The 60,948-nt window shown below is 40.3% G+C and overlaps 2 protein-coding genes, 1 long non-coding RNA gene and 3 other non-coding genes across 6 annotated transcripts; all 6 read left to right on the top strand.

Annotated features, from left to right (window-relative positions):
- Positions 1 to 5,210: 5,210 nt before the first annotated feature.
- On the top strand, positions 5,211 to 5,283 carry Trnal-gag. Its single transcript has one exon. It is a non-coding gene; the product is annotated as a tRNA-Leu (tRNA).
- Positions 5,284 to 5,571: 288 nt separating this feature from the next.
- Positions 5,572 to 5,644, top strand: Trnaf-gaa. The gene has a single exon. It is a non-coding gene; the product is annotated as a tRNA-Phe (tRNA).
- Positions 5,645 to 6,103: 459 nt separating this feature from the next.
- On the top strand, positions 6,104 to 6,176 carry Trnaf-gaa. The gene has a single exon. It is a non-coding gene; the product is annotated as a tRNA-Phe (tRNA).
- Positions 6,177 to 7,877: 1,701 nt separating this feature from the next.
- Positions 7,878 to 15,134, top strand: LOC119736428. The gene is made up of 4 exons (XM_038210447.1): positions 7,878 to 7,986; positions 10,681 to 10,737; positions 12,678 to 13,040; positions 14,908 to 15,134. The coding sequence occupies exons 2-4, from the start codon at positions 10,686 to 10,688 to the stop codon at positions 15,132 to 15,134; spliced, it is 642 nt and encodes a 213-aa protein (XP_038066375.1). The 5' UTR covers positions 7,878 to 7,986; positions 10,681 to 10,685.
- Positions 15,135 to 15,430: 296 nt separating this feature from the next.
- Positions 15,431 to 23,823, top strand: LOC119738578. The gene is made up of 4 exons (XR_005272477.1): positions 15,431 to 15,580; positions 21,632 to 21,804; positions 22,163 to 22,195; positions 22,682 to 23,823. It is a non-coding gene; the product is annotated as an uncharacterized LOC119738578 (long non-coding RNA).
- A 12,791-nt stretch (positions 23,824 to 36,614) lies between these two features.
- Positions 36,615 to 39,661, top strand: LOC119736427. Its single transcript, XM_038210446.1, has 4 exons — positions 36,615 to 37,062; positions 37,640 to 37,879; positions 38,219 to 38,380; positions 39,642 to 39,661. Exons 1-4 carry the CDS (start codon positions 36,615 to 36,617, stop codon positions 39,659 to 39,661), a joined length of 870 nt encoding a protein of 289 aa, XP_038066374.1.
- Positions 39,662 to 60,948: the final 21,287 nt, after the last annotated feature.

Raw genomic sequence — 60,948 nt, 5'->3', positions numbered from 1 at the left:
CACGTGACAGGTCACTCTCCCGAAATGATCCTAAAAATAGCACAGTATCGTACTCACGCGTGCGCAGTACTACCAATGAGTCCACATTTCATGGAGTCGGATATTCACGCTACACCTGTCGTGCCACGTATACGTATACGTACGTTCGTATAGAGGAGCATGCGCTGCAGCGCATGCAACGGTATTCCATGCAACATGCAAAGCTAAAGGCATGCTTGCCCCACATTTTCTCAGCACTACTACTAGCTTCGTTTGATGGTCGTTTGATGCATTGATTATGCTACAATTTTCTCTTTCAATGGTAAGTCCGATTTGTGCTATGACACTCCAATAGTAGATTATAGTTAGTAGTAATTCTTTCGAACACCTCTGGCAAAGGATAAGTATTCTTTCGAACACCACTGCTGGCAATGACAATTGTTGTTTGTGAAAAGTGTGACCCAATCGCGTGGGCCTCGGACATGGCGATCGTGTAGTATTTAGTAGGGCCCGGTTCCTATAGGGAACAAAATCCACTTTAAAAAAGCCCGACCAAAATAGTTGGAGACATTCTCAATAAACAGGTATGTCATAGATAGAGGGCCGGGTTTTGATTTTTTTAGAGAATTTTTTTTTTGGGGGGGGGGGGAAATTACGATGACAGCACAGTGAAAACACGCAACCCGAAAATAAAGATGGCGATTACTGCGCGATGTGCTGTGAGCACGCACGGCGCGCAGAATCGTAAGGCACAAACCGCGCAGGAACAATTTATTTGTAGCTATTGTTAGCCGATGTATTTTTTTTTACAAGTTTTCTTTGTTACTCCTTTACACAGGACTCCCGATGACACCCACATCACATGACCAGCTCCAACCATGCTCCAAGCATGCTCCAGTGCATGCTTCAACCAGTCCCCAAAGCAAGAATCTCGACTCAAGACAAAGACGTGACACACCTATTCTTTCCAGTTCATCTGCAAGATTCCTGCTTTTTCTCTTTACCCATTCAAAACACATTTTTCTTCTAGCCATAATTTTATTATTTAGAAGTCATGAAAATGAAATAGTGCAAAAATAATCACTCTTTTCTGCTGTTTTATGTCCATCCTTTTTTAAAGTTATATCCTTGGCTTAGTTGTACCCAAGAATAATTATGGAATGATTACCCGTCTTGCTTGAAAGTCTTTCATGGAATGTTTTTGCCTATGCTAAACAAGCCTGGACCGACGTCCCTTGCGAAAATCGCTCCGAAATTTTACTACAATTATATCCCCTGAGTTTTGTCGAAGTACTACCCTGTAATGAATGCAAATACATTATTACTAAAAAATTCGTGTGTGCATTGTACCTGATTTCATTTTCACAGTTTTGTAATAAATACATTTAACATGTGGTGCTTGACATAATTATGAAGTGCTCCAATATGTCCTTTCTTATAGTTTTACTCTCTTCTGCAAATAAACGTGTTACAATACTTTGCTCTACAACCCCATCACCGTTATAAAAACACCAACTGTTATAATGACATTAACTACTACTTAATACATAAGAAACACCCCCTTCACCATAACGAATATAAATTGTTGCCCACTTCCCCGGAAATATAAGTGACCATTCACAGGTGTAACATAAGTAGGCATGGGCGTCACAAGGGGGGGGGGGGGGGGGGGGCAAGGGGGGCACTTGCCCCCCCCCCCGGAAAAGCAAAAAAAAAAGAAAAAAAAAGGGGAAAAAATGAGTTTAATTTTAAATTTAATGAATTGGGGGGGGGCGGCTAAATGTCCCTGCCCCCCTCTAAAACTGATAAATGGAGAATGTGTTGAGAAAAACAGGCATTTTTTTGGCAAAAATATGTTTTGCCCCCTTTAGAAAACAAATCCTGGCGACGCCCATGTAAATAGGCCACACAATATCCAACCCCCACCCCCACTGGCTTCCCCCTCCTCTTTTTGTAGTGAGAACGATGAATACGACGTTGTAAAGGCCAAGATCAAACCGCGTTTCATCTAAATTACCTAATTGTACAGTTGGTGTATACGTCCTTTATGGTTTGGCACCTTCAAAAATCAATGTTCAATTTGACTGGACAATATTCCAGCACAACAGTAGTTATGAGCTTTATATACATGTAATGAGACATTGCATGAGACAATCGGTCGGCAATAAATACTTAATTTCATTCAACTGTTGACAGCAAGACCTTCCTAATCGGTGCGCAATTTAAAACAACATTTAAACGGTATGAATCCCAGCACAAACATAAACCTCCACAATATCAGCGATTTCAATATCACCATCTCCCCTCTATAACAAAAAACATTTCTCCCCGTCCCTGGAAATATTTCTCCCCATCCCCGGAAATATTTGTGACATGGTTGACGGTTGTACGGAAATTGGGCGTTCCGACTAGCACCCTTCACCCTTTAATTTAGCTAGCCCCTTCCCCTATATTGACAATATGTCCTGGACCCTCGCACAATCTCCGCAGGAAATGTTATGTGCGCGCACGTTGCTAAACGCAAATACAACTTAAGTGAGACTGGTGGCGAGTCCAAATAGGCTCGCGTGCAGCAGAGCGTCTGATTCTTTATTTGACTTAACAGTTGTTTGGAGTTATTGGAGTTTAAATTATCGAGATTTCACTGTACACAGTAATTATTACGAAACAGTCAACTCCACCCATCTAGCGGGTGCCGCGCGAAGCGCGGCATCCCGCTAGTACTCTTACACTTACGATTTAATGGGAATAAGTATTAGGCGTCCCGAGTCAGATATGCATGCCCTGCGGAATGCGGGTCATATTGGACTTGATACTAGTCCGGGTCAAATTGACAATTTTTAAATGATAGTTGATCCAGGAAAGTATCATTTCGACCTGGAAGAGTGTCACTTTGACACTTTGACAATCTGACTTTGTGTTTTTTTCCCGAGTGTTTAACTATTGTTGTATCTCTTTGTTAGAGATCACAAAGTCCTTCAATGAAGTACTGTACGAGAAAACAGATTTTATTGCAGTCAAAATTTCATATGACACCGGAAAATTGCCTCAATAGTTTCTTCATGATGTTTGCGAATTAATGTACCCCTCCCCCAGCCTACACGCCCGCCGTACTCCAATTCAAATCTAAAAGAAGAGAAACTACAAAACAGCGAGGGGCTTGGGCTCGGGCCTGGGCCGCTTAAAAGGGCCCCGAAAAAAAATTGGATTCTAGATGATCTGTGGTGCGATCTGAGGCAATTTCTGACCACTTTAACCAAATATTTTGAGAAGATGGTGGTGTACGCAGTGCCTGCCTTTATTGCGACGTCACTTAAAAAAAAAAAAAATTGGGTGCTTTTTTTTGGGGGGGGGGGGCATGGCTTGTGTTAGCCCCCTCCCCCCTCCCCCGATTTTCTCTTGTAATGAACCCCCGGGTCATCATTGAGAATAATCATTCAGTTCTTATTTCCTTGGGAATAGAACACGCTAGGCTTCGAAATACCACACATAACGAGGTGTTTTTTTTACAAGTTCCATTCATATGATAAATCAAAACCCTATAACGTACCTCTTTCCAAAAAATTAAGCTACTTTTTAGCTGATATTCAACATGGTACTGTACGTCACTTGGCGAACTAGATGATTCCAAGCACACATCAACAAGACTTGCCTATAGTAACATTTTTTGGTATTTATTTTGAAAAAAAGTCTTGCGTTTTATGGAACGGGATCTAAACTACACTATTATTACCATTCGTTTGTTTCCCCGGCATAAAAAAAATTTCAAAGTGACTGGCTATCGTGCCTACTGTTTGGCTGATGTATCTTTTCAATAAATAAGTCTGTTTAACGTATTTCTGTCTTTGCATGGTATTGACTCTTGAGAGCGCTGTTGTCCGCGCGAAAATCTTGACATCAGCCATCTGATTAGTGGCCCTTTGCGTTACAGTGAATAGATCTTTCTTTTGTTTGTAAACATTGGCGCCATTTTGTATGGGCTGCCGTAAGCGCATAAATTGAAGCCGTGGTTGGCAACATATTTTTTTCCAAAAAAAGTCCTCAAAACGCCATCAACACATAGTAAAAAGGCATATGTAGGAATTATTTTGTAGTTTTGTTGAAAATGTTGTATTTTCAAGTATCATATTTTGGTGATCTGTAATAACTCTTCTTCATTTTTGCAGTGTTGGGCCTTCCATAGTTTTGCAGGCCGTGGTTGGCAAATATGCAGTTTGCCATTCAAGCGCAGAAAGGTCTATAGCTTTAGCCATAGACAACAACGAAGGTAGTCGCTGGAATATCAGTGTAAAGTTAGAGGGCGCTATTTCATTTTTATGGTAGATGTTTTGTTCAGGCTAGAGGGCGCTATTCATTTTCACCAGTCAGTACGCCAACTATCAGTTTACAACATTATTACATGCATCTCAAGGCTCATTTTGCTGAACCTTTTGTAAATCTTTGACATTCAGATCGAGTTCCATAAATAATTCTGACAAACTGTACTAGGGTGGACCCTACAGCGAAGTTTCAGTAATGCAATAAAGATGTAGGCCTATATACTGTCCGTGCGCTTCAACAATTAAAATGTTTTTCTCATGACGAGTTCTCAACGTGAATTTTATGTAAACGAAAAAAAAAGTTCTTTTTACTACTTTATATTGACAAGTGCATGTTCTGGGATGCTTTTGCAAACAAAAGTTAGATACTCCATGGCCTACAATGGCTTGTTCGCAGCAATATTAAAGATATACCTCAGGAAATATGCTGTAAAACTAGGGGTGACCTGGCTGGGTGAGAATGTCCAAGATTTCTTACGGGGTACGATTAATCAAGATACTGGGATTTTTTGGGTTGATGATCTTCAGCTAACATATAAATTCCACTTCTACTTTTACGTTGATACTTGGCAAAGTCCTACATCGGGATATCACACCAAAGTTGCACATAAGGATAGGCCTATTTGAATTTTTTTTAAATTATTATAAAAAAAACCAGGGGCCACTTTTGAATAGGGCACTCTTTGCTCACTTCGTACCAAATCAAATCAAGTCAATTCAAATCAATTTTGAATGATTTCATCAGCAGGAAAAGCTCATATTTGTCAAAGTGAATATCTGAAGGTCCCTGGTTCAATTCCGTGTTCCGGTAATAAGAACTATGATCATCAGGTGATTTTTCACTTTTGTTCTTGTCAACAAGACACTGACAATGCTAAAGATCTTGGTCCCAAGTTTAGAACAAAATCACCAGCCGGAATAGCTCAGTTGGGAGAGCGTCAGACTGAGGATCTGAAGATCCCTAGTTCAATCCCGGGTTCCGGCAATTCAATCAATACTGTGTCATTTGTTTTGCTAAACCTTGGCGATGCCAAATATCTTGGTTTCATAGTTATCAACGACTGGCGAGTGTGTCTATTTCACCTGCCGGAATAGCTCAGTTGATTGAGAGAGCGTCAGACTGAAGATCTGAAGGTCTCTGGCTTAATCCAGGGTTGCGGCAAGTCAACGTTGTACCTCGCGTCTTTTTTTTGGGGGGGGGGCAATACTCTGACAAAGTCCAAATAAACAGCTTGGTATCGTCCTTTTGAACGATGGGAAGTATATTTCATCGGCCGGAATAGCTCAGTTGGGAGAGCGTCAGACTGAAGATCTGAAGGTCCCTGGTTCAATCCTGGGTTCCGGCAATTCCAACTTGGTTCCAGGCGTCAATTTTTTGGACTAGACTTTGACAATGTCCAAATAAACATCTTGGTATCGTCCTCATGAATGACTGGCGATTTAGGCCCTATTTCGTCTTTGTTTCGTAATTTTTTTTAAAGACAAAACACTGGCAAGTTTAATCCTCTCGATTCAACTTTTTTTTTGGGGGGGGGTGTTTGAGTTGTTCCTTTCAAGTTCAATCATATAGCTGAAGAAATTCTATCCATTGTGCTCCTTGAAAATTCGAAAATTGTCGAAATTCAATTGAGCATTGGAGCTGCTTGGGGTTTCCGAAGCAAGTTCGACCCCGGGTTCAAGCAAGTAATTTGTGTTTGACGGTGTACATTATATTTTACTTGATTAATAGGCAAGGTACGGGAGCATCCCAAACCTCTTGATAGGGCCCTTTTCTGGGATATCGATAGCGAATGTTCATTTTATCAGCTGGAATAGCTCAGTTGGGAGAGCGTCATACTGAAGATCTTAAGGTCCCTGGTTCAGTCCCGGGTTCCGGCAGATGTAACATAAGTTATTTTTACAAACCAATAATCTTAATCTCGATTATTGAAGTGATTTTCCAACACATTGTTTTGTTGTTACTATTTTTTTTTTATTTTTCGAAAAATCGGAAAGCACTTTCGAGTGGGACGTCAGGCTTGTAAACGAAGAAACTGGGGCAGGAGGAGCAGATTTTTTTATAAAATTAATATTAATAAATATAGTTGATAATTAATATTCATTACTTTCATTTAGAAACTCAAAATTCAACGACAATTTTGTGCATCAAATTTACTCGGATCGTATGGGCAACCTTTTTGCTGCGTCATGTACAATTTTGAATTTGACGATTTTCCAAAACTCGGTCTTCATTCGGCTCCGCCTGCTAACAGTGCTATTTGGGTGCCTGATTTTGAAGATTCCAGATCAACATGAGTCAATGTTATCTTACAAAACCATCAAACTGTATTATCATTACTGTATGATGATTACAAAATAAGTGATTTATTTAAACATTTGATTAGAACATTAAAAGCTTAAAGTGATAAAGCCGAGCTTTGAAAAGGGGGGGGGGGCAGCGTTTCAAAAGTGGTCACCAATGGCGGTTCCGCACAAATGCGCCCTAAATCTGAATGGGACCGATGGACCGTCGTCCGAACACAGGCAGCCGCAAACAGAGGGCTTGTTTTAAGGCCAGAAATCGCAGTCAGAGATTTTTTTCTCGCAATTTTTTGATGAAATATGAGTCATCCATCCTTCCTCGTGCCGTACAAGTATTTTGGGAAAATTTTCCAAAACCTCGCCTCTTAATAGGGTGTATACCAGTAAATCGGTCCGAAATTGCCTGCGCCGGACAAATCACAATTTGCATGCCCTCAAAATCTCCAGTTTTTGAGCATGCTGTGGGCCATGAACTTGAGGGTTTTGTGAAAAATATGGGTGGAAGCCGTGCACACGACTGTGAGCTTGTAGTTCCGTTCAATTTGGATAAAATTGGGGCCCTTAAAGCGCTCTATTTTGGAGTGTAGGCATCGTTTTTCAAAATGGCGACGGGCTTCAGGACTATTTTCAGGGATGATCATCTTCGGATGGAAATTTCTCCTAAAAGTCATTAGTTGACCCCCCAAAAATTGAAAAGAAAATAAAGGATGATGAAATAAGCTTTAATTTGATGTGTGTCTCGAACACCTTGGAGAGTTGTGAGTATTTTTCCCGAATTTCCGAAGTGGGAGTATTTACCATTGGGGTCTATGGAAGTTTATTTACTGGTCTGCACCCCTGACCTACAATTTGGACGTGAGCGTCGGGAATAATTGTCAGGTCTTGGAACCAGACTACCCAAAACAAACTCAGCACACACAATAAACTTGGCTAAAATGTACCCTACTATCATGGGCGTCGCCAGGATTTTTTCTAGAGGGGGGCAAACATTTTTTTGCCAAAAAATGCTTGTATTTCTCAATACATTCTCGATTTATCCGTTTTAGAGGGGGGCAGGGACATTTTGCCCCCAAAACTCATTAAATTTACACCACTTTGTCTTCGATCGCGCCTCTTTTGTTTTCTTTTCTTTTCTTTTTTTTTCTTCCTTTTTTTTGTTTTGTTTTGTTTTTGCTTTTCCGGGGGGGGGGGGGGCAAGTGCCCCCCTTGCCCCCCCCCCCCTCCCCCCTCGCGACGCCCATGCCTACTATGCATTTTGCGCATGCGTGTTGAAGCGAAATTTCCCTCTCGGAGAAGCTAGCACGCCGGAGAAGTGCACCGTGACACCAAGAAACCCTAGGCTCCAGATTCGAGTTATAGTGCTGTCCAGACTACGGGTAAATCACTAGTAAGTTCACTGATTGAATTGTGTGTTTCTTATATATTCTGAAGTCATTACAGGCCATCACGGAATCGAAATATTGTGTCATTGCTTTTATATATAGTGTGCCCTTACCACCCTGAAATGTACTAATTCTAATTCTTTGCCCAAACTCACACATACAAGGGGTGAGCACAAAGCCTTGGAAAATTAATCTCTTTTTTGATCCATGGGCAACCACGCAAGTACACAAAGGCCATAATGTTGCAGCTGCCACGCACACGTGCTCCAAGAACTCACATTCACAAATTGTGTACACAATGATCAAGCGATAAGGTTCACTCGTACCCCCGCCCTGCAAACAGGGCGCTGGGAAGGGCAGATGAGCTTCACAGAATCTTGTGAAGGAAGTGGGGATAACATTCTGGGTAATTTATCATGACCTATGTATAAAGCATCTGGATGCAGCTGTAGACCGCGGTTAGCCAATGTGCGCAAATACTATCCGAAAAGTTTGCCATAGAAATTCATATACACCATACCAGATGTGATTTTTTTTTTCATTGCGGAACATGTGGACACATTTTGAGCGTCGAATGATATGCATTTCGACTCTTCGTGAATTCGTAACGAAGCCTGTATGAGCAACTGATGGGAGCTAAAAATTTACCACACAGAGCAGATTTTCCTACGTTGTTATGCTTTTCATCCAAAAAAGGGTGCCGCATTTATGAATAGCAATAAAAGAGTGATGAATGACTCAGTCTTAACGGCCGTTTCAAAACAGGGTCGTAGTTGTGATGACTTGCAGGTCTCAGGTCACGTAAAATCTATCCAATCAGAGCATTAATTCGTCATCAGCCCTTCCCAGCGTCCTGTTTGCAGGGTGGGGGTTGCGAGCGAAGCGATAAGGATGCACATCAGCAGACAGTCAAAAGAGGGCGCGAGCATAATTAAGGCAATTAAGTTGAAGATTGTCAGTGCAGCAGCAAATAAGCGGGGAAAAAAAGCAATTTTACACACACAACTTTGTACAGAAACTGGAGAGAGAGTCTTGAAGTTTATCCAAAAAATTGACGGATTTAATCGACTTTTTTTCTTAGAAAAATTACATTAATCGGAAGCATAGGCCTATTATATATTCTTCATAATACTCGATTAAGGACAAAAACTTCTACCACGTTTGTTAGAAATGACATAAAAACTGAAAATACCCCGCTGATAATATGGATCGTTCCAATGGGGATGTTTCCATCAGTTTGTGTGGTGCATCGAAAAGGAGAGCAAACAAATTGATATTCACATTTTCACCAAAAAAAGTAGGACATTCCAATGGCTCCGTCGTGCAAACATTTTCGATATTGTTACACTAGAGACTGTCACATTAGATTTATCTCTCCAGAAAATATCTGGTCATGGTAACATTACAGTTATCCTCGGTGGGGACTTCAATCTCCCTGGCTGGGATTGGTCAACTAAATCTCTCAAAACCAATGTTCATCATCCATCAGTTCACGGAAAGTTTGGTGATATACTAGATGACAACGGTTTGGCTCAGATGGTTGAAGAACCGACCCGTCTTGGAAATATTCTCGACCTGATCATTACAAATCGCCCTAACCAAATCAACAGAACACGGGTCATCCCTGGTATCAGCGATCACAACATAGTCTATACAGAATTAGACATAAAACCAACGCACGGAAAACAACTTCCTTGGAAAGTGCCCTTGTACAGCAAGGCCAACTGGAAAAGTTTTCATCATCATGCTTCCCAAATAGCTGATGAAATTGCTATGGGTGAACAGACCTCAACAGTTGATCAGTTGTGGGATATCTTCAAGCAAGGCATCCACGAAGGGATTTAAATATTCATCCCTCATAGATCAACCAAGTCCAAAGATTCTCATCCTTGAATCTCAGCCCAACTTAAAGGACAATTCGCCACAGTTACAAGGCTTATAAATTAAGCAAAAGATTCGGTCGACCATATCAAGAATTTACATTTAAAACAAACTCAAGGCATAAAGATACCGGGGCTGTGGATCATTATGGCCGGGGGGGGGGACGTTGCACGGGGATCTCTCCTAGTGTGATGCATTATTTGAAACCTTCCGCGTTTGTCTTCCTGATGTTTTCATTAAAAACATTATAGGCTGTGTAAATGCAGCGCCAGGGGCGTAACAAGGTCATCTTATTTATTTATTTATTATTAATATTATTTTTTGGTGGGGGGGGGGAGGGTTAAACATTCGTTGAAAAGTGCACTCGCACATCCGTGCTGAAATGTGGACGTGTTATTTTTTTCGGGGGGGGGGGCCCTGGTAGTACCATTTTCAAATGGGAGCGCTGTTTAAAAGAGACGAAACCAAATATATGGCCCTTTTCAATGCGGCACATGCAGGAAATGTATAAAAGGCACTTGTTACGGCCGCTGCTACAAAAAGGGCACGACTTCCCTCTTTTTAAAAGGCACTTGTTCGGAAAAACGGGGGCATTCGTTAAAAATATTAGGGGGAAGCTGGTGGAAAAAAAGGTCACTTGAATAGAAAGGGCCAGTCGTTACAATTTCTTGTTATGGGGGGGGGGGGTATTTACCCGCCTAACTCCCCCCATGGATACGCGTATAGTGCTATAGAGTAGTAGGGGCTTTCAACAAGAACAAAAATCTGCAAATTATCTTTTGCTTATTTGCAGTATTATATTTGTTTTCCCTTTCCAGCGGTGATGTTTTCCACCATGATCCAAGCACACAAAGCAGACCTGTGGATGGTTCTAGGTAAATGACATCCATTGCTCACTTCAGTCAGATAGCCATACGAATGTGTGCATTCACAAGTTACGTTTTGCACTCCAAATTTTGAACAGTATTTTTGAAACAAATCAGGTAAATCATTTTGTATAGAGGCAAACAAAGAGATTCTTGGGAGTGGTTTGTACAAGGTGATTCAAAAAAAGGCGGAACCAAACCCCCAAAATTATATTTCATATTTAACAAAATAAATAGCACCAAAAATAATAATGACTAAAAAAAAACAATTTCATAAGCTACTTTTAGACGGAAAAAGTGACTGAAATTGCTCATTCAAAGAATACCACCATTTCAACGCAATGACCCTTAAACCTGTTTCGTCAAAACAAACCAAAATTATTGTCTATTCTGACTTTTAGAAAGAACAAAGAAAATGACACACAATACTTTTTTTAACAACTGTCAACAACGGTAGAACACAATATCATTATTAACAACCACGGTAAGGCTGAGGCTTTATCGCTGGTGTTGTTTGAAGACAATAGTGACGAAGATTCTTGAAATCGCATTTTTAGACGAAAGAGGATTAAGGGTCATTGTGTTGAAATGGTAATATTCTTTGAACAGATTAAGCAATTTCAGTAATTATTTCACCTAAAAGTAACTTATGAAATTGGCTTTCCAGTCAGTAATATTTCTGGTGCTATAAATTTTTTTAAAATATGGAATATGATTTTAGGGGTTTGGGTTCCGCTTTGACTCATCCTGTATGTCAGGTCCTTTTTTTCAACGGATGGACATTGTTGCGGAGAGAACGTATCGTCAGGAGTTGCTTTGACTCAGAGCAGCGAAATGGATGCAATAGACATTTCGGTTGAACTTATCCCAGAGCTAGGGCCGGTGTTCTTTGTTATCCTAGCGTTGTTACAATCAATGCACACAATGACTCATGCCTATGCAAGCGATACAAAACCGTCGTACTCCAGAGGTCTATAACCGAGACCGTGGCGTTGGGTTCAATTTGCAATGCTATAAAAAAGTTTATTTTAATAGGGAAGGGGAGGGAGGGGAAGAGGACTCGATCCGGCCCCAGGCCCCTCCCCCTTAGTCAAGCAACTGGACAGAGATGGAATAGGACTCAGCCCCCCCCCCAAAAAAAAACCTCTCTGCTAGCCGCAAATTGGGCTCGTACAAAAGTTTTGTTAGTTTTCATTTTATATTAGAATAATTTTAAAGCACAAGGATCAAACATTTCCTTAAAGCTCATGAGCACAAATAGTATTTGAAACCCGTCAAGGAGTTCATTTGAATTTGTCTGATGAACCTTAAAGGGAATGTACATCATTTGCAGTTGTTGTAATTATCAGAAATGGGTTTATTCAGGGGTTAGCGTATCATACGACATATCATTAAACTGACCTATTGAAATGTTTGCGTTCTGAGATGTCGACAAAAAAAGAAGAAAAAACTGTGGTCGCTTAATTCCATCGCGCAGTCCTCGTCGCCTGCATGTATGCTTTCGAAATGCTACTCACTGAATTTGTTATAGCGCCCTCTTGCAAAATAAGCCCGTACCGTTTGTAAATGGGACTGTTGTCAGTTGGCCACGCAAAGCAGGCAGGCCTTGTGACGCAATCTAATCGGGCGCCGAACAAAGGACGCTAGTGCAGTTGTTTTATCGCTTAAGTGCAAAACTAAACTAGATTAAAACTGTGCTACAAACATGTACCGATCTGGGACTGCCACCATACAATTAAACTTCCATTTTCTGGGTAAAATTACGTGTTCCAAAACTGCCATATATGAGTTGTGTTGGACAACAACTTATTTAAATGTACATGTAATATACAACAAGTACTCTTTTGCTTTAAACATTAGTTCCGTTAATTGTCCACCAACATAATTCTCTAGAATTTGATAACTTATAGTTTCTAATAAGATCCATTGGTACTCTTTCCCTGTTGTAGTCATTTCTGTGGTGGTTATTCGCATCCAAGCAAGAAGTAACGAGGGTGGAACCATCTTCCTGGAGCGAGGCCACCCTGGCATCCTGTCCTGCCCTCTCGTCACATCCGGAAGAATCCTGCTGGATCAGATCGACGCCATGTACTGGTACTCCCCTGTACTACGAGATGAAGACATCTTGATCTCCTACTTTCTAGGGAACGTCGCTCCACAAAACGGCATCCCGGAGGGCGTGTATGACATCAACGGAAACTTCTCTCTGGTTATTGAGAACGTCACCGACTCGGATGAAGGGACCTACTACTGTAGGGTCAAACCTAGGATGAGAATGATGGTTGATGAGCAAGTGACTATGCGTGTCAAAGGTGAGTGGGTTGGTGATTAGTAATTTTTTTTCCTGCACGTGGTGCATTTCTTTGGAATTCGTTCGCTCGTACCCCCGCCCTGCAAACAGGACGCTGGGATACTCTGATGAATTCACACTCTGATTGGTTGGATTGTGCGTGACCTGTGACCTGCGCCTCATCAAAGTCATGACTCTGCAAGGTTTGAAACGGCCGTTAAGACGGAGTCATTATTACTCTTTCATTCAAGTTTAGAGATGGGCTTTTTTCATTGAAAAGCGTAATAATGTAGGAAATTTACAATTCGCATCACTTGCTCAGGCTCCGTTTCGAATCACTAATGGTCGGATTCCATTACACGACGCTCAAAATTTTGTCCACACATGGTCCGCAATGAAACAGAAATCACATCCGGTATGGAATGTACGTATTTCTATGGGAAGTTTTCGAATAGCATTTGTGCACATTGTCTAACTGCGGTCTTGAACAGCTGCAGCCAGAAGCTTTAGACATAGGTCATAGGCCACTTCCTCCACAATATTCTGTGAAGCTCTTCAGCGTATCCGGCCCAGCGTCCTGTTTGCAGGGCGGGGGTTAGAGTGAATGGAATCCGTTGCCTGGTACTACCCACAACACCCCCGAGTTAAAAAGAAACCGGAGACCACCAAAATTCCTTCAATTTCAGTCTGCATACATGTAGACGTAAAACAATAAAACAAAACGCTTGATAAAGAATCCATAAAATGGAAAACAAAATATCCAAATATAAGAAACCGAGGTCACGTTGTCTTTGTTACTAGTACTTTATCAAATCACTCGTAGAGAAAAGAGCTGTGTTATATTCCCTCAGCGTATTGTGCTGAGATGAACATTGTACCTGAACCCATTATTCATAATAGGGGGCAACCAGTTTGTGAATTTGTGAAAGTAAGCTGTGATTTACCTGATCTTGGCCTAAGATCATAGTGGACGGTGCATAGTGCGCCCTCTAATGGCACAACAATTAGACCAGTGTGCCTTCTCGCGCTAACGTCTTGGCCATTTCGTTTCAGCGGTTTAACTTTTTCTTTATTTTCTCCCTAGGCTTTCCTATGGAACCAATCAGCAATCGAGAAAAGGTTCAATTAATGGCGCTCCCGCTGGTTGAAAACATACGCCCCTTCGTGTGGTGATCAAGCATCAGCGTTTTTCTATGGAATCAATCCGCGATTGGGAAAAAGGGTTCAATGACTCACCCGAGGGTTGATTCGCCCTATACCTTCGGCGAACGAGTACAGAGCTGTAAATAGGAACTGTGTTTGTTTGAAGTTATACAGACGGTCTTATTTATATGTGTCATTATATGTCATTTCGTAGCAATGGCCCCACCCCCATTGCTACGAAATGACCAAGACATTAGCGCGATGAAGTAAGAAAAACAATTCATATGCAAGGACGCTACACAACAATGCAACTATCGCTCTTGATCAATGACGTAGAATTAAACCGTTTAATTACCGGTTTTCAAAGTTTTATAGTTTTGCACACAAAAATTCTTTGAAAATGGGGCAAAAGCTAGGCCGAATTTCAGGAAGACTGCAATAGTCGGTTCTTATATTTTGAAATTGATTTTTTGTTTTCCAAGGACTTAGCAACTTTCTGGCAATGAAAATGTTAAGCGTTTTCCATGTTGCTGCTTCTCAACTCAAGACAGCATAGTCAATACTAGTTTTACATATACATGTACATGTATAACTGCTGGCAGACCAATCTATGGTAGAATCTGAGGCAAGAAACGTTTCTAGCAAGGTCACCGTACAATTGTTATCTTGTAAAAGATTGTGATAACACTTTGAAGCCCCATATCCTATTTTCTCAGTAATGTTAAATGTGTTTATATATTGTATAGTATCTCCCAAAGAACCGTTTCCCGACGTAACTCAATGCACTGAACGCATCTCCGGAACTACGTGTGAGGCCGCGTTGCTGAACGACATCAAGAAACCAATGTTGACCTGCATCGTACGGGATACCAAGCCTGCCGTGGCTCTCAGATGGCTGCTTGAGTATTGTGACGGCGACACACAACTCATCAGCGACAGGTTCACCGTACAACCGAGTAAGTACAGGGTGTGACTGAATCTGAATCCTCCGGAATAGGAAAATAACATAATCTGGCTCTTACAGAGGTAGTTTGCTAATTATGTCCCAGGCTGGAAGATCTCTTTTCGTTTGGCAATCATTTCATCTCATGAATATATTTCGACGGGTACATGAGCACATAATACCACATTGTGGCCTGTGATACGCTCTTCCCAGCAAGTATTTCTGTAGGTCATATTGTCCAGCATTCTTGGAAAATTCATGTAGTTGGCTTGTTTTCCCAGCTATAGTGAAATATTAATATCTTTTGTATTGTGTTTCAGGTGTGCATACGGTGATCACCTTCACCACTTCGGCATCCATCCCAATTATAGCAAGTAGTGTGGACACGCTGTACAGATGTCAAGCATACGGGGAGGCTCTGGGCGCCAGGAATGGTAGCCACGTGACGGTCACAGCATATACCCTTCAAACAACACGTAAGCCTGGATATGTAATGTTTTTGTCTCATTGTACAACTTTTGTAAGTTGAACTTCTGGGTGTATTCGACCACGGATCCTACACACAAGGATTAACGACTCGACCCATACCCAACTCCTGGTTAGACGCGTGCTAACAGCCCGTACTGGTGGCAAATACCATGAATACTTTGCAACAAAGACCACTGCGCGCGGTGGCTTTCAGATTTGCAAGGCTTTGCGCCCGATCTGGCCTCGAAGTCTGTTAAGCCAGCGAATTAAATTTTGGAATATCCATGTGTCTACGTTTTTGGTCTTTATCATTGAATCCTGATAAGTGATAACTACATAACCATGGTAATGCCGAGCACAATATCTTTAGCTTTAAGATGAACAATGAAATGTCGCTTTTGTTTAATCGTTTCGGCATCACATCTCTCTAAAACGTTTTAATAAAAGCCTAATTAAAAACGAAAGTTGGGTAAACGGTATTCTCCTCGAAATTTGACGTTTATTTCCCCGGGAAATACTTCACCTATGACGACAAAAACTGCACAGTACCATTTGTTATATCCTGAAGTATTTATTTCTTAAATAAGAAATAGTTTTGCTTACAGTTTTATGAATATTTCCGTTTTAGATGTCATGAAAAACCCAACACAATGGCACATCTGGAGAATTAGCGATTACGCGCCAACGGGTATTAATGCCCATTATCACGCGTCTAACCAATTAAGGCAAGTCCACTGAGTGCATTTTGTACTAGATCTCAGAACAGTCGTTTATCCTGGTGTCTAGGATCCGTGATTCGAGTGACCCGCTAACAGTGTTCTCGGGTTGCCGATTACGAACGCCAGTAGTGTGTTGGGTCTTCATCGGACAGACAAAAGAATTTTATGCATAATGCACAAAGACAAAGGACTCATTAGCATATCAATGAAACCAATTAGCATATCGATGGATGATGTTAGCATAATAAAAGAGCGCATGGGCGTGTGTAAGTTTTACCGGACAAAGGATGGGTCTAAAAAATGTATTGGACAAAGGGGGGCAGCCCACCCGGCTAGATGGAATAGCGGACAGAGGAAAGACCTGAACCGGAATAGTGGACAAAGGGAGACTTGAGCCGGATTATGAATGTCAAACGTTTGAAATGACCAAGACTATCATTTGTATTCATTCAAAGCAGTGTGCAAACAGTGGATAATAAAAACAAAATGCAGGCCACACCAACAGAGCGCCAATTAAGCCGACTAGCTGGAAATCTTGTGAAAAAATGTTTTTACTCTGGTAAGAATGGAGAGTGCGAGCGACCTTGGGAGAAGTTAATGATGAATCTCGGTCTATCAAGAGCCGCTATGTATAGACATTTAGAGGAAAACAAATTTTGTGAATGGGGGCAATGTTTTAACGCGCTTATAGAGTGGAAACGACGCGAATATAAAAATGCCACGATTGAACGATTATTGAATGCCAGTCGATTTTGCGGTATTGATCATAACGCTTACAATTTTTTTGCTGCAGTTAACCATTACCCTTCCCCCCTTCCAAAAAAGAAAGAAAGAAAGAAAGAAACAATTATGATTGTCTAATTGAAGAATTTATCTTTTAGTAAATTATTATCGAGTACGGCGAACATGGTCTAGAATGAAACACCCCTTAAGATTTGTTTCGAATGACTCATCTCGGTAGTCCATTGTGCAATCCACACGAACAAGTTCGTGTATGTGTACAGACATGCAAGAGTTTCTTCTGGTCGAGTTTTAAAAAAGTTTGAAAAAATTAAGTTATGTATTTATAGTAAACAAACACTCACCGGTGAACAGCGTACTTGCACGGTATAGTCCGATGATTGTTTTAACCAGGGAGGAATTGTGTTAATAAAAGATCAGAGAGCTAATGAGTCCATGCGTTCCATACGGAGACCGATGGTCAATCACCCCTCGATGACCGCACCGATCATGGAGCAAATAAATAACTCCGTGCTTCTGCACCGATATTTGCCTTGTCATATCGTGTGTGTTATCCAGGTGCAATAACAATTGCACAATACAGTCGACTCTCATTATATTATAAAGAGCACTTTTATAAAGAGGTTCTGCTTATAAAGAGCAAATTCTGAGGTCCCAAATCTCAGGTTCTCTTTGTGTTTCTTTGTTTCGCTGTCCTTTCATAACAAAGAAGAGGTAATAAAGAGGTAATTTGGCTAGTCCCATCGACCTTGTTATAACGAGAGTCGACTGTATTCTTCCACATTACCGCCAGAACCATCTATGTACGTATATCTGTGTGCGGTGGTCGTAGAAAATACAAACTTTCAGGGTCGGCTCGGTGTGTACAGTATGTACACGTACATCTGTATTAAGGGACTGACTGCATCCTACATGTACACATTGTATATTTACACCGTCCGATCAGATAGCGCTGTTTCCCTAATCCATAAAGACGTAATTCTTTCAAGACGTGTTCATTATATCGATTATCTTTCACCGACTGAACCTACCTGCATGTACAGTGGGGGATGGATTATTGAGCGTTCTAAATATCGATTGCCAGGAGTTACACAACAGTAGTGAACGCTGACTCCCTTTATTGGACAATGGGACTTAATTGGCAGCGCACGGCATGTGCGGGAGCTTCAAAAATCTGTACGTGAAAGAAGTCAATGAAGTTGACTGACTAAACATGATTTCAAGCCTTAATACCCCTCTACCGTTGTCTGTACAGGAATGCACCGAACCCTAGTGTACCACCGTGCCGGACTTGTTTACAAAATCAAGGATATATATATATAACTAGGTCTTTTTGTGTTAAAGCAATAGTACGTACTTCTATTTTATATTGAAGATTTAGAGTGTCATAAGGCAACTAACTTTTTTACCCCAACAAAGTCCCAAAGTTGGACACGGTGCGTGATAAAGCCATACATGAAGCATTAAAGACCGTAAACATTTCGGGGATTATTGACAGGGCGCCCAAACACTAATTATATGACTGCTTGACAATAGGGCTTTCCCGATTGTTTAACTGTAAGACAACACCAACAAAGAAAAACTGCAGAAAGTGTATACATGATAACATCATTTCTTTATTGACGTCATTTCTCAATGAAACACTCGTGTTTATTTTTAATTTGTTTTTAAATGTATTCTTTGCAATTAAATCATCAGTGATCTTAATGTAACATTGACTAGTCTTTAATCGTCACTGTCTTCCTCGTTAACGTCATCTTCATCTAATTGATGGAACAGGCCGTCAAATTTGGCCTGGTGTTTAGATATGACCCGGCTGACAGCCGTGGGCAGTAGAATACCGGAATGATTGACTCTGTCTTCGATCTCGTCCATAATTTCTTGATGAGTATCATTATCTTTCAGATGTATGTAACTTGACAAAAAATCTTTGTATTTGTTGAAAAAGATTCGCTTGACTGCCCACAAGGTCTTCCTGTTGGCCTTTTCCGTGGCCTGATCTTCACTCATGCCCTCGTTGATGTACTTTTCATGTTTTTCACTCCACATCTCATCAATCGCTTCTTTTGCCTCTCCCAACCAGTTTAAATAGGCTGCATTGTCTTCCAAATCAGAACTAGACTCATCTTCATCAGATGATTCGTCATCTTCCACCTCCGTGACGGATTCGGAATCATTTTCCTCAAGATCTTCGTCTTCATCATACGTAGATTCAGTTTCATAGTTTTCCATTTCCGGATCTTCAAATCTACTGCTTTTAAATTCAGGTTCAGAATTATCCACCTCAACTTCGTCTATGTCGGATTCATCTTCAGCATGTGCATTTTCGGTATGTCTCAAGAGGTTATATCTCCGTCCAAAGCGTTTGTCACACTGGTGACAAGCATAGGGTTTGACTGCAGAAATTGTATTCATGTTGAAGCTTTGAAGGTTAATCTCCGAATGGTAAGGAACGGATGAAATCATTTAATATATATCTACTTATTTGGTTACTCATTTCGTTACTCATTTACTCATTTCGTTACTCATTTACTCAGTTCGTTACTCATTTACTCATTTCGTTACTCATTCACTCATTTGCTACTCATTTGGTTACTCATTTCGTCACTTATTTGGTTACTCATTTGCTACTCATTCACTCATTTGCTACTTATTTGGTTACTCATTCACTCATTTGCTACTCATTTCGTTACACATTTACTCAGTTCGTTACTCATTCACTCATTTGCTACTCATTTGGTTACTCATTTCGTTACTCATTTCGTTACTCATTTACTCATTTCGTTACTCATTTACTCATTTCGTTACTCATTTACTCATTTCGTTACTCATTTACTCATTTTGTTACTCATCATTACTCATTATTTAATCAAATGAGTAAATGAGTAACTGTATAAGCGCGTTAAAACATTGCCCCCATTCACAAAATTTGTTTTCCTCTAAATGTCTATACATAGCGGCTCTTGATAGACCGAGATTCATCATTAACTTCTCCCAAGGTCGCTCGCACTCTCCATTTTTACCAGAGTAAAAACATTTTTTCACAAGATTTCCAGCTAGTCGGCTTAATTGGCGCTCTGTTGGTGTGGCCTGCATTTTGTTTTTATTATCCACTGTTTGCACACTGCTTTGAATGAATACAATGATAGTCTTGGTCATTTCAAACGTTTGACATTCATAATCCGGCTCAAGTCTCTCTCCTTGTCCGCTATTCCGGTTCAGGTCTTCCTCTGTCCGCTATTCCATCTAGCCGGGTGGGCTGCCCCCTTTGTCCAATACATTTTTTAGACCCATCCCTTGTCCGGTAAACCTTACATACGCCCATGCGCTCTTTTATTATGCTAACATCATCCATCCATATGCTAATTAGTTTCATTGATATGCTAATGAGTCCATTGTCTTTGTGCATTATGCATAAAATTCTTTTGTCTTGTCCGATGAAGACCCAACACACTACTAACGCCGAAGTACGTGTCGAGTGCAGCCGGGCGAAAATTCAATTTGGCAGTAGCTGTATTCAAACGCTAAATGAACAAAAGGGACAATGCATTGAATTAATACGAAAATAACTGAAATCCTGAAACAGCTACAAAAAATGGCAAAAGCAAGGCCGACATGCCCACTCTGTATAACCACGTTTAATATTTTGTTGTTTACTGTTACTGCTTCTGCATTACATGAGTGCTTTCAATTTTAAATACAAAACTTTACCCAAGTTCCAGTAGAGGCTTAGGGTCTAAGTCCGCCAATTATACGCTTTGTAGTCCTCATCTGGCCTCATATTTTTGGTTAAAGTGTTTTTGTTTGCGCTGTCTTTCTTAGACAATACCATTGGAACAAACGGTAGCGCCGCGTAGGTTTTGTGATAAAAAAACTACATTTTGTTATCTTTGCCTACACTGCATAATTTTGATATCATGCAAAATTAATGATTTTCAATGTTTACCTTTAATGTTAAAGAGCTTCAAGAGCAATGAGCAAGCAAGTTTCTTGAATTATATGCCTTTATTAGAACTTCTAGTCCTCTTTTTGTTACGGATTATTTTTTTTCCGATTTCGCTTTATCACTTGTAGCTTTTAATGTTCTGATCAAATCTTTAAATAAATCACTTGCTTCGTAATATCATACGGTTATGATAATACAGTTTGATGATTTTGTAAGATAACATTGAGTAATGGTGATCCGGATTCTTCAAAATTAGGGAACCAAATAGCACTGTTAGCAGGCGGAGCCGAATGAAGACCGAGTTTTGGAAAATCTCGGTACTAAACGGTCGTCAAATTCAACATTGTACAGGACACAGCAAAAAGTTCGCCCGTACGATCCGAGTATATTTGATGCACAAAATCGTCGTTGAATTTCAAGTTTTCTATTAAATGAAAACAATGAATATTAATTATCAACTCATTTAAAATAAAATTAATAAGCAATTAGCAGTTAATTAAACCTATATTATATACTCGGAAATACTCGGGCGCTATATCCGATTGTCGACGAAACAACTTCTGAGTATCAAACACAAACGCAGTTATACAAATTATTGATTACATTTACTATAATAGTGGTTTCTTAACGAATATTAAAAAAAATATTTGCAGATTTGACATCAATTCAATCTACCACAGCTGCAACGGTTGTGCCTACTGAGATGGGCTTTACATTTGCGGTGAAGGACGCTCGAGATAGCTCACAGAATGCCGTGATTGGGCTCACAGTTGCTTTTTGCTTGTCATTGGCTGCCATCGTTGGTTTGGTTATTGCTGTCTGCAAGGTAAATTGGGGCATGCGCCCGATCACACAGAACTGTGTTCTGTTAAACTCGTGAACACTCTCAATTAATCAATCACTAAGCAAATAATAGCAGATATCTATATCCTTGTACAGTTGTTGTCTTAATAAGCACAGAAGCAGGATACTAGTGTACTGAACGTTGTTTAGAGGTTCCTTATGTACAGTTTGGGTTTTTTAATTAGTTATTAATGATGTCATATTTTGAGTATGCGCATTGAACAAGGTGTCTAGACATACGCCTAAATACAGGAATGATGCTCTTCTCTGTCTTGTCAATGATAAGGGCTCATGACTTGTTGTAGTATGTATAATATCTTCTATTTTCAATGTCATTTCAGATGAGGAAGCCTGGACAAACGAATGGAATACAGGTATGCAAACACTTTCTAGTATGTTAGTATAGTAGGTCTATCTCTGATATCACAGAACGCTAATACAACTTGTAAATGGAAATAATGACAAATACATTTTAGGTAACATTGTGGTCGTTGTAAAGTAAGTGTTGCTTCCAAAAATATCGGAATGGATTACATACCGGCAACCTTTATGCAGAAACGAATATCCTGCGCGATTTTCGAATGGTTTGTTGGAGCTGACGGAATGAAAAAGGTGCATGAAAGCACCGAGGCCTGAAAAAAACGACATTAAAAATACTGCACTAGCTTTGGTTCAGGCCTCTGTTACCCTCTGTTTTGTTTGAGATACTTTACATTATTTGTTCTCCTTTCAAAATTCGCATTTTAATCTTGATGGGAATAAGAATATATCGACTGAAATGAAGGAGTTTGCTGTAACCCTGGATCATTGAACTCATTGAATGACTTTTGCTTTACACTCTCTCTTTATCTACTTAATAGTTGCCGGCGGACAACAACACGGATTGCGACACCACGGACCCACTGAACGAAGAGAGTGTAACTTGATATTACCAATTAACAAGCCAGTACGTATGAATATTGCAATCTGAATGACAGAAGTTGAAATTCACCACATATTGTTCCATGGTGCCCACGACCGTCCGTTTTGAACCGCGCCACCATATAGGACACCATTATAACCGCCAGAGGGGCACTTAATTTGTTGGCCTGGAAAAATCGCCCCCCCCCCCTCTGCCTCCGGCTCCGCATTCCTTCAAGACATGTGCTGGGATATATTGGCATGCACGCTACCGTTTGTCTCTTTATATTTCCAAGGAGATCCCGAAAATCCGTCATTATTTTGGACAGTAAAGCGGGGGAGGGAGAGATGTTTCCTAAAACATTCCATGGAGAATTGCACCCGACTGTTGTACCTGGTAACTTTGATACCTTTTGTAGCTTTTAACTAAGTTGTACCTGGTAACTTATGTACCTGGTAACTTTTGTACCTTGTAACTTTTGTGCCATACCTTTTGCACCTATTTTTTTTACCTCGTAACTTTTGTACCATGCAACTTTTATACATTTTGTATCTATCAACGTTTTTAACCTTGTACTGTTTGTACCACGCAACTTTTATACCTTTTGTATCTATCAACGTTTTTAACCTCGTACTTTTTGTATCACGCAACTTTTATACCTTTTGTACCCGGTATTAAACTTTTTTACCTCGTAACATTTGTACCACGTAACATTTATACCTTTTGTACCTATTAACGTTTTATACCTCTTAACATTTGTACCACGCAACTTTGATACATTTTGTACCTAGTAATTTGTTTTCCCCCGTAGTAACGTTTGTACCACGTAGCCTTTTACGTGCAATTGGGCGCTCTACAACAATGCAACCCTTGCTATCGATCGCTGAGATCTCACCAGGCTCCAGGTTTGAGTTAATGTTGTCCGAATTACTGAGGTCAATCAATAGTTAGTTCACTTACTGTTTGGGCGTTTCTTGTTCAGAAAAAGTGATTGCAATCCATCACGAAATTGGAATTTTGTGTCATTGCCTCTTATTTTGTCTGTCCTTTCAGGCCAAGTAAAAACAATTAACCACTTTTTCATGCCCGCCCGCTCCATTGTTTTCCTGACCGCCTACTTTTTGTATCGTTCTTTTGCAATATAGTTTGTATGTCCTTCCAGCAATGTTATAGCTACGGCTGCAAATTTAGAATCTGTTTCAAGGCGACATATCGACAAATAGAGTTAAAACAAAAGATTGGAAATCGCCATCTTGAAAAAGAAAGGGCCCCGTCTCCTTTGTTTAGGACTAGAAATTGTTTTGCGGGTTTTTTGTTTCGCTTGGCCTTGTTAAATAACAGTGACACCGAAAACACGTTATATTGGTGGCAGTTGTATGGCCACATTATATTTGAATCCATTTTCTCGTAGTAGCGATTCACTGCCAGATTACCGAGCTTGCCAGATACCACCCCGGCCGGTGCACTAATTCCCTAACTCGTTCCTCGACCGTGAATAAAATATTTTCTTATGCGCCTACCTACTGTAGAATACACGTGCAGGACAAAACATGTTTTCGCCTGTATTGGGGAGCAACGATCTGGAGGACAAGGCCAGAGCGGAAATTGTCCCATACAAGGCAGAAGATTAAAGAACGGGCCAATGGTAGTCGAAATGTGTTTCCCCTCCTCTTTCTTCTCTTTTTGAGTCTCTCTCACCCCCTCTACGCCCCCGTCTGCATCTGCCCCTATCACTGCCCCCGGCCCCCATTTCCAGCGCAGAATTGAGTACTCGGAGACAGTCATGGAAAAGGGTCTTTAAAAAAAAAAAAAACTTACGGCAGACCGGAGGACTGAAAAATGCAGGAAATGTTGTGCCTCAGCCTAATTAAACAGAAGGAACCGAAGATTCGAATATCCATTTGCAAACACCAGCTTCATTATATATTCTCAGAGACAATTTGCGACACACATTGACAATCTAGAATTGGTATACTGGATCGCGAAGCTAAGCCGACTAAATGTCATCTGCTTGAAGAAACAGTTAGGGCGCTTTGTCTCTTACGGGAGACAGATCCAAGCAAGTTTTTTGTTTTGTAGTTTTTTGGGTTTTTTAATTAGTTATTAATGATGTCATATTTTGAGTATGCGCATTGAACAAGGTGTCTAGACATACGCCTAAATACAGGAATGATGCTCTTCTCTGTCTTGTCAATGATAAGGGCTCATGACTTGTTGTAGTATGTATAATATCTTCTATTTTCAATGTCATTTCAGATGAGGAAGCCTGGACAAACGAATGGAATACAGGTATGCAAACACTTTCTAGTATGTTAGTATAGTAGGTCTATCTCTGATATCACAGAACGCTAATACAACTTGTAAATGGAAATAATGACAAATACATTTTAGGTAACATTGTGGTCGTTGTAAAGTAAGTGTTGCTTCCAAAAATATCGGAATGGATTACATACCGGCAACCTTTATGCAGAAACGAATATCCTGCGCGATTTTCGAATGGTTTGTTGGAGCTGACGGAATGAAAAAGGTGCATGAAAGCACCGAGGCCTGAAAAAAACGACATTAAAAATACTGCACTAGCTTTGGTTCAGGCCTCTGTTACCCTCTGTTTTGTTTGAGATACTTTACATTATTTGTTCTCCTTTCAAAATTCGCATTTTAATCTTGATGGGAATAAGAATATATCGACTGAAATGAAGGAGTTTGCTGTAACCCTGGATCATTGAACTCATTGAATGACTTTTGCTTTACACTCTCTCTTTATCTACTTAATAGTTGCCGGCGGACAACAACACGGATTGCGACACCACGGACCCACTGAACGAAGAGAGTGTAACTTGATATTACCAATTAACAAGCCAGTACGTATGAATATTGCAATCTGAATGACAGAAGTTGAAATTCACCACATATTGTTCCATGGTGCCCACGACCGTCCGTTTTGAACCGCGCCACCATATAGGACACCATTATAACCGCCAGAGGGGCACTTAATTTGTTGGCCCTGGAAAAATCGCCCCCCCCCCCTCTGCCTCCGGCTCCGCATTCCTTCAAGACATGTGCTGGGATATATTGGCATGCACGCTACCGTTTGTCTCTTTATATTTCCAAGGAGATCCCGAAAATCCGTCATTATTTTGGACAGTAAAGCGGGGGAGGGAGAGATGTTTCCTAAAACATTCCATGGAGAATTGCACCCGACTGTTGTACCTGGTAACTTTGATACCTTTTGTAGCTTTTAACTAAGTTGTACCTGGTAACTTATGTACCTGGTAACTTTTGTACCTTGTAACTTTTGTGCCATACCTTTTGCACCTATTTTTTTTACCTCGTAACTTTTGTACCATGCAACTTTTATACATTTTGTATCTATCAACGTTTTTAACCTTGTACTGTTTGTACCACGCAACTTTTATACCTTTTGTATCTATCAACGTTTTTAACCTCGTACTTTTTGTATCACGCAACTTTTATACCTTTTGTACCCGGTATTAAACTTTTTTACCTCGTAACATTTGTACCACGTAACATTTATACCTTTTGTACCTATTAACGTTTTATACCTCTTAACATTTGTACCACGCAACTTTGATACATTTTGTACCTAGTAATTTGTTTTCCCCCGTAGTAACGTTTGTACCACGTAGCCTTTTACGTGCAATTGGGCGCTCTACAACAATGCAACCCTTGCTATCGATCGCTGAGATCTCACCAGGCTCCAGGTTTGAGTTAATGTTGTCCGAATTACTGAGGTCAATCAATAGTTAGTTCACTTACTGTTTGGGCGTTTCTTGTTCAGAAAAAGTGATTGCAATCCATCACGAAATTGGAATTTTGTGTCATTGCCTCTTATTTTGTCTGTCCTTTCAGGCCAAGTAAAAACAATTAACCACTTTTTCATGCCCGCCCGCTCCATTGTTTTCCTGACCGCCTACTTTTTGTATCGTTCTTTTGCAATATAGTTTGTATGTCCTTCCAGCAATGTTATAGCTACGGCTGCAAATTTAGAATCTGTTTCAAGGCGACATATCGACAAATAGAGTTAAAACAAAAGATTGGAAATCGCCATCTTGAAAAAGAAAGGGCCCCGTCTCCTTTGTTTAGGACTAGAAATTGTTTTGCGGGTTTTTTGTTTCGCTTGGCCTTGTTAAATAACAGTGACACCGAAAACACGTTATATTGGTGGCAGTTGTATGGCCACATTATATTTGAATCCATTTTCTCGTAGTAGCGATTCACTGCCAGATTACCGAGCTTGCCAGATACCACCCCGGCCGGTGCACTAATTCCCTAACTCGTTCCTCGACCGTGAATAAAATATTTTCTTATGCGCCTACCTACTGTAGAATACACGTGCAGGACAAAACATGTTTTCGCCTGTATTGGGGAGCAACGATCTGGAGGACAAGGCCAGAGCGGAAATTGTCCCATACAAGGCAGAAGATTAAAGAACGGGCCAATGGTAGTCGAAATGTGTTTCCCCTCCTCTTTCTTCTCTTTTTGAGTCTCTCTCACCCCCTCTACGCCCCCGTCTGCATCTGCCCCTATCACTGCCCCCGGCCCCCATTTCCAGCGCAGAATTGAGTACTCGGAGACAGTCATGGAAAAGGGTCTTTAAAAAAAAAAAAAACTTACGGCAGACCGGAGGACTGAAAAATGCAGGAAATGTTGTGCCTCAGCCTAATTAAACAGAAGGAACCGAAGATTCGAATATCCATTTGCAAACACCAGCTTCATTATATATTCTCAGAGACAATTTGCGACACACATTGACAATCTAGAATTGGTATACTGGATCGCGAAGCTAAGCCGACTAAATGTCATCTGCTTGAAGAAACAGTTAGGGCGCTTTGTCTCTTACGGGAGACAGATCCAAGCAAGACGTGTTAAATCAAGGAATGGCCAGTACACTGGAGCATAAAAAAATTAAAAATTTCTTTGGCATGGCATAACACAGCAGGAACTTCGCAGAAATAACCAAATCGATCCACAAGTATACAGAGAAAGACAGGAAATTCAGGTGGACACACTATAAAACAGGACTGCCAATTGGCGTTTGATCAGCTGGAACAGCGGCTCACTCCTATCCTATGCTCCGGTTCTGGCATAACCCAAACTTGACACCGAGTTCATTGATCGCGCCTAGAGTTATAGCGGCAAACATAATTTTTTTTTTTTTTTATCCGAAATGATCAAATGATCACAAAAAACCTTACTGAATTGTTAGAGCCTGGCAGTCTAAAGCATCCTCTAAAATCGTGGCACCTGGTGAGCTGACATTTTCAAGAAAACCTGTATGTTACCAACGCTGGTCGGCCGACCGCCGTTGGAGAAAACTGGCTTTTTTCAAAAACTGTTCTTAATTTTTTCATGTTTATTTATTCTGAGTTTTCTTTGCAATTGATTACTCACATGTGAAGGGGCACACGTCTGCTAGACTGATTCTCTGGCCCACACGTGTATTAATTGCTCCTTTATATCTTAAGTGGGCTCAGGAAATCAGACTACAAGAACATGATAGGTACGTTTTCTTGGTTTTTCCAGCCTAAACGTGAAACAAGTGAGTTTGAACAATATTTTCTATAACATAATTCTCCAAATCCATTTATATCCGAGAATTTAAGCAAAAGCAATTGTTAAAAATGCGAATGCAAATGCCATGCGAATTGAAGTCACGAAGCCAATCGAACGCTTTCCCTTCACCCTACGTATACCCACTGATTGCCCCATCCGTTATGGTAGGTTTCCCTTTCCTTATTTAGTATCGATTCCTTTAGTTTTCGATTCCCAACAGACTCCATATGTCGATTAAGTTTACAGAAACCAAGCACAGTCATCACGCAAAGTCTGATGTGACGTAGCGCCATTTTCAGTACAAGAACAACAACAACGCAGATCCTCGTTACACATTAGACACAGTTCCACGAGAATCATTTTCAGTTCCGTTACGAATAGTGCATCTTTTTTCTTCGACGGGTCCTTCCTCGTCCATGCAGTTTAGTTGCAGTAGGCAGCTGTACGAACCCGTTGGACAAGGGGAGGAACTCCGTCCACGGAAATAAGTAGCGAGGCCGTGGTGGTGAGTTGACTTTAGTGCAAATGATATAGAACCTGTACACATGGGCGTCGTCAGGATTTTTTTCGAGGAGGCAAAACATATTTCTTCCCGAAAAATTCCTGTATTTTCCAACATATTCTCGATGTATCATTTTTAGAAGGGGGCAGGGACAGTTTGCCCCCCCCCCCCATTAAATTTACAGCAATATGACTTGCGCCTCTTTTCCTTTTTTTTTCTCCTTTTTGTTTTGCCTTTCCGGGGGGGGGGGGCAAGCGCCCCCCCCCCGCCTCCCTCTCGTGACGCCCATGCCTGTACAGGGAACTTGCACTTGTTTAGGAAACTTGCAACTGTTTAAAAGAAGGCACCTGTTTAAAAGAAGGCACCTGATGGGAAGGTGATAAACTCATGTTAAGGCCTAGATGATTTATGGTCCGCCCGAGTAGACATTAATTAATAAATGAATGTCAACCTAGAGGAGACGAGTCCCGTGTTTGATTTAGAGGTGCCCCGTTTTCCTCCCCTGCCGTGTTCTCGTGTGTGCTGGCGCGAGTACTGCAGGCGTCGGACCCGCTTGCAAATACACTGTGGTTCCCCTGCTGCGCCTGGCGGGAGCTCAGGCTTGATCGCTTGCTGACGTCGGCCGAGGACGACTCGGTGTTGCTGTCGGCAGTGGCACAATCTGATTGACTTGCTATCATTCGTATATTTAGAAAATCTGTTCAGAATTTATTGTAATGTTTTTGAAGAAATTCACTTGTTGATTTCGTCATTGCACATAACATTAGAATTAATTAACGTGTATTTATCTGATTCCAACTGTGTCCTTGAATTCCAAATGGTGGACGCTGCCCGAATCTAGATGCGCACTGCGGATCGTTGTTTACTTATTGATGCCTCCTTTGTGTATTCTTTAGTATTTTGATGATTTCTAAGTATTTTTTGTATTCATTCTTTTGTAATTTGTATATTCATTCGTTTGTATTTTATAATCATTCTGTTTTCGGTCGAAGACCACGCTAGTAACACACTGTCTTTGTTCCTCAACATAACAGAAATAAACCAGCACAACTGATAATCTGCTGTTCAGCCCGAATTCTCAGTTGGAAGGGTCACACTGAAGAAGTGATTATTACAAGTCATCAAGACATTGGAATTTTTGTGTCATTTTATTGTGAGATTTTATTAATAAAATTTAACCTTCCAAACACGCAACAATGTATTGAATTGATACCACATGCATGTATCTGCCACTGCGAGGTTTGTTTTATTTCGTGATTAGTGATTAGTATCATTAGTGCAGAGTACTGAGGCCTGTAGTCATTTCTACGATAACTTCACTGGAAGTATAGCCAAACCATACACCGCGGAATATTTATCTGTCTGTCCTGGCAGGAGTTTTCTCTTCATTTGTCTCTTTTGAGAGGAATAAAGTTGCTGGATATCAGTCATTTTGTGTATCTAGTTTCAGGGATCATTTCCTCCTCCTCCATCCATGCATACACAATACATTTACATACACCGCGACTGAACTGACATTTTCCCCACAGAATACTGTGCCAAATGGCAGAGATGATACATACATGTATTCCGATATACGTGTACCGTTCCTGCTGTTGTTGGATTTGAGGCTTGATCGATAACTAGGTCTTGTTCCGATTTCCTCCTACACAATTTAAACATCCGTGCAAGACTAGGGTACCAGACTGTGTATTAATTACAAAGCAAACAATTATTCTAGAAAAACAAAACTGAAAGATAATTATCCGTGATGTTTGTATTATCCCTTGCTTCCTCCAAACCTAACAGGAGTCACATAAAAACAAACGATGCGTACGAAGTCCAACATTTTTTTTTTTTTTTTATGCTGGCAGCTGTGGACACTTTACATATTCCCAGAAGCGAGACAAGTGACACTTAAAATAGACTTAGTGCCAAGTCGGTAATTGTTTTGCGAAGGGTACCTGTTAATTGCTCCACGCACGCAAAATATCGCTGCAATGCGCGTAGTCTGGTTCGAAGACCAAATGATGCAGACTATTGATGTTCAATTACCGACTTGGCAAATACGTTTTCAATTTTGTACACAACATATGGGAGGATTTTGAATTGCTCGTTAATTTTATGCGAACGTTCTGATTGGTTAAGATTCTAGAGCGTATTCTTGGCCGCCACGGAAGATCATTCCATTACTCCGAAGGTTGTACTTTGTGTTGTGTAACATTACACAATTTATTATAAATAGTACATGACTCAAATAAATCAAGTATATCACAAGGATACATTTTATATTCAAGCTGAGTGTATTGGTCGTTAAAACGTCGCCAGATCTGCAAATATGTCCCTGACGTATTGAGAAGAACTCCCCATGATGAATTAGTCCTCATTGGAATAGCGGTGCGCCATTCGATCTCATTGCCAAAATGCATTGCATATGTATTGCGCTGCTTGCATATATGAATAACGGTGAAAGAACGTAATTGTCAAGTCATTAGATATGTATTTCGCAACCCAGCCGATTACGTACTAGTCTGATACCTGCTGCGCCACTGTCGCTCTTAATCACTGTCGTCTTGGACCAAGACGTAAAAATTCAATTACGCAAGGGCACTACAGAGCTTTGCTACTAGCGCTAGCCTATTGTTGCTCTTGATCAGCCATATGGTCACGAGGGCGAAGTATGGCTGGTTGTCATGCAAAGCTAATCTGATAACGTACTAAGACGCTGTAACAGAGCAGTGAAATTCGTGAACATGACCTTTTCAAAGATGTGTTTGCTCAGTATGATTGAAATGTTAAATTATGACGGAAGGAGACATTCTAGATGTCATGTCAATGAACAAATCTCCGTCATCGATGCCTGAAAATATCGCCGTCATAGATGCCGAAACCTCAATACTGGCTACCGGTAGAGCAGACCTTCAAGTCTGGAAGAAATCGTTTGAAAACGTCCCCAAATCTATGTATATATATATCAATTTCTAGGAATTTAAGAAAGTTGTTATTTCACAGTATTTGAACACATATTATCTACGTATAGTCTGAATTTCAGCTCAATCTGTTGTTGCAAACGCTTGTGTTACAGCTCGAACTATCTCTAAGGAAAATGTCGACGAGGATTTTTTTCCCCGACCCAACCCAATTGCATGGTTCTCATAACATCCTGAGCGGTACGGTTGACCAATTTCGGCCTCGCAACACAATAACGACAGGTATATTAGCATATTCATTAGCATCACCTGGCTTGACTTGGCGTTGGTCTCGGTATCGACCAATGGAATCCGGCAAAAGGGGTGATATTTATTAATTAAAAACGCGTGAAGGAGGATTGATGCACATTTTAACTACGCACAACAGTGAAAAGGAACCTTATAAATATTTGTGAGGCTTGAAAAGATTGACAGACATTGCTAACACCAGTGTTTCAACTTTCAAAAATACACGTAGCCAGGCCTATTTTTCTAATTTCAACGAAAAGCAATGAACATATCACAACGATTTTTAGCACAAAATTGGATCATTATGAAGGAAATAAACCCTGAAAGTTGCATGAAGATGCGGTATTCCAAACGGGAGAAATACATTTTTAAAGATTTCGCCCGCATGATGGGTGAACATGTATGTGTACATGTAGTTTCATTCAAAATAAAGTGTTATGTAACCTTTAGAAATCGCCCTTCGCAACCACACGGCTGTGATCACTGACGTCTTGGGTCAAAATTAGGTGCTGTATTGACTCACATTACGAGTACAATGTATATCGTTCATTTACTGAAAACGAAAGGAAAAACATATTCGTACTCCGTCAGTGTCCGATTTAAACAACCGATTTTTTTCGTCTTTTCTCGGGAACGGTAACACATCAACCAAATGTTTGAAATAGGATAAGTAAACAATCCAAAACATGAAATATTTGGGGATTTAAGGACCTGGTGCCCCTTTAATATTTGTTTTATTCCTTTCCAGCGATGACGCTTTTCTACATGATCCAAGCACACGTACCAGACCTGTGGCTGCTTCCAGGTAAATAACATCCAACGCAGTTCAGTCAGTCCATAAAAATGTGCGCATGCGCCAATTACGTTGTGCACTTGAAATTGTAACTTTTATCAATTTTCAAATCGAACCAGTTCACTTGTGAGTGGTCAGTATGTCAAATCTTTCATTCAACGCTGTGAACATTGTTAAAGTTGTGGAGAGGAACGTATCGTCCAGTGATGTAGTGCCTTGATGCTGGGCCTTGGCCTTAAGGCTGCCTTAAGGCTGGATTTTAGGGCCTTGGCCTTGGCCTCGAGGCTTGAGGGCAAAAGCCTTGGCCTTGAGGGTTCAGGGCCTTGCAATTTTGAGTCAAGGCTCTTCAAGGCCCATAGATTTTTGCATTTTCCAGATAAATCTGTTCGAAATTTTGCTGTTACCATTTTAATCGTATTACCATGGAGGAGGGAAGCACCCTATAGATTTGTGTGTTGGGCACACTTCCACTTTTGTAGCATCACATTTTGTTACCATTGTAGTAGATTTGCTGCAAAAATATTCCGTACACTTGTGGGGCTAATGAGATGATCACTTTAATTGCAAATAATAATAATAATAGAGAACATTTATATAGCGCCAAAATCCGTCTAAAAAAGACGCTCAAGTCGCATATAACTATGGAGTAGATCTGACTGGTTGTATATGTCTCCCTGATAAGTGCTAAAGATTTGCATGTATCTGTTTTAGATAATGCTGATATTTCTGACCATGTTGGGCCAGCAAATAAACAATTTCCCAAATCAGATTCTTGGATCCCCCTTTTGATACACTTGGGAGAATTGTGTGTCAATATACAAGTAAATCATTATTTTGTCTAGTTAAACCATATTGAAGACCTGAACTTATACTTTAATAGATACAGTGCAGTCATAAAACGGTGTAGGCCTATGCGAGCATGTTGATTGCAATTAAAGAAATGTTGTTCTTCGTAACGAGCAATTCGTGATGATAAGGGCGGATCCAGTGGGCCAAAAGGGGCCATGCCCCCCCCCCCCCCAAAAAAAACCGAAACCGTTTTTTTTAATGTGACGTCGTAATAAAGGCAGGCAATGAGTACACCACCATCTTATCCTCAAAAAAACATCGGTAAAAATGGTCAGAAATTGCCTCAAATTGCACCACAGAGCATATCTCGAATCCAAATTTTTTTCGAGGCCCTTAAGCGGGCCCCAAAGCCCAAGCCGTAATTTTTTTACCCACTTTTTTGGGGGGGACCAACATTTCTTTGCCCCCCCCCCAAATTGTGTTCTGGATCCGCCCTTGCGTGATGACGTGTCACTCATGTGACTATAATTAGTTCTATATCAGTGGTCATTTCATAAAACAGGGCCTTGGCCTTGGCCTTGGCCTTGAGGGTTAAGCCTTGGCCTTGGCCTCGAGGCTTGATGGTCAAAGCCTTGGCCTTGGCCTTGGCCTTGAGGGTCAAAGCCTTGGCCTTGGCCTTGGCCTTGGCCTTGAGGGTCAAAGCCTTTGCTCCAACACTGGTATCGTCAGTAGTTGAAGTGAGACAAGCAATACTTTGAATCTAAACAGCGATAGGCCTATTAGTTAGGCAGCTTAGGCCAGCTTTTGGAAGGGATGTGGACATTCCGGACAAAAGTGCCAAATTTTCCATACGTGTTCCTTATTGCGTTAGCTTTAAATTTTTGATAGGAACCAACTTATCCAATAACAATACGGAGGCCATCTTGGATTTTAAAGATGGCTGCCATTGAAAACCTATTTTTACGCATATCTAATCTTCTAAGCCACTTAGGAGTAAAGTTTTGGTGTCTAAACATACATTTCCAGTGTCAAAGAACGCAACTGAAACAGTTGGGATAGTGCTAAATGATTAATTTGTCCACATACATTGCAGTGGCCATCTTGGATTTTAAAGATGGTCGCCATTGAAAACCTATATCTACCAATATCATTCTTCTACGCCACTTAGGTTAAAATTTTGGCGTCCAAACAAACATTTTCAGGGTCAAGGAATGCAACTATTCCATTTATGACAGTGTCAAATGTTCAGTTTGTACACTATTGTGGCCATATTTGATTTTGAAGATGGCCGCCAGATAATAATTGCATTTACTGATATCTCAGCTACAACCCCTTATCAAATCACAGTCTAGGTGTCAAAACATACATTTTCAGGGTTAGGAAATACAACTCTTTTATTTAGCGCAACACCTCCGTCCCAAAGACCCAAGGCTGCTCGTTCCATCTCAGGAACGTTAACTGCGAAGCCAACTGACCCTTAACATCAAATTGTCCGGAGCACCCATTGGCCCCTTGGTTCCTTGCAGCCTTCCTGTGTCTACCTTAAGGTGATCCTCCATCGTATCCGGTCATTCAAGTCATCCAAATTTAGTTCCCCGTAACAACATCATAAAGAAATTGAACAGCCTCCGAAAGGGGAGCCAAACCACACACCTAAGATGAACCGTTTTGGCTCCGTGCCATTCTTCAGCAGAGTATGCGTGCCCCGTCTGGGAGAGATCAGCCCATACCATGAAATTTGACCCAGCCTTATACAACATGCATTTTGATCATTGGATGCCTGAAACCCACCAACACAAGTAATTTGCACCTCCTTACTGGCATTTTTTCTTCGGATTTCCGAAGGGAAGTTGCTAGCTAAGCTAAGATGTCCAAATATTGATAAATGACGAGTGTCGCCTCCTCCAAGGACGGCAAGCTTTGGCACAAAAGACTGAAGTCAAGAACAGCTTCCTCAGCGATGTCCACTCCTTCACAACATCCAGGGAAGTGGCAAGACTCCAACACTGGAAGCAACGACTGGGACCAAACGTCCACCGATTGTCATGGTTAGACTATAACAACGGCGGAAAACCTCCCAAAAGGTGCTACATCGACATGGTTTCAATGAAAAACTATCAGCCGCTTGAGAACCAGGACTAGCCGATCACAGACCTGCCTTAATCAAATGGAGCTACAAAAGTGGTTCAGCTGCATGTAGTTGTGGAGAGGCAGAGTTGTATCACATCCTGCAGTGCCAGGGATTTCTACCTGCCTAGGTTCAAAGATGGCATTGACCCAGTAAACAGGACGGTATTGGGCCGATACCATCTAATTATGGGTTTGTTGTGGCAGTACCATACAGTTTAAACGGTACAAGACCAGAAGCGGGCTAATGCTGGCTCGATTGCGCTAAAACGGTTCCGTGTGGACAAATTAATCATTTAGCACTATCCCAAATGTTTCAGTTGCGTTCTTTGACACTGGAAATGTATGTTTAGACACCAAAACTTTAATCCTAAGTGGCTTAGAAGATGAAATGTTGGTAGAAATAGGTTTTTAATGGCCACCATCTTTAAAATCCAAGATGGCCGCCATAATGTCATTGGATAAGTTGGTTCCTACCAAAAATTGAAAGCTAAGGCATTGAGGAGCATGTATGAAAAATTTAGTATTATTTTGGAGTGATCATGACACCTGTCTACAAAACAACTATATTATTTATAGTTTATGGTGTGTAATTAAACTACTTGTTGTGTATAATAACATTAATTCAATCCAATGACTTTGGAACAAGACTTACACAAGTTTAAGATCAATTCATTTTATTCATGATCAACAGGGTCTTCTTTTTTGGTCTTCTTCTTGGTCGTCTTCATCATTCAAGGGATTCATTTGGATCTTTCCCTGTTTCTTATTTGGATCTTCATTTGAATTATTTTGTACAATTGGAGAAAGTGAATTTATAATAATTAAAACTCAATCAAGTGAATCAGCGTAAACAACCGTCTGAGTGTTCAAGTTCAATTCTACCTACTGTCAACCTTACTCTTTCTTCATGAGGGTGAACCTGACCACCCTTATCATCGTGGGGGTTGCCACCTTGCGACATAAGAATAATTGGTTCATTATCCCAATTAAAGTTGTTTCCGTGGTGGCTATTAGCATCCAAGCAAGTAATATCCAGGATGGAGCCATCTTCCTAGAGCGAGGCCACCCTGGCATCGTGTCCTGCCCTCCCGTCGCATCCGGACGAATCCCGCTGGATCAGATCGAAGTCATATACTGGTACTTCACAGGAGTACGAGATGAAGACATCTTGATCTCCTACTTCCTAGGGAACGTCGCTCCACAAAACGGCATCCCCGAGGGCGTGTATGACATCAACGGAAACTTCTCTCTGGTTATTGAGAACGTCACCGACTCAGATGAAGGGACCTACTACTGTAGGGTCAAACCGAAGTTAAAAGTGATGGTTGATGGGCACGTGACTAAGCGTGTCAGAGGTGAGAAGGTTAGCGATTAGTAAATAATATTATTCATACGTTGGAGAGAAGCAATGTTTTGTTCAACTCAGTTTTAAAGGGACACTAGGTCCTGGAACAGCCCGATTGGGCTACAAAACGCGCTTTGAGCGAGATGATGATAATCAGAAATAACATTTAAAAGTAGGATATAAACATCCACACAACTATCCTTTCAAAACTGGGTGTTTTTGTGTTATTCCTGTATTATGCATGCGAGAACAAATTTCGGGGTCCACTTATGCCACCCCATGAATTCGAGCTGTTTGGATGCTAGTTGTGATTTCATTCGTACGCGTAAAGTGATCGCCTTTTGCGGACGTTGAAGAAACAACAATTCGTACTCCGTCATGTCCGATGTAAACAAGCGGGTGTTTTCGTCTTTTCTCGGGAACGGTAAGACATTAGGTAGGTTTCCTTTCAACAAGATGTTTGAAATAGGCTAAGTAAACAACCCAAAACATACATTTGTCGGGGATTTCAGGACCTAGTGCCCCTTTAAACCAATATTTTCTGAAGGACGAAAACGTTTAAAGGAAATGACAATTTTAGCAAACAGCCAAGTTTAGAAGCCAACGTTATTGTGTAGTATCTCCCAAGGAGCCGTTTCCCGACGTGACTCAATGCACTGAACGCATCACCGAGACTGCGTGCGAGGCAGAGTTGCCGAACGACATCAAGAAACTAATGCTGACCTGCATCGTAAGGGATACCAAGCCTGCCGTGGCTCTCCGATGGCTGCTTGAGTATAGTGACGGCGACACACAACTCATCAGCGACAGGTTCACCGTACAACCGAGTAAGTAGAGGGTGTGATCGAATCTCGAGTGCCCCGTCCCCCGGTAAAATTAGAAAGTAACACTTGTTTGAATTGAATCATAATGTAGGCCTACGAGGTGAATTTTAATTAGGACATATGCTTCAAGATGTCTTTTCATTTGTCTACATGGAAGCATGATTTCAATGTTAAGGTAATATTGCACGGCGTTGCTTTTAAGGGAAGGATTCTCATAAACTTATTTCTACAGATAAATCCAGCCCAGACGAACATTATTACAACACATCATGTAGGCAAGCTGATGCAATTGTCTTTTATTTCAGCCTGAGAAAAATATCTGTTTTTGCGTGTGTTACCTAGGTGAGTATTCGGTGAACACCTTCACCACTTCAGCATCAATCCCAATTATAACGAGTAGTGACAAGTCCATGTACAGATGTCAAGCATACGGGGAGGCTCTGGGCGCCAGGAATGGTAGCCATGTGACGGTGACAACTGTCTATCATCCCCTTCAAACAACACGTGAGCCTGGATATTGATTGCTTTGTAGGGTAGCACTGGGTACCTACAGTGCTGGGTCATGCAGATATGACCCGAAATTACCGTAATAGAGATCAAATTCGACCCAATACTTTTTAGGGTCAAAAACACGTTTTGAATTTGACCCAGAAAAGTGTCAATTTGTCCCTGGCAGGCATGGGTTCTAATTTCGGCCGAGTCAGATCTGACCCGGGCATGACTCCTCACAGTTACAGACGATCTATATAGTGACAGTTGTTTCGTAGAACGTCTGCTTTCGATGCAACTTCATAATAATACTATATTAAATATGTTTTAATAAATTTGAAATAGATTTAAATAATACTATATTATAGTTTTATTTAAATAGCCTGTTCCTGGATATGGGCCTAGCCTTTATTTGAGATTTAAAAAAAATGGTATTTTATATTTATTCGTATACTTTGATGATAATATTTTTGTTTGTCGGATCTCTCGTCCATATTGTACACATTCGATGTCAACATTATTTATTTTACCATGGTTACCGTTACTTAATAAATATAAAAGCAATGCGCAATCAATATAGTACCATAATTGTGATGTCAAAAGAGGTTGCATCAGAACTATAACAGTTGCCTTTACATTACTAAAAGTAAATCGTTCCATTTGACGGCTGAATCACACACATACAAATTCTGTCATCAAATGAATCGAATCATATTAATTTTTTAACGAATTTCCACAAATTATTTCCAGATTTTAAATCAGTTCAATCTACCACAACTGTAACGGTGATGGCTGAGTTGGACTTTAATTCTACAGTAAAAGACACTCCAGATAGCTCTCAAAATGCCGTGATTGGGCTCACAGTTGCTTTGTGCTTGTCATTAGCTGTCATCGTCGGTTTGGTTATTGCTGTCTGCAAGGTAAATCGGGGCATGTGCCCGATCAGGATAAATTTGCTGAACGTTTTTCTGAATTGCTATAACTGTAAGTACAGTTTGGGTTTCAAACTTGAATGCAAAAAGTTTGTAACGACGTCATATTGAGTTTGCGCATTCAACAAGTTGTCGACTCATGATCCAGGAATAATGCTCTGGATCTTCAGTGTCTGTCTTGTTAATGATGGCCGCTGATTAGGTAAAGTTAAAAAAAAAGAGAGTATTAAAAACGAGCAGACCAAGGATTTCAAAAATATTAAAGGAGCTAAGTTGTTTTGTACGTTGTATTGTTTACGGACTCATATACTACATTCTGTGGTATATTGTCATTGTCGTTTCAGATATCGATGAGGAAACCTAGACAAAACAATGACATCGAGGTACGAAAACACTTTCTAGTAGTCTAGTATCTCTAGACAGCCTAATACCCCAGCACGCTTATACAGGTAGTGATATCATTTTTTATTAAAGGGAATATACAACATTTGCAAACATCGAAAAATTAAATTACCAAGTTTTTACGAAATACCTTAATAGGATGTTGGTAAATGACAGTCTAAAGCATCCTGTAAAATTATGGCACCTGGTATACTGTCATTTTCAAGAAAAGTGGTATTTTTGTATCAATTTCCAACGCTGATCGGCCGATCAGCGTTGGAAACAACTGGCTTTTTTTCAAATACTGGCCCCAATTGACCATTGCACTTGTTTGCAATCGATAACAAATCTATGAACGGGTACGAGCCAGCTAGACTGGTTCCCTGACCTTACAATTCCCCAATGTATGTAAACTGCTCTGTTTCTTCTTATATGGAGTCAGGGAACCAGACTACAGGAAAATGATCGTTTTTCTTGGTTTTTATAGCATTTTCGAACCCAAAACCTCCAAAAAGTCAGTGTAACTATATTTGCTTTATATTTCCAACCCCCCAATTCCATCCATTTCTGAAAATTACAGCAAAAGCAAATGATGTATATTCCCTTTAAAGTAACACTGTGCTCGTTGTAAAGTCATTAATGGTTCCAAACACGTCGGAAATTCATTCTGCATGATGTATGTACGATTAATTTACAATTCAATTCAATTCAATATAACATTTATTTATATCCAACCATGAACAAAATACAATTCATATAGCATGTAACAATAAAGGAAAAGAATTATAGAATATATAAATTTTGTCTAGGAAACACAAATAACAAAAAAGTAAGTTTCCTCCTGAAGATCACTGTCGTCATTATTCAAGAACATGTTTCACAATAAACAATGGACAAAGACACAAACGAACAAGTAGAAAATAACAAGCAACAAGTTGAAGAAATAGTATAAACGTATGCGACTGTAAGGAAGTAGAATTCATACGGGACTAATAAATATATAAAGCAAGTAAAACAAAAAAAACAAGTAAGTTAGCCAAAGAAAAAACCCAAAGCAAATTCAGGTTAAAAAAAAACTGAAAATGACAAAACTGGAAACAACAACAAAAGCAAAAAAATACTGAAGCAGACAAAGCAGAAGTACACAATGTATCAACAATACATCAAAATATAAGCTAGCTTGACTTAAATAAGAAAAACGTTAGCAAACAAATATAATTATTAACTTGCAAGCAAATCATGCACAGCAATCTAGTAGATGGATGATGGATGGATGTCAGCAGCCATGCAGATTTAGCGGTAGAAGTTAGCCAGAGTGCCACTAGTGCCCCTCCACTTGCCAGCAACGGAGCGGTATTTCTTACCCTCCCTGTAGGCTTTGGACGCTTGGGAGGACCATTTCCTCTTCTCTTGAAGGTCGATCTTGGTAAGATCCTCCATGCAGTAGTAGGGGTCATTGGACAGGACCTTACGCTGTTGCTGAAGGACCTTGATCTTGTCTTGGTAACAGTTTGGCAGATGTTGAGGCTTGCCGTCAAATTAGGCCCATCGCGATGAGCCCGTTCCAGCTTGACATCCTCCATGGAGAATTTGTCCTTGAGCAGATTTTTAGCTAGGGACAGACAGTCCTCGTTCTTTTGCTGAGGAAGACCAATGACTCGGATGTTGTTCCTCCGAGAAAATTGTTCAAGTCTATTGATGTGCTCAGCGTGGTCGTGGTGGAAACTCAATGGAGTCGTTGATGTTCACTTCCAGCTTGTCAATGCGGTTACGTAACTCCACCTGTCCGGCACGGAGCTCGGTGAGTGCCTGTCGAACAAAATGCTTGAATTGTTCCATGCTTGTGTTGGAAATAGACCCTGCTTCGCTTGGACTTGTTGCTTGTAGCGAGAGTACCGGTGGTCGATCTGAGTCACTCACTGATTTGGCAGCTTTTTTAGGCATGGTACCCGAGATGACATAAACAGCAGGTCTAGTAATAAAGCAGATACTATCTCCGGCTGTACACAGAATATTGACAGGTGGAAGTCAGTATAAAGAGGCAATTTTGGCTGTTACGTTGCAGAGTCCCGAAGATCGTTGACACTCCGTCGCCGCCATCATAGTTAATCAATATTAACTATTATTAAAATGATTCGTCATCAATTTATTATTATTAATTATAACATTTTAATAACACCCTTTTTCAGAAACGAAGATTGTGGAAGATTTTACAGTGCTTTTGTTGGAACTGACATGATAACAAAAAGGTCCACACATTAAAAAAGAGGCCTAGGTACTGGCCTACTTTAGCAGTTTTGTTTGAGATACTTAACGTATTTTTTGCTTCCAAAGTTAGAATTTTAACCTTAAAGGGAATATAACAATATACCGACTGATCTGAATTATGAAGGAGGCAAGGAGCTTGCTGTGATATAACTCAGGATCAATGAACGTAATGAATGACTTTTGCAATTCTCTCTTATACTGAATAGTTGCAGAACGAGACGAGGGTCAGGGGAAATAAAGGTATGAGAAGTTGACAATAGGCAAAGCTTTTACGTTCTCCTGTCGTAACTTGGAAAGAATGATTCCAGTTACTCATATTGCCCGATAGTAAGGGAGATACATAGATCCAGACAGACTATCCTAGCCTCTCTGAAATAAAGAGTTAATGCACACTAAATAGTTCACTGACAGAATTGACGCATTTCAAATTTCCAAAATACGGAATATTGCAGAACTTTGTTTATTTATTTCATTTAGTTATTAATTTATTTGCAACCAAACATCAAAAGAAGTGGTTGGATTAGAAACAAAATCTTACGCAAATTGTAACATTAAACCTTCACAAAAATATAATTTACAATGAATACAAAAAATCGACAAAAAAGGAAAATGAAAAACAAAAACAAAGAAATGTCATTTAAGCACTCTTAACAAATAACAGCAAAAGGGAAAAAGAAAAACCTCGCCACCAGGGCTTGAGGTGCTTCTTTAAAATCTCATAAAGCGTGCACTTTCCATCATGAGGTTAATGATGCGTTAATTCGAACAAATTACAAGACGCTTAATAAGTAATCGCGAACCTTTATATTTTGCAGGATCTAAGAACGAACCCCAGGAGACGTGTTTGGACTCCGAAGTCACTACCCCACTTAAAGGAGAGAACAGAGAGTGTCTAACTTTATGAATGAACTCATTCTTACACTGTTCAGCATTCACTAGACAGCAGGAAGGAAAATTGCTTCCTACACTGTTGGATCTACATTCAAAGTTAAGATCAAACAATTTATTTTCAACAAATATTCATGCTCGTGAGCCCTATTAGTATCCTTTGTTGGTATAAATTCTTTCGTTTGATTTATTTATCTAAGTTACTCTGTGCTTCTTGTAATCCTTTAAGCCATATCATTAATTTCATTTATTTGTTTCTATTGTTCTCGCATAGCGCCATGGTCTATTTTGAGCCCTGAACAAAAATGTGGCTTAATATCATTATTTTAAATTTCTTAAAATTAATGTGGCCTGACGTTGACGTTCTGTTTTAGCCTCTGAAGAAGAACTTGCTAAGTTCGCAACGTCAGGCCACATTAATTTTAAGATTTATATATTTCAGGTCCATCCAGTCAGTAAGCAGTTTGCAGCAGTTTCACTTTTTTTCATATTTTAAATTTCTGTTAAATTCATCGTTTTGTCATTCAGTTTATTTCTTTATGCTTCTACTATTGCTTTAAGCATGCAATTTTGTTGTCCATTGCCAATTTCTTTAACACCATTTTGCATATTTTGTCTATTATGGCCCTACCTTACTCAATACAAAATTAAATTAAATTAAATTAAATCATTTTTTTAATGCTTCTTTCCAATAATTCACACTCATTGTCCCTGTCATTTACATTCTCGTATGTTTATGTGAATTGTCTATGTTTGTTGTTATTATGTACCTTGTTAATTGTGTTATTGTTTTTGTTGTTCAGGGGACTCGACTCGCACTCGACAAGCTTGTTTTTTTGTGGGTCCCCTGCATCTCTTGGTATTAATACTAGGACATTATTTCTTATCTTATATTTTTTTAACATACCTAATTTATTTTGAAGAATTATACATTTATTTATATTTTTGCATTGTACCATGAGGTGGAACAAAGTAAAGTAAAGTAAAGTAAAGTAATAATTGCACGGACGAATGGTTGTCAACAATAGGGCAGGCGCGGATCCGTAAAAAAAAAAATACAATACGAAAATAATGCGAACCCCCCCCCCCCCCCCCGCCTGCTCTGACACCCCCCAAAAAAGTCAATAATGTCCTCCTGTGGACAAAATACGGACATATTCAACTTGTACACTATTCTGTAATATACTGTTAATAATCGTCGGGTATGAACAGTGCCCCAATTGAAAGTATGGTACGAGCCCCCCCCCCCACCCCTCCCACCCCAATTGATTTTCAAAGGCCAAGTGTCCGGATAAAAAAAGTCCTGGACTCGCCCCAGTAGGGTCTCCGTGATGTGTACGAACTGGCATACACACAGGGTTTACGTGTGGGTAACGGGTCCAAATAATTACGCATACAGCACAGAGGTTAATCCAACTCATATGATGAAGAATATTTTCGCCATTTGTACAAACAAATCACATGAAAAAGTTTAAAAAGATTATATTACCGAATAAACAGGAAGCTAATTTCAGTTCATTCAGTATCCTAATTGCCGTTGATTCAGATATTCCCTTTTATCCTTCTGTGCTGCATCGAAATTATACCGTAACCCTTCCCAGTTTTAAAAACGAGAAATTATAGGTTTTTCCCTAGTGTTCAAAATAATAATAAAAAGTATATACATCTCGCATGAATAAGATTAAGAATAAAGTGTATGGTATCATTTGTACTGTACGAATTTTTTGCTGTAATTTTTCGAAAATGAAGCAAACGATTATAGTCTAGCAAATGCTAAAAAAAAAAGTCAATACTTTCAGTTTTTAGCAAAGGCTTTCCAATAAAAACTTTTGCTTCATTTGTATTCATACAGATATGCAAGTTAAATGTTTAAGAATTAGTACTAAAAGAAAATGGTAGTTTTTATCTGTGCACCCCGTTGTCTCTCAACACATTATGATGAAGAGTTTAAGGTTTATTATGGGTACAACAATTTCGCCGTTCGTCTGAACGTGCACCTTTACTGAGTGGACTTTGGCATAGTAAACAGGCGAGCTACAAATACATGGAAATTTCCATTGCGTCGTGTCAAGAGTAATACAATTATCATAATAAGTACGTTCGATTACTTCCTCCAGCTTACTCGCACCTAGCTGCACGCGTAAAGTTTCGTGCAAGAGCTTGAAGCATGGGCGTCGCCAGGATTTTTCTAGAGGGGGGGCAAAGCATATTTTTCAAAAAAATCCTGTTTTTCTCAACGTACTCTCGATTTATCAGTTTAAAAGGCGGGTAGGGACATTTTGCCCCCCACCCATTAAATTTACACCAATATGACTTCTCGCCTCTTTTATTTATTTTTTTCTCTCTTTTTTTTTCTCTTCCTATTTTGTTTGCTTTACGGGGGGTGGGAATGTTGCAACCTGACGCCACTTTTTTCTGCATATATCATCTCAATGAAGGTCATTCATTGCAAAAATGATGATGAGACATGAATCTGGCACTGAGAAATATTTCCAATTTGTTGGGAAAATATTTTCTTGACTGTCCACAGACTTTGTACACAATTGCGGAAGTGGCGTCAGGTTGCAATATTTTTCCCAGGCCGGCTGCATCCGACTCAATAATTTAGAGAACGTCCGGTCCACGCCCAGTGAAAATACGCGGGGACGAGCTGACAGTAATTCGTAGCCGTAGCTCCGTGCATAGAGCTACATTAGGTTTGTAGCTTTATGCTCCGTGGAAACCCGTTTCAGACACGGCCCGAGGTGCCCGCCGGACGTTGCATGGCCTTATGGGATACTTACCCAAGTAACCTGCTCGGCGAGTTGGTCACTTGGGCCAGGCTCAAGTAAGCGCGAGAAGTCACGTGAAAGGTAAATCGAACGCTGTCCCCTGACCGACTCGCCCCCTGACCGACTCGCCCCCTGGCCGACTCGCCCCTTACAAGCTCGCCCCTGACCGACTCGCCCCCTTGAAAATTATGCACCGTACGGGGACATCGAGAAATAAAAATAAAGACAGTGGACCACATTGCCCAGTCGCAACGTGAAACTTAAAGGAGCCAAATTATTCAAACGCCAGTCGTTTGAAGCATTTCCATATACAAATTTATAGCGCAGCGTGATTTTTCGCGGAGTGCCCATGGCGCAGCCCATAGGGCCCGCGTTGAGCCCGTGCGCGTAGCGTTCACGGTGACTGCCAGCGCGCGGCAGGTACCGGTGGGTGCCGACGCGCGGTATACCCGCGTTCACCGTTTGTCATTGACATAACTTGTGAATCTCGACTCTGTGTCCTCAGTTTCATTAAAAATATTTTTAGAATATATGATGTACATGTATATTTGAAAAATTAAAAAAAAGGTTTTTTATTTTTTGGTTTGGTGGTGTTCTAATCAAACATACCGAACAGTTTTGAAAAAGTAATAAAAGAGGCTCAGTAATGGAACTTTCAGAACCAAATATTGAATTTGGCATCCCGGCAATCGTAAAAGTTCACTCCCAAAACTCATATCGAGGGGGCGAGTCGGCTAGGAGGCGAGTCGGCCAGGGGGGGGGGGGGGGGGGAGCTTGTAAGGGGCGAGTCGGACAGGGGGCGAGTCGGTAAGGGGCGAGTTGGTAAGTCGCGAGTCGGCCAGGGGGCGAGTTGACATTACACCGCGCAGGGAAGTAATTGAATGCACTGAGCACATACACATCAAGCTGCCAGTACGCCATATTTGCATCCTGTGTAGTTTTTGAAGACGTGAGGCAGTTTTCACAGCCCTGCGATAACCGTATGTACTGTCACTTAATAGACCTAAGACATAATGACGTCATGCTTTGTTACATGCGCAATTTCCTATGTGTGGGAGCCAGGTGGGTGCATGGGGATGAGCGCCACTCGTCCCTACCAAGAAGGCTTCCATAGGTAAACGCAAATGTAGACAAAGAATGGCGTTATTATCTGTTATCTTATCTATAGACCTTTATCATGCTGCCACCATTTCAGTCATGTTCCCTGTATCCAATAACAGTACTGAATGTTAATGTTTTTGTGCAAAAAGGAACCAGATTAGTTTCCTTTCCAGCCTCGCTTTGGTTACGTTGCTTTGAATTGGACAAAACAAGATGGCTGCAACACGATAATAGTCTAATAAATATATTCACAATGTGAAAAATAAAACAGTTTAATAGATTTATCTGGCATTTGCTGGGATTTTCTGGATTTTTTTATTTTTTTTTGCATATGCAGAAGTAGGTATTTGTGATTCCTGCCCCCCAAAAATGTATTGGTATATCCCCAGCCCCCGCATGTTCTACGACCGGTGTGGCAGGTAATTCTGTCCCCCCTGGTAAATGTGTCCCCCCGGACAGATTTACCGGGTTGTGACCCGGTAAATCTGTCCGGGGGGACACTTTTACCTAGGTAAACCTGTCCCCCTCTAGGTAAATATGTCCCCCTGCACGACGTTAAATGTGTCCCCCTTGGTAAATGTGTCCCCGTGTAACGTCACAAGTCTAGCACCCAGACTGTTTATTAGTAAAGTTATTAACTGTTTTTGCGCGGCGCCTTGCTAAATTCGGGAATGGTGCTTACGTCAAAGCACAACTCCCGTTTTGATGACGACTTCGGGAGCGAGCGATTTGTATGGTGGGCAAAAAAGACTTGAAATGCACATTTATTTTAAGCCGCATGGTTGCAAAAATAAAGACAAAATGGAACTCGAACGAGCAAGGAACACGGACCAAGGAGTTCGTTCTTAATTATTCCTCCATGAACACACACACACACACATGCATGACGCTGGGAACACAAATCAGAATGCTTGCAAGACCATGCGGGAAGTGTTACATAACACATTCTTGGATGTCCCTCACTGCGTTATTAATAGGCTTGGTAATACAGCCCGAGGAAAAGTAAGCTCAGCGGACACATCACATCAGCATGTATCGTGCTCATGTAACGTGCACTGTAACGTGCTCAACTGTCCGCCGAATCCTACGGAGGGCGTGCGCGCAAGCCGTACAGGTTGAGTATTACTACGCGTGCCTTTTTCTGCTTTCTTGCAGAAACATAGATCGGTTGATTAACATCTAAACGTTAATTTCATTTTGATAATCATTGATGAAGGGTGGAAAAATCTAAAAATGTATACCCTGTGCGCTGAATTCATTTTAATAACATCAATATAACAACTTATGCGTGCAAAACCAGGGGGGACAGAATTAACTGGAGGGGACAGAATTACATGGAGGGGGACATAATTAACGGGACAGGGGGGACACTTTTACCTAGGTAATTCTGTCCCCCCGGACACTTTTACCGGGGGACAGAATTACCGTCCACACCGGCGTTCACCCCTAAAGCCGAAATCAGGTGCTGCGCGGCCTAACACGTTCAGCGGCTTGCGCACCCCATGTGCAACATGACATGCCAGATAATGATGTGCAAACCCGACCCAAAACCGCAACCGACCCGACTCGAAACGGACTTTGGGGTCGGGTCGGGTCGGTTTTGGTTTTGCATTTACATTTTCGGGTCGGGTCGGGTCGGTTTAGCTTTTGAAAAAAAGTAAATAAACAGAAACAGTTGAGAAATTCAGGTGATGCAATATTATTGACAGTCACTGTGACCGCAGCCCATTGTGTGGTGTGGCCATCGAGCGCACTATCAAGTTCTTACGTTATTAATTTTTCCGGTCAGATCGGGACCGACAGTGAAATAGATAGATTGTAACAGTTTTCATGATACCGCGTGGTGACCATGCGTTTGTTCAATGAGCGGAGTTACTCTCTATCAACCCACTGAGTATGACAGAGAGAGAGAAACGATGGTTTTGCAAAATAATTCATGCCACGTGGGTATTGGGCAGGCACAAAAAAATGTGATCACTTTGTCCAAGCCAGGTAATCGGTTTTTTTTTCGGTTGTATTTCGGGTCGGGTCGGGTCGGGTCGGTTTTACCATATTTTTTGTCGGGTCAGGTCGGGTCGGTTTGAGGGAGTTAAGATCGGTTTCGGTTCGGATTCGGTTTTATTTCTGTAATGTTTCGGATCGGTTTGGCCTGGTCGACCCGACCCGATGCACATCATTTAGTGCCAGACAAGCGCATTGGTTGTGGGGTATTAATTAGCCGCCGCAGATGATGGAAATCGAGACCGTTGGTCATTGAAACCGCCTTTAGAATAAAAAAGCAAAAAATCCCCAAAATTCCATTTTTGAGAATTCGAAGATACCATGTTGATATAACTTTATTCGGAGACTGGGATGCACTCCTTTAGAGAACCATTGAGCTTGCCCCCCACTTTGGAGCAGTTCAAGGGGGCCCTCTTTTTTACTAGCTGCAATCAAAATTCCACCTGTATAAAGAAAGCACAACCACAGCACATTTTATTCCGCTGTTGGAAGCACCATACACCAGTGCAGTCCTTCATCTGGATGGGTGCACCTGAACATGCAGGCTTTGATGAGAACCGTCGTAGCTGTAAATGTATAGATGTACATGTTCAAGTGGGTTAATATTATGCAAATATATCAGGGTTTTTATACAATGTACCTGGGGTAAACAACGGCAAATAGACGAGCTTGCGCGGCACGCATATTAAACACACACTCCGTCAATATGGGCTGATGAACATACTCGAAAATCTGAATATATATACTATGTGAATATTAGTTTAGAAAATCAGTATGTGTCCTTAGACGTCATGCTGACAGCTACAGCTAGGCAACCCAAGCATTTAAACACTTTTGAAAGTGCTTTGTCAACATTAAACATTAAAATATCAACGCTTTTAAACCATTCTACAGTGCCGAGAAGAGAACCGTTTGCTGACGTTGGCATTATAAAAACGCATCCTTGGGTTCTTGCCAATTTTTACACGCATGTTGAATAGAAAAGCCACGAACCGTGGGTACAAAGGTCCATGCGTAGGGCCTTTAGTTGTTTACTATTTAAAGGTGTACTACATAAAATACACTCGCAAAATAAAAACAACAGAGACGAAAGTTAATATGCATTCAACTTAATATACGGAAATATAATTATGTGTACAGAAGATATTAGGTTAGTGTCAATCATTAAATCAATCAAGCAATCCTACTTTATTTTCCATATCATGAAAAACATATACAAAAAAAATCGTCAATTTGTGTCGGCAACTGTAGGAGGTTCATGACATTTTCAGACGTTATGATGAAAAGCGGGACCGGGTGGGGGACATTTTCATATTTTATATTTTTCTTTTCCCTTTATTTGAAAATCACGTTGACTTTACTTCTTTTGGGGTTAATGGCGAGATAAAGACGTCATAATCGAGGCTATACTTTTTATGGCAGAGGAGTTACTACAAAATATTTGAAGGGAATTCTAGTCTCTCATATGGAAATATTCGCATTTTGTATTAAAGGATAATGTACATAAAAATATATTAAGAAATAATATATATAGTTATATCGCGTTAATTTATGAAGCAATTCTCAATATATTGATAACATAATTCGTTGCATAACAGCGTGTGCTAATCACCTCCCTCCATCATGGGTGTCGCCAGGACTTTTTGTTAGAGGGGAGCAAAGCACATTTTCCCCCTAAAATCCCTATAAATTTCCAAAACTGTCTTGATTGTTAATTTTTTTCGAGGGTGAGCAGGGACATTTGCCCCCACCCGTTAAATTAACAACATGATTTCGCGCCTCCTTTTCTTTTTTGTTCCTTCTTTGTTCTCATTTTTGTTGTGTTGTTGTTCTTGCTTGTCGGGGGGGGGGGGAAGCACTCCCTTTGCCCCCCCCCCCCTTCGCGATGCCCATGCCATTATAATGTCTTACTGACTCAGAAATCTGAAGATGCCGCTGAATGCAACACTAAAGTATACTTCCTTTCAAATGCGTGCATGACTGAATCTAACGATTGTTTTGCCCGACTTCTACATTTCTGATCAAGACAGTGTAACACCAAGATGAAACCAGAGAACATTTCTTTGAGAATCGCTCGTATTAATTGAATAAAATACTAACCCCTAAGTCCATCTTTTTATAAAAAATTACAGCAAAAGCAAATGTTGTATATTTGACTAAGGGACTACATAAGTATGACTTATTCTTTGACACTACAACATTATCTTTTCGCCCATTTAGGATTTCCGGATTCCTACTTGCGAATAAGAAACGGATTTTAGGTTTTAAAGTGCCTTCAGAATGGGTAAGTCAATGATGGATTAGTACATTGTACCGTGTAGCTTGTTCAAAACAGTGGCGTAGCACGGTCATTTTGATTGGGGCGGGGTAACAATTTTTGAAAAGGGCACTTGCACATCCGTGGTATGCAGGTATTTTTTTTCACGGACACTTGGCCTCCGTAAAATCAAAAAGAGTGTGGGGGGGGGGGGGGGGGGGGGGCTAGTACCATCTGTCGGTGGGGGCGCTGTTCAAAACCGACCAGTATTCACACTTACGGACAACATATGGGGCTATTCAGGGCGGTACGTGCGTCAAATTAAAAAAACAAAAAGGCACCCTAACGACCGCTGCCACAAAAAGGGCACCAATTCTTTTTTTTAAAGGGCAATTGTTCGGACAAACAGGGTACTTTTTATATAAAAGGGCACTCCTACAAAAATATGGGGGGAAGCGCCGTGGAAAAAGGGCGTTTCAATGGAAAAGGGAAGTCTTTAAAAAAAAAATGGGGATAAATACCACACCATCGGATGTTTTGTCAATGTCGAATGGCGTACGATGATCGAAGGTCTATAAAAAGAGGTAAAGTAAGACTTTCCTATAAACCGTATAAAAATGGCTTGGACTTTTCATTATGTTAAAGATTTATTTTTGGCGGAGATGTGATGTTTTCTTCCAGACACGAATTGAGACATCTTCATTTTGTCTATATTCTCTTCCAGCTGGATTTCTTTCCTCTGAGGGTCATTCCAACATAACGGCACTGTGGATAATACTCGGTAATGCAAGCTCACAAAAAGAACGAATATGTACATGTGCTGTTTGTGTTCGCATTGCGCTCTGTCTAAAAACCTCGGCGCTGCGGCGTTTGACAGTAAAGGGCTCACGCAATGAAATTTTGTTTACTGCAATCCTTGAAAAAGCACGTTTGTGTCCCATTTAACCTTATTAACAATTTTCGTTTTGCCATTTCCAAGGTTATTTAGGTACCTTTTTTATGATAATACGCGTTTCCATATTCATGAGCAAAACTGTGATGCCATTCCTGGCAGAAACCTAAATGTTACAGCTATTTAAGCACTGAAAGTTGCTAGAATTTTGGATATTGTGCCGTAGCATATATTCTTTGCTTGGTGATTCGTTGTTGTGCCAGTACATTGCAGTAGGCCAATGAGCAACCTTTTCTAACAAATGTCTTCAAAGAGCAAATGTTTGGTTCACAATTTGAACAAAAAAACCCAAAACTGAACAAAGTGTCTTCCTAAAATAACATCACAGCAACAACGTCCTCAGTTGTTCAGAAAAGCATGGAAACTTTTAAAAGTGTTTAAAAAGTCCACTTTTCAACAAAATGGGATGTCACATAGTGCCAAAATTTAGGAGAAGTAAAAAGTTGCACAAAACGTATTCCAAAGAAAAGTTCATCGCATGAACCCTTTCATATGCGCAAAAAGTCACGAACCCTTCAAGTATTTCCCATCAGATTCTCAAACTTTGGTTGCCCCTCATTGACGTCACTTTTTGTTGCAAGGTTATGGGTTGGACTTCAGGTTGGACCGTTTGTTCACCACAATATATTTTGTGGTGTTAACTTAGGCCCAAAAAACCCAAATACTCTGTCTCTCGTCAGCGCGCGCGTCGATTTTAATCATGCGCGTCAACCTTTTTTTTCTTCAAATTAACACAAAAGCTACAACTGCGCCCTCTATTGCCGCACCTCCTCAAATATTTGTACCAAGGAGCACCAAGGAATGGGGAAATTGCACCAAGGCAAATAATAAAGGGCACCAAGGCAAATTATGGAGGACACCAATGTATAATGAGGACACAAAAAAGCAAAATAGTACCCACCTTGTCTGTACAATTCAAGCTTGAAAAAAAAAAAAAAAAAAAACCGCGTCGCCGCATCAATTCCGGAACTTCGGTCTGACCAGAGACCGAATTTTTTTTTTGGGCCTTACACACAAGACCAAATTCAACACCGGAGGTACAGGCCTACCGAAGGACCCATAAGAGGACAATACTTAAAGGCACACCTAATCATTTGTTTTTCATGCATTGTGCTAGCTTCAAATAATAACCCCTCACAATCCAAGGAGGAGTATTCAAAGCATAACCTGTTTGCAGTAGTTTTAGCTCTGCGGATAATACACTTTTCGATAAACAGTGGAAAAAAAACATGCACGACCTTTTGATTACGAAACACGATCTCGTCCATAACTCTTTTTTTTCCCCCAAAATTGACTGAATGTTGGAAATCACCTACATTTCTTGATTTCTTCTGAATGACAGCAAACCAGACGGAATAATTTCACGGGGTGTTAAGAACCAGTACAATCTTTAATCTGAGTAAGCTTTAATGGTTATAATTTGGTAGGTAACTTTGGGACAAATGCAAATGATTCTACGTGACTTAAAAGATAATACAACCACTAGTCCTATATTGGTGTATTCGCTTGCTGAACAGTACTCGTGAGATCTTTGCCGAGAATCCCTCAAAAGGTCTTTGTCCCCCGGTATTTTAGTGCAGAAAAAAAGAAGCAGCATGGGGTACTGGGTTGTCCATGGGTTGCCAACCGAGTTAAGACAAAATCGCTTACTTGAAAGGTTACCTCATCAATTGTGACTTTTCCAAATGGCACCAAAAGTGAAGAAGAAATGAAGTTCTTTTCAAAGCGCATGCACACAATCGTGTATGTAGACCTACAACCATAAATGACATTGAAAATCCGATAAATTTCTGTTTTTCAAACCGATTTCTAATTATAACCTAGTCTTGGCCCAAGGCATCTTTACCGCTGCAGGACAGACCTTAATAATGAACGAAATGGCCAAGATGTTAGTGCGAGTAGGCCCGCTGGTCTAATTCTTGTGCCATTAGAGGACGCACTATGTACCGTCCATTATCGATCACCACCAACGTGGGCCAAGACTAATTATCAGCCTGGTTCATTGTATAAACACACGCTTAATTCGATTATAGATTCAACTTTGCTACAACCAAAATAATACGTCTCTTTGGTAAGGTACTGTTATATGTTTAAAACCTTTACCAACTGTATATGCGGACTGGCAAAGCCGTAAACTAACTTAGTTCAGAGAACAGAGAAGATTTACATAATAGTTGTGCAATTGTAAAGATTGACATTCTCCTTTGCACTTTTAATAGAAAATGTTTCCCATGTAATGGTCGATGATTGGTTACTTACTCTGTTATCTCTTTTCTTTTTCTTAAAGTGTTTGTTGGTTTTATTCAAGCTCGTAATATCGAAGATGGAGCCATCTTTCTGGAGCGAGGCAACCCTGGCATCCTGTCCTGCCCTCCCGTCGCATCCGGACGAATCCCGCTGGATCAGATCGAAGTCATGTACTGGTACTTCCCCCGAGTACGAGATGAAAACATCTTGATCTCCTACTTCCTAGGGAATGTCGCTCCACAAAACGGCATCCAGCATGGCGTGTATGACATCAACAGAAATTTCTCTCTGGTTATTGAGAACGTCACCGATTTAGATGAAGGGACTTACTACTGTAGGGTCAAACCGAGATTAAGAATGCTAGTTGATGGGCACGTGGCTATGCGTGTCAAAGGTGAGTGGGTTGGTGATTAGTATGATATTTTTTTCCTCTCAAGTCCTGCATCTCTTTTTAATTCCTTACCTGGTTCTGGTTTCTCTTCAACCTATGGTCTGGCCTGTTTAAAGAGGAATGTTAATTCCTTCCTTCAGTTATCCTGAGTATTTACCCTTCCTTGTTTCGTTTGTAGCCCTGTACCTTTATGAGTGGCCTTTAGCCATGTTCTGGGTGAATATGCATAAAAAACATTACTGTATTAATGAGCCGGAGGAACCAATGTTGCAGTTCGTTTGAATGGGTAATTTTAGGGAAATGATCCATTTTAGCCTATAGCGCAGCTGGGTTCAAATATCAAAATTTGAAAAATTCTCTGAAATTTTTTTGATAACGCAAAAGTTGTGGCTGTGGTTGGCTCGGGATTTTCTTTTTAATTTATTTAAATTCAGTTTATGATAAGTTATTTTCATTTAGATTGGACGGCGTTCATAAACCTTTCTTAAATATTGCCCCCGTTTTTGAATTTTAACTAGTGCATAATCTCTCAAAAAGAAGCACATATTGGTAAAAAGTTCAGCCTAAGTCTGAAAGCTGTGTTCTTATTTACCAATGGATGTTTTCCGAGGACTTAGCAACGTTTTCCATGTTACTGTAGGCTCATCTCAAGACATGTAAAATATCCCACATATGGTTTATGAAAGCCGTCCAAAAAGTTGGTGTGATATTATTGAGTGAATTTTACCGACTCAATATGAACCAGAACCAGATATAGTTGTTGCTTAAAGCCCGAGTCCATCATTTGCAGCCATCCGAAAAGTAACTGGCGTAATTATTGTTGAAAAACTAACTTGATTGAAAGATAGTAAGGGAACTAAACTCCCTGTGAAATTATTCTTTCTGAGAAGCTGTCATTTTGAAGAAATCAACGACAGAAGGCCTTTCCAACGGTGCGTCTTAAGACGCACCGTAGAAAAATTTAAATTAGTAGTTCTTTTGTTATTCGGCGCAGCGCGCACAAGCATTGCAACGACGCACAGGCGCGCGCAGTTGCTATAATTCGTCGGATCAATGCGCGACATCGCGTATAGCTGCAATTCGAAACAATTCAAAGCATGATTCAGCAACTTTTGATTTGAAATTTAGATCCTAGAATGCCGTTTTTCTCGGAATATACAGCTGAAGCTTAGCTGATAATTCATCAGGTTAGTTGAACACTTTTGTTGCTTCAAATGAACAACATGCACAAATTACAAATGATGGACTATAGCTTTAATAACCGTTTCACCTGTTACTGCTGATGGTATGCATCTAGGCCTCTGTTAGAATCTGAAGTAAGAAACTAAAAGGTGACCAGTCGTCAGCTTGTGCATGTGAAAGATCGTGGAGATACGTACGTGCGTTGAAGGCTCGTATCCTAATTTTGCCAACATTGAAATGTTTTCACTATTTGCCATATAGTGAAAAAAAAAACACTCTGAAAGATCGAAAAAAAAAACACTTAAAAGAGTTGTCCTCCATGTGGCTCTAAACGAGTGGTTTTCGCTCTTTTACATTTATGTTGATATATTGTGTAGTATCTCCCAAAGAGCCATTTCCCGACGTAACCCAATGCACTGAACGTATCTCTGAGACTGCGTGCGAGGCAGAGTTGCCGAAGGACATCAAAAAACCAAAATACTTACCTGCATCGTACGGGATGCCAAGCCTGCCGTGGCTCTCCGGTGGCTGCTTGAGCATAGTGACGGTGACACACGACTCATCAGCGACAGGTTCACCGTGCAACCGAGTTAGTATAGGGTTACTGAATGAGAGGGTGCCTCACTCCCCCATAACATGCATGGGAATGTCCGAATGTAGTACCATTAAGTGGACAGATGTTTGCAGCATGTCTTTTAATTGAAACATCTTTGCAGGAAGTAATTATTTTTTTAATGTCACAGGGTGAAAGATATCTTTATATTTGCTACATATGACAGTATGATTAAGGGACTTTTTTAAGTTAAGGGACAGGTTTTTACAATATTGTATGGGCATGCGCTAATAGCAATAGGTAAAATATTTAGTGCTCAGCAAGTCCATGCAGTTGCAACCTCGTATCCAGTGTTTACTTTATTTTCAACCTCGTAGGTCCTGGGTTTGAAACTTGCTTCCCTGCATGATTCGAAAGCGCAATTATATCGTATACTTGCTGTTATTTCCATTGTGTATTGTGATCTTTAGCGTTCATTGTAATCATAATGTCCAAATATTTAAAACAAATAATCATTCCCATTTTATAGTCTAAGTATATTACCCATTATTCACAGAGCCCAGTATCAGACGTAACGTTTGATATATCAAAGCATGCGTGACGTCATTTCATTTCGAAATCAGGACTAAGATTGTGATTGGTCAATTCGGTGCCACGTATTTGTAATACAACAACCTGTACAAAAATGCTACTCATCGTGGGCGCGATGTTTACGCACGCGGGTAGCTCGAATTACGTGCAAATATGTAGAGGGCGCCCGCTAATTGGTCTGTTTCTCGAGGTCATTCGCAGTGTAGTTGCATAATTAATCACCAAATCTGTTTACGTATCAAAGACCATGGTCAGCTTAGCCAGGGCCAGGGTATATTACACAGACTATCCGTTTTGCTAATACTAATATGAAACGTTCATAAGATGGAATTTTGCTTCGGGTGATGTAAATCAGGACTAAGGTTTTGCCCTTCAAGACGTATAAACACTGTATACTCAGTATGTTACCTCCCGAGAGAAAGTTGGAAAAAAATCACTCGGCTGGGACTCGAACCCACGACCTCCTGCTTTCTAGTGCAGACGTCTTTACCACTCAACCACCGAGCTAACGGGATCGGTTGGCTGGTTCGAATCTGATGTAGATAGCAGCGGGTACCGCATTAACTATTCATTAGATGGAATTTAGCGCCGGGGTGTTGTAAATCAAACGTGATACTGTTTATATTATGGGCTGGAGAAGATTGTAAAGCCCGGTTCATACTTCATGCGAATGCGAATGCAAAGCGAATTTGACGTCATGAAACGTTCGCTGCGAAATTCGCAGCGCCAATACTTGTGAGCGTGCTGCTTTTGATGCGGTAGGCTTTAATTATCTCAGCTATATACACCCAAAAAAATGCAACCCTAATCTGTTTGCCTGAGAAAAAGGGATCGGTGGATTTGTTTATGTGTTTAGTATCAGAGTAAAGCTGAGAACTTTGTCTTTTAAATACTGGGAAAAAAATCATGAAATAGCACTTTGGGTTGCTGAGAAAATGCTTATTAAGATAAAGTAGTCATTTTCATTCTGTACAAAAACCATTACCACAGTAGGGGATTTTCACTGTATGACTGTACATATTTGTGCATGTTCCCCCTACAAACAACATGGCCATAATATGACAATAGTACAAATGATGTCATGGAAATATCTTTAATTTTCATCCTTTATAGTCCTGTTTTAAACCTTTTCAGCATCATAAAGAAATAGTACAAATGAAGGATAAATTGCGCAGTAGGCTTACAGTAAAATGATTCACTGTTTAAATTACTTGTGAATTGGGAATTGAAATGACCACTTTCACATAATTGGCATATTTTAAGCAACCCAAAGTACTATTTTCATCTTTAATCTGATGACCACAACGTTAAAATCTACCGATCCTTTTTCTAAAGGTAAATGTTTTAGGGTACCATTTTGTTGAGTGTGTATAGTGAATATTAACAGCTCTGCTTTTTGTGATGTACGTGTGTATTAGGTGAGTATTCGGTGAACACCTTCACCACTTCAGCATCGATCCCAGTTGTTACGAGTGATGTGGACACGATGTACAGATGTCAAGCATACGGGGAGGCTCTGGGCGCCAGGAATGGTAGCAACGTGACAGTGACTGTCACCTCAGTTCCATATACCCCGCAAAAACCACGTGAGCATGGATTGTATTGCTCTCGACTTTTACTATACATGGTGTCTCAAAACAATTCAATTCAATTCAATATAATATTTATATCCAACCATGAACAAAATAAAATTCATATAGCTTGCACATTAAAGGAAAATAAATACAATTTTGCATTAGAAAAGCAAGTAAGTAAATTGTAAATGACAGAGCAAATAATTAAAGCCATAATAAGCCTAAGCTTGTCAATGGTAGGTGCTAAAAGCATACTGTGACCACTATAAAGCAATAAATGAAACAAAAAAACAGTAATTAGTGAAACAATTGAAAACACAAATACCCAGTCAATTACAATGCAGTTATACAGGTAATTAATTATCAAGAGTTAAATATCAAGCTTAGAACGCAAATAGACAAAGAGCACACTGTTAAATGTTAATTATCAGAAAACTTGTTCAGAAAAAGGCAACTCCAAGGAAATAGGTCAGGGTGTCCTAAATCCAGTATAGATGTCCTCAATCCAGTGATATTAAATTCATTGCGTCATTGTCATGGATGAATAGGAAAACAATGCTTTTATGTAAGGGCACCACCGATGAAGCTTATCTTCGTAAGACGTACAGCGACGATGAGCAGCTTTCAGACGAGGTTGGTGGGCTGAGGACGGAACGTCGCCACACAGACTTGAAGCTCCGGGGCATCATTTGGAAGCGCTTTTGGTGTTAAGGTGATTATTATTTTTGTTATGAGTATTATAAATATTTAGCATTACAACCTACACAAAATACAGCATGGTATAATACAATAACAGACAACAGCAAGCAGCAAATGCATGCCAGGAATGAAAAAGGCGTGGAGTCACTTTGAAAGACAAGGTTTTCACCACACCTCCAGCGAACATTCAGGAGTTAAGAACCGGGATAGTTGATGAGGTGAATCAGTGTCAAGACCAAGGAATAGTACTCACGCCTTGTCAGAGACGAGGTGATGATGTCAGCTGGGTTACTGGGTGTTACCAGAAATGGCGTTCTTGTTGACTGGCCAGTTTTGATCAGTCATCCATGACAATGACGTGCGGTAACGAATTTAATATCATTTGGATGGAAGACACCATGGCCTTATTTCTTTACAGTTGCCCCATGTTGAAATACTCATTATTTATCTGAAAATAAACGGGGGGGGGGGTGAACCCCCAGCTCTGTACATTTGTGTTTCATAGTAATTCGATTAAAAATAATGCGGATTCCCCCGTGCTTTGACATCCCAAAAAAGTGTACTGGTAATAATGTCCGCCTTTGCACAAAATACCGACAGAGCCAGCTTGGTTAGGGGGTATTTTGTACAATGGTAATATGGTATTAAAAATCGTCGGTTTTAAACAGCGCCCCCATTGAAAGTATGGTAGGAGGCATACTTCACGTTTTGTATTCCTCGGACATCTTCTATAATTATCTGCTCAAAAGATCCTTGCTACAAATAACTGTTATTTTTCCTCAAACAGATAAATACATTTTCCCAATATTTTCCCACGTGAATCCTTTTTCTCCCACAAGCAAACAATCTATACATGTACTATTCTGATTTTGAATCCATTTTTTTGGAATTTATTTATTACGAAAAAAGTCGTGTCGGCTACAAAGTGCTTACATTGACTATGCACTTTGAAATAGTATTCAACGAAATGGCTGTCATGGTACACAGCCTTTGTGTGAGAATTTGATTGTTATATTTATTATATATTTTTGGTTTATTTATATTTGTGAGATCTTTCTAAGCCACATTTATTTTTAAACGAACAGTGCCGCTAAGAATACTTTGCACGTTTGTAAAAGTATTTTTTTACCCTGGCCTGAGCTGCATAAATAGTATTCATGCGATTAATAATTTTTTGGTAGTTTAACATCTTTGCTTAATAACTTCATGAGCAAATTTATGATCTAGCAAGTATCGCTTTTGCCCGTTGATCGAAGAGTGTCTCGATATAAGAACTTCTAAAGTCCCCTATAATACATAGCAAGTTAACAACAGTTGTTGGACAAGTCAACTGAATATCAAACACAAAGCGGTTGTCAATATTAAATAATATTATAGTCAGTTTTTAGCGAATTTACTCTAATCAGTTATTAGGTATCGTATGACCTACATGTCATGTGCTTTGTTCAAAGTGTGTCTTGGCTTGAACTATTAAAAGAGTCGCCTTTATTAAAGAGCAATTAGAAAAGCAAAATTTTTGACGACTGAATATCAAACTCAAAGGCAGCCATCAAAAGTAATGAATTCATTCGCTAAAGACAGTTACTAACTAATTTAAAAAACATAATTGCAGATGTGGCATCACTTAGATTTATCCCAACTGTCACGGTGCATTCGTTTGGCGAGGATTCTACCGTTTAAGGGGATATACAACATTTGCTTTTGCTGTAATTTTCAGAAATAAATGGATTTGGAGGAATATGTTATAGAAAATATTGTTTAACTGACTTGTTTCACGTTTCGGGCTTGTAGACGC

This window comes from Patiria miniata, unplaced genomic scaffold, assembly GCF_015706575.1.
Source record: "Patiria miniata isolate m_02_andy unplaced genomic scaffold, ASM1570657v1 HiC_scaffold_3, whole genome shotgun sequence".
Classification (NCBI taxonomy): domain Eukaryota; kingdom Metazoa; phylum Echinodermata; class Asteroidea; order Valvatida; family Asterinidae; genus Patiria; species Patiria miniata.
This window is presented reverse-complemented; position numbering and strand designations above follow the sequence as displayed.

Bases quoted from the DNA above. Each gene is read 5' to 3' on its own strand.
- LOC119736428 (XM_038210447.1), top strand. From the start codon at position 10,686: ATGTTTTCCACCATGATCCAAGCACACAAAGCAGACCTGTGGATGGTT. The intron at 10,738-12,677 runs GTAAATGACATC...TCCCTGTTGTAG, and splicing joins AGACCTGTGGATGGTTCTAG to TCATTTCTGTGGTGGTTATT. The intron at 13,041-14,907 runs GTGAGTGGGTTG...TATATTGTATAG, and splicing joins AGTGACTATGCGTGTCAAAG to TATCTCCCAAAGAACCGTTT.
- LOC119736427 (XM_038210446.1), top strand. From the start codon at position 36,615: ATGAGGGTGAACCTGACCACCCTTATCATCGTGGGGGTTGCCACCTTG. The intron at 37,063-37,639 runs GTGAGAAGGTTA...TTTAGCAAACAG, and splicing joins CGTGACTAAGCGTGTCAGAG to CCAAGTTTAGAAGCCAACGT. The intron at 38,381-39,641 runs GTGAGCCTGGAT...TTGTCGTTTCAG, and splicing joins TCATCCCCTTCAAACAACAC to ATATCGATGAGGAAACCTAG.